We start from the raw sequence: 72089 nt of genomic DNA on the forward strand, positions 1-72089 counted from the left end.
AGAACAGTCTATCAGTGCCATACAGAAGAGTCTATCAGAACTAGTAATGATGGAACTGGTGTGCTGGAGTGAAGAGAACATCCTTTGGCAGTCTTCCACTGTGGAAATGGGTTCTAATTTGTGTTCTTAGCAAATTTGTTAGTAAAAATCCTTATCTACACTACTGGCCATTAAAATTGCTACAACACGAAGATGACGTGCTACAGGCGCGAAATTTTACCGACAGGAAGAAGATGCTGTGATATGGAGATGATTAGCTTTTCAGAGCGTTCACACAAGGTTGGCGGCGGTTGCGACACCTACAACGTGCTGACATGAGGAAAGTTTCCAACCGATTTCTCATACACAAACAGCAGTTGACCGGCGTTGCCTGGTGAAACGTTGTTGTGATGCCTCGTGTAAGGAGGAGAAATGCGTCCCATCACGTTTCCGACTTTCATAAAGGTCGGATTGTAGCCTATCGCGATTGCGGTTTATCGTATCGCGACATTACTGCTCGCGTTGGTCGAGATCCAATGACTGTTGGCGGAATATGGAATCGGTGGGTTCAGCAGGGTAATACGGAACGCCGTGCTGGATCCCTACGGCCTCGTATCACTATCACTAGCAGTCGAGATGACAGGCATCTTATCCGCATGGCTGTAACGGATCGTGCAGGCACGTCTCGATCCCTGAGTCAACAGATGGGAACGTTTGCAAGACAACAACCATCTGCACGAACAGTTCGACGACGTTTGCAGCAGCATGGATTATCAGCCCGGAGATCATGGCTGCGGTTACTCTTGACGCTGCATCACAAACAGTAGCGCCTGCGATGGTGTACTCAACGGCGAACCTGGGCGCACGAATGGATGAACCCAGGTTCTGTTCGCAGCATCATGATGGTCGCATCCGTGTTTGGAGACATCGCGGTGAACGCACATTGGACGCGAGTATTCGTCATCGCCATACTGGCGTATCACCCGGCTTGATGGTATGGGGTGCCATTGGTTACACGTTTCGATCACCTCTTGTTCGCATTGACGGCACTTTGAACAGCGGACGTTACATTTCAGATGTGTTACGACCCGTGGCTCTACGCTTCATTCGATTTCTTGTGAAACCCTACATGTCAGCAGGATAATGCACGACCGCATGTTGCTGGTCCTGTACGGGCCTTTCTGGATACAGAAAATGTTCGACTGCTGCCCTGGCCAGCACATTCTCCAGATCTCTCACCAACTGAAAACGTCTGGTCAATGGTGGCCGAGAAACTGGCTCGTCACAATACGCCAGTCACTACTCTTGATGAACTGTGGTATGGTGTTGAAGCTGCGTGGGCAGCTGTACCTGCTCACGCCATCCAAGCTCTGTTTGACTCAATGCCCAATCCTATCAAGGTCGTTATTACGTCCAGAGGTGGTTGTTCTGGGTGCTGATTTCTCAGGATCTATGCACCCAAATTGCGTGAAAATGTAATCACATGTCAGTTCTAGTATAATATATTTGTCCAACGAATACCCGTTTATCATCTGCATTTCTTCTTGGTGTAGCAGTTTTCATAGCCAGTAGTGTATAAGAGATCGGGGCTAGAAATTATTTATTTTTGGCTATTGTTTTCATTCGAATTTTAGTAGATGGATAGGGAGTGTACTTTCTGTGTACGGACGCAGGAGGAGTTGATTGCAGTTCGTGAACAGCTGTGAACAGAGGTTGGCCTTGGTCAGCCCATTTGCGGCCCTTGAGAGGCTGAGGCGGCGGCGGGGAAACTAGTGCGTTACATGGTACACCTCAAGTGTCGCTTTATTTCGCCTACGGGAACTGCTGCTGAGGCAACTTCCACTTCATCCAATGCGGGGGGATCTCGTTCAACTCAGAGCGAGAGGCAGGGTGTAACCGGTTCACGACACTCAAGACAGAGAGTAAATATAGCGACTGGCCATCTGGCCTCGGTCATTCACCCTATGAGTGTGCAGGTGGACACTCTTTCAGCACGACCCCAACAGGTAGAAGATGTTTGCTATTTACCAGAAGCTCCAATATTAGGCGCGTTAATGAGTCACATAAGGAAAAAGTCAAGTGTGTGCGCTGTATGCCTGCGCCTCATCTGATATATGGAGGAGACTCTGCTGTGGCTATCGAAAGGGCAAGTTGTAGTCATTTGCAGGTAGTGGATCATGTCGACACTAATGAAGCCTGTCCCTTTGGTTCTAAGGCCATAATAAGTTTCTATAGGCAGCTGTCGGAAGTGGTGAAGACTCTGGCCTTGCCCGTGTGGTGCCTGCAGAGTTTACAATTTGCAATAACATACCGGGAACTGATCGTGGTCCTTCGGCTTGGAGCCAAGTGGAGGGTCTTAACCAGAGGATCCATCGATTCCATGGCGGTCTTGGCTGCACACATCTCGAACCTGCGTTATGAAGTGGAGAATTGTAGTATTCTTATGGCAGGTCAGAGATGTATACACATATCACATTGCGTGCAATGTAAAGACATTTCGAATGTCACAGTTTTAACAGCTAATTGGCGAAGCATTTGCAACAGAGTCGCTGACATTGCTGCCCTCCACGAAAGCTGTCGCGCTCAAACTATAAACGGGAGCGAGGGCTGGATGAAATCCAAAGTAAAAAGCTCCAAAATACGGGAGGAGTCGAAGTTATGTGAAAAATCTTAATTTTGTTTCGTTTTCTATTCCAGATTGCCAATACCCAGGGCTGGGTCAGAATTATGCAAACAGCCTTAATTTTGTTTCATTTTCTGTTCCAGGTTCTTAGTACCCATAGCTGACCGAATCACAATGGAGCAGAGAACAGTGGTTGCTAGCATAATGGAAGTAGTGCAATCAGCGACAGAAGTGTATAGAAAGTTTTCAGAACTCGTTTAACAATTAATCGCATTCACCAGAAGTCTGTACCAGCTGGATCAGAAGCAGACAGTTATCACGGAAACGTGTGGTGACCTAGAATTGGCGAAAGTAAATTCAGCATTTCTATAGTGCAGTAGGGCCGCGCGGAGTGGCCGCGTGATTTGAGACGCCATATCACAGATTGCGAGGCTCCTTCCGTAGAGGTTCGAGTCCTCCCTCTGGAATGGGTGTGTGTGTTGTTCTTAGCATACGTTAGCTTAAGTTAGTGTGCAAGTCTAAGGATCGATGACCACAACAATTTGGTCCCTTAGGAATACACACACACACACACCCACACACACACACACACACAACAGTACAGGAGGCCATCCTATGGAATCCACCAAAATCGACAACACGTTGCGGCCTGAAAACAGGGATTTCACAGAGGAAAGTGAACCGAATTCTATCCAAGGACCTTGACAGGCGATCACATCATGTACAAGGTTTGACTGGTCGGTGGAAACAGGTGCTAATAGAATGCTGTGAGATTCTGGCTGAAAAGTCACGGATGCAGCCGGTCGTTGTTAGGCAAATGATTTTCAGTGACGAAGCTACCTTTCATACCAGTGGTCACGCTAATCGTCATAGCACAGTTCACTGGGGTACTGAAAATCCACGTATCGTTCGTGAACACGAACATGCATCCCCGAACGTAAATGTGTGGTGTGCCATGACCGCTACTGGTGTGCCGGGACCATTTTTCTTTACAACTCCAACGATGAATGCACATGACTACTTGCAAATGCTGAAAGAGTTTGCCATTGATAAAATGACGCTACAACTTAGACGAGAAGGGTGTTTCGAACATGACTGCGCACCTCTCCATTCTGCTCGTTCCATTCATGCTTATCTTGCTCAAACGTTCCCAAACCGTTGGACTTGTCGCGGCGGACCGTTATTATGGCTTTCCCAATCTCCAGATCTCACACCTTGTGACTGCTGGTTATGGCGTATGATAAAAGAGCACGTGCATAGTACAAATGCGAGAGACCTCGAAGAACTCAGAGACAAAATAAAAGGTGAGGTATCCAACACTTCCCCAGAAATGTGTGTTCTGACACTTCATTGTACGGTTGGTCTGAGTGTCTAAGACTGGTGGCCAGTTCGAGACTCTTCATAAGGAAAACTCTGAGTAAATGTTTACTCTCAAATAGACTTCACGTATTTTTGACTCAGGCTGTACCTAATGAGACATGGAACATACATCCAAAAGACAGGTCAGACGCCATAGTAAAGGGAATGTTCACTACAAGCGACAAAAAAATAGTATTATGATCCCTCAGGTTTTCCAGCGTGATTGATTAATGATGTGCTTCCGGATGTTCTGACGAGTTGTTGTTTACATTTTTTGCGCCCATTGTCAGCCATCACATCCACCAGAACTAGAAAACGCTAAGAGAATCTTTACTATTTCAAAATAGTAAATTAATTAATATTAATCAATATATTAAAAATATTTTAACCATATGTATACTCATTCAAAGTAACTAGGAGGTACGCCGATCATACAGAATCAGTAGGAGGCGACTCTAACCTATCGAGTATAGACTGGGACATTTATGGATTTGTTGCAAGTGGTACGGAAAGTCAATCTTGTGAAGTATCTGTGAACACATTTTCCGAAAACTATCTTGAACAACAATTTAGACAACCTACGCGCAATGGAAATATTTTGGACCCTGTAGATACTAACAGGCCCGACCTTATCGACAATGTTGATATAGAGACAGGGATTATTGATGATGGTGTTTTCATAAGAACAATGGTAACTAAAGTTAATAAATCGATCAAGAAGGCTAGGAGAGTTTTTGTACTGGAAACCAACAGTGAAAAACTGAAATGATCGTATGGCATTGTTGGGCAGGTTGTCCCATTCGGGATCGGCCGCCAGGCGCAAGTCTCATTTCATTCGGCGCCACAGTGGGCGACTTGCAGCCGACGACGAGGATGAAATTATGATGAGGACAACACAACACCCAGTCCACGAGCGGAGAAAATCTCCGACCCGGCTGGGAATTGAACCCGGACCCTGTGCATAGGAGGCAAGCACGTTACCATCCAGCTAAGCAGGCGGACACTTAAACAGTCAAGGACCATCATTTGATTCCAATATGATGAACGTAGATGAATTATGGGTAAAGATAAAATTTATTGAAAACAGCTCGATGGAGAAGTATGCACCGAATAAATAGATTAAGGATGGAGAAGAATCACTGTGGTGTAATAAAAAAGAAAATGAATCGGAAATTGCCTAGGAAAAAGATATTGTTTTACTATCAGTTCAATAAAAGAACGCAGGAATGCCGTCAGGCAAAAATTAGTAGAAATTCTCGCGTCAGTAAAAAGATTGATGCGCGAAGTATAGAACAATGTCCATCATCGCACGTCTGCTAAAGATTTTGCGGAAACCCGAGAAAATGGTGGCCCCAGATAAAATCGCTAAGCAGTTCGATGACTCCTATTACATGCCGCGGTGGCCGAGCGGTTCTAGGCGCTGCATTCCGGTACCGCGGGGCTGCTACGGTCACAGGTTCGATTCCTGCCTCGGGCATGGATGTGTGTGAGGTCCTTAGGTTAGTTAGGTTTAAGTAGTTCTAAGTCCTAAGGGACTGATGACCTGAGATGTTAAGTACCATAGTGCTCAGAGCCTTTTGAACCATTTTGATGGCTTCTATTCAGTCACTTGTCAACCAGTCTGGGTTTGGTGTGGCAATAGAAGACAGCAAAAGAAAACCTGAAGTTTAAATTACGCGTAACAAAAATAGAAGAAACAACACTTTGACGTAGAAGGATAATACAGACATACCATTGTTTAAACGTCGCACAGACTCCCTTACGGGTAGCGTAGAAATGGGCATCCATGGCGCTGAGAAGCAACTGAAAGAGTTGTATATGACTAAGTCATGAAGTTTAGATGGAATTCTAATTGGATTTTACAGAGAGTATACTTCGGCACTGGCCTCTTCCTCAGCATTCATTCATCGTGAGTCTCTCACACAGCACAAAGTCCCAAGAGAATGGATGAAACCACATGTAACCCCCCGTAAAAGAAAGGACTCGCAAAATTGCAGACCAATATTCTTAACGCCGGTTTGCTGTAGAATTCTTGAGCATATCCTAAGTTCCAATATAACAAATTTCCTTGAGAGAGAAAAGCTCTGCCTAGAAATCAGCCAGGATTTAGAAAGCATCACTTGTGGGAAACTCAAGAAGCTCTTTTCTCACCCGATTCCCTTCGAACCATGTATGAAGGGCAAGAGGCAGATTCGATGTTCCTAGGCTTTCGAAAAGCGTTTGACACAGTGCCCCACTTCAGGCTGCTAACGAAGGTCCCAGCTTACAAAATAGGCACGTAGATACGTTAGTGCCGCGAAGACTTATTAAGTAGTATCCAATATGTTGTCCCGGACTTCGAGTGTTCAACAGAGACAAGGATATCGTCGGGAGTGCCCCAGGGAAGTGTAATAAGTCCGCTCTGTGTACATAAACGATCTGACAAATAGGGTGAGCAGCAATTTGGGACTGCTGATGACGTTGTAGTGTACGGGAATGTGCCGTTGTTGTGTAACTGTAGGATGATGCAGGATGACTTAGGGCAACTTTCTATTAAGTTTGATTAATGGCAGATTGTTCTAAATGTAGAAAAATACAGGATGGTGCAAAAAAAGTGGCCCGCTCAAGTGGATATGACTGAACGTGAGCGTATGCATATAACCACACCCTGTGAGGCGAGCACGACGTGTACGCACTCCACATGATCCACACCGGTTCAGAGGGTAGTGCGGGCTGTGTTAGTGTGAGCTGAGCAGAGCGAAGAGGACGATGGTACTCACAGTGGAACAGCGGGTGTTCATTGTGGAACGTTACGTGAACTAAGTCTTGGAAGCGGTGTGGTCAATTGCTTGCTGAGAAGTTCAGTGGCGTCAAAGTGACAGCAAAGAGTGCCATGCAGCGTTTAGTCCGAAAATAGTATCAGACACTATCCGTTTTGAACAAATATAAAAAATTCCGAAATGTAACCGCAAACCAGAAAATGTGGTTGCAGTTCACCAGAAAATGCTTCAGAGTCCTACCAGACCAACCCGACGCCTGCTGCATGAGACCGGCATATCACGTAGATCATGTGGACGAGTACTCCACCTAGACCTGCACATACATCCCTAGTATTAAAACCAGCAGATTCTCCTTAGTGCCTCCTGTTCTGTGAGTGGCTGTTTACTGAGATAACAATGAATGGCCAACCAAAATTTACAACTATAACTAGATATACAAAAAGGAGCACCGTTTAAAAAACAGGGTGATTCCATGATGTTGTTACAAGTTTTCAGGGTTGATCGAGAAGGATAAATGTATCAATCTGAGGTAAGAGACCTTCGTCCGGAAACAACCTAATCGAAAGTTATAAGCGAAAAGCTTTCTGATATCTTTGACAGTGAATTACTTGTACAGATGTTGTTGGTTGTTAAGACTGTTGGGTAAGCAATCCCGACGAGCACTCAGGTGAAAAGGTCGGGTTAATTACTCAACTAACCGAGAGCAGATGGTGCACTGTGTGCTGACATGTGCAGTCCTCGTGTACAATGTCTGTACTATAGTAGACTACGGGCTGTGTTTACAATATGAAGTACTGACGTCGATCATCCCAAATAAAGTGGAGTTTTACCCCATGACAGAACTTGCAGGCATGATTTTCGTGTATGGGGAAGCAAATGAAAGCAGCAGAGAAACAAGAAGTTTGTACAGGATTAAATATCCGCGTAGAAGACACCATTTTTGGAATACTCTTCTAACGGTTAAGGGAAACACGACAACTGATACCATTATGACCGTATAGGTTGTTACTACAAGAGCAAGTCCATGTACAATGTTACTTGTTTGAGAGGAATTAAAATTTGTTCGTGATCGTGAATGAATGGAAGTTAATCGGATTGTATTTGATCTCCAGGGGGATTACGTTTTGAAAGGAATGCAATAGATATTCTAGCGGTAATGGAATCAGCAGTATTATAGCTGGAAATAAAAACTGTATCTATGTAAATCACAGACGGTCGCCAGCCCAATTAGGCAAAAGTAAATTGGAGTAAAGAACCTGCAAACAAAGTAAACTTACTGTGGTGTCACCGCCAGACACCACACTTGCTAGGTGGTAGCCTTTAAATCGGCCGCAGTCCGTTAGTATACGTCGGACCCGCGTGTCGCCACTGTCAGTGATTGCAGACCGAGCGCCGCCACACGGCAGGTCTAGAGAGACTTCCTAGCACTCGCCCCAGTTGTACAGCCGACTTTGCTAGCGATGGTTCACTGACAAATTACGCTCTCATTTGCCGAGACGATAGTTAGCATAGCCTTCAGCTACGTCATTTGCTACGACCTAGCAAGGCGCCATTATCATTTGCTATTTATCTTGTGATGCATGTACCGTCAGACCGATGGTCACCAATTATGGATTAAAGTTAAGTATTCCAGAAGCTACGTACTATTTTCTACTATAAGACCTTGACCTTGAGAGGTGGCATGAGCCCCCTCTCATATTTCTATCTTACGATTCTCCTCTCTAATTGCATGCGGTGCAAAGTTGCTATTCCTTCACACGCGGACTTCCCACGCAGCGTCTCTCGTCACCCGGGTGGTCCGGTGACAGGCGGGCTCTCCTGAGCTGGAGAGGGTTAAGCCGACGGGTGCGAGGAAGTCGAGTGAATGCTTTGCAGACGTCGACATTGTCAAGAGACACGCCCGCCGGGGCCTGGAGTAGCGGCTGGGCTAGAGGTTCCGTTACTTCGCAGAAACTTAGCGAAAACACTTTCTGGCGGGCTACCAGCGTGGCGTGGGAATGACTTGTGTACCCAGGCAGTTGTGGCGGGAAAATTCCCGCGCTTTCTGCAAAATAGTAACTGTGATTGGCTTGCTCAGGGCATAGCTCCGTGACGTAGCAAAATCAGCGCAGAAATTGGCGCCAAGAATCTCCATTGGTGGAATGGTAGTGCTCCGGCAATGGAGTGGAATTTTCCGCCGGTTTTCGAGTTGCTGATTGGAACGTTTAACCACGGCCACTGTCGTGGGGGCGGGAATGTTCTGTGTTCGGCCTGTACGGGTGCTCATGGTAGTCGGCTCTCGCCTTTCGGTCGAGGACGTCGAAGCAACCAGCCAGATCGTGTTCTTGCAGTTAAGAAGACAGTTTGGTAATGTATGTCCGCAGCACCGGCAGATAGGGATTTTCGTAGGTGATAATCAGAGCTCAGCAGAGCGCGCCTGTTCGTCTTTTTCTAACTTTGTTCTGTCTTGAGTAGCAGCAATTAATGTTGGGTTAGCTGTGTGTCTCTCTTAAGATTTGAGCGGCAAGGAATTGGCTCCACATACCACTTCGTCATAAACCTCACAATCTAGTTTAGGGACAACTTCACCTTCACAGCGTTTGTTTTTGTATCCAATTTGAGCCAATTTGATGTATTATAAATTAGAATTCATGTGTTTTTGTTTATTATTTTGTGTTTACTCTTAATAAATCATATTGTTATTTTGGACAGAACTTTCATTCTGTTAATCGGTAGAGCAACCCATCATTTCTCACTACGTTTATGAAACCTTCCTTTATTTAACTTATTTATCAAATTAAATTATTGAAGGTGCCAAACTCTTTTCTACTCCACTTGCAGGGTTGATTACAGTCAGTTCGCGTATATTTTTTAATCCTTGTGCAACAGCAAAAGTCGGAGTTAGAATAGGGGGGGGGGGGGGGGGCATAGAGCATCATTTACATATGTAGATTCTAGAATTTAGTGTTAAATACACTGCTAGCCCCGGCACCTCGCATAAAATGGCGACCCTTAGCCTCGGATCTTTCCTGGAATCTTCTGATAAGCAAGCAGTAATATTAGTAGGGACACTCAGAATTTTTTTTTGCTTAATTTTTTATTGATTAATACTCAAGTTTTTTTTCTGGTAGTTCCGCGTTTAGTTTTAAGTAGCGGCGCATGATTACAGCTTTTGTTTTCAGTGTATATATTTTTTTGTTCATTTTTTTTGTGTTCCTTTGATGGTGGGTCTGTACCACATCACACTTTGTCAGGTTTGTGTGCGGTTTCTGTACCACAACAAATCGTGTGCATAATTACAGCGTTGGAGCGGCGTTGTTGAAATTTTATGTTTATGTGTAAAAATATATGGAGTAGATTAATTTTATTGAGCATTTTAGATAAATTTGTTTTTCATGAATGATAACGAGAAGTAAGGCACGACTATTATCGAGCGAAGCTAAAACAAAAGAGGATAGCATAATGGATAAGGGGCAGTTTACTGACGTGAATAGGTTCGTAGATGAGATGGGCACATTTTTAGCAGGACAGGACGCCAGGGTCATTGATGAGGAAGGTGATTTGGACGCGATCTCAGAGCAGCGTGATTATGATAGTGAAGTAGAGGATGAAACAGAGACAGGCACACAGGTCGAGACGGTAGCAGAAGTTTATAATCAAACGAACGAGAGCAGACAGGGGCTAGCTCGGCCACGTCAGAGCTCTAGCGCCCAGGTGTCCAGAGTTACATCTCCCACGTTTGAAGAGGATCAAAAAGATGACGTAAACCCAATACTGAGCTTCCTACGATCAATGAAAGAAGAAGCTGACGAACAGCGTAAGAGGGAGAAGGAAGAAGAGGAGAAACAACGTAAGAAGGAGAAGGAAGAAGATGAGAAACAACGTAAGAAGGAGAAGGAAGAAGCTGACGAACAGCGTAAGAGGGAGAAGGAAGAAGAGGAGAAACAACGTAAGAAGGAGAAGGAAGAAGCTGACGAACAGCGTAAGAAGGAGAAGGAAGAAGATGAGAAACAACATAAGAGGGAGAAGGAAGAAGCTGACGAACAGCGTAAGAAGGACACTGAGGCAATAATTTCGCACATAGGGGAAATTCGTGAGGAATTACTAACAATAAAGAAAGAATGTGGAGAAGCAAAACAAATGTCAATGGTAGCACAAAAAGTAGCAGGCCTAGCCAAAACGGCAGCAACAGGGGCAATGAAAATCGCAAAAGTAACTTCTCAACTTGCGACGTGCGACACAAGCACACTCAAAATCCCTAGCGGTCTTAAAGACTCAAGGTAATATTGTGGTTACGAACATCACGAAACGAATGAAAGAAGTGGAGAGTCGGATATCAAAACTAGAGCGAAACGGGCACACGAGCACTGCGCGTTCAGATACCAATGATGGAGTACACAGAATTGTGTCTCCGAGGAAAAGCCCGCCGTGCTCAAGCCCAGTGACAGAGTGCGGAACTAACAATGCACACGCAGAAACAGAGAGTAATAGCTCCAATAATTGCAGCCCACTTAGAAGAGTGAATGCTGAATGCCACGTCCACTGTGATACAGAGGTAGCAAATCACTGTTATCAGCAAGATAGATCAGGACACTCAGCAGACGTGCAAGTATCGGAAACGAGTGACAACAGAAGTGCGAGGATCGGACAGGATTTTGATCACAATCACTTCCTGTCGATACTAAAATTCCAGAAGTTCAAAGATAATGGAGGGGCGATGCATCCGAAGAGCTTGGTGACGCAGTTTACTAATTCATTACCGTCATCATGGCCAACCCACGCAAAATTAGAATTCATGTGTGGACACATCGAAGGCCAAGCCGCGGAAAAGATGCGGGGTGTGGCAGCGACGTGTCGGACTTATCAGGAATTTGTTGGTGCATTCCTGCGGACCTACTGGTCAAAGGAAACGCAAGACAGGATTAAAGAGGAAATAATATTTTGTCCTGAACTGGAAGTGTCCGGGCATAGGAACGCAACCAAATTTTTTGATGATTTACTCAAGAAGAATCAGTTTTTAGATAGTCCATATAGCAACGGAGAAATCATTAAATTTTGCTTTTCCAAATTGCCTGTTAGGTATCAACAGATACTTGTCGGGAAGTGTGGATCTGACATCGAAGCATTCAAGAGTCTATTGCGCGAACTCGAAGTAGTCTTCGATAAACAAGACGCAAAGGACAGGAAGAAGGCGCAAAATAACAAATACCACGGGCCAGCAAGGGAAGACGACAACAGATCGCAAAATCGCACTCGTCAGTTAGGAAACCAGGGTTACGGAAATCAAGGTCACGCTATTCAAGGTTATGGAAACCAGAGACACGGAAACCAGGACGTCAGGGAACAGGGTCAATCTAGACAAGGAATCAGGGACAGGAGAAATAACGAACGGCAAAGCGACCGTAATTGGAGAGAGCGAAATCAAGGACAACAGGAGAACCAGGAGATTGAAATTAGACCTGAAAACCCTAATGCACGTCAGAGGAGGGGGAGTCCAACAAGGGATTGGCGCTAGTCCATAGGATTCCACCACATCTCTCACACAAAGAAGTTCGTGGAATAATAGTAGTTTAAGTGGTGTACATAGTAGAATAGGCAAATATATGAACCTTTCATCGGGGAACAATAATCGTTGCATTAATAGATTAAGATTGTTAAACTATTAACACGCTGCATTGTCTCACATAAGAATTTACTGCTGCTAACTTTTTTTGTTTATGTTCGCGATCTCCACTGTCGATGGGATAAGAGGCACTACCTTTCCATGAGCAATGTTTTAGTCCTTTCCTGTCTGGTGTCCATGTTGAGGGATAATGATGAGTGAGGAGATGTCGCACTAACAGGCGCATACAAGAACGTGCTCTTAGAAGCGTTCTGAGAAGTCGTGATACGCGCCATAGCGGCCACAACCAGTTCGTGAGACGTTCATACCAATGCTTGCAGGCACGCGTCAGTGCACTGCAAGATTGTGGTATATTGTGTGATTTCGAGGATGAACATGGGCAGTATAGTTTTTACAGTGATGCGCCAGCATCGTTGTCTTGCAAGTCGGGGTGAACCTGTGAGCGTTTGACTCCAATGGTGCCCTAGGGCCTAGACGGTAGAAATGCGGGCATAAAGCCTACCATGCCAATGTGCTGGTTGGGGATTTAGCGTGCTGCTTGTGACTGTCACAGATGAATAACCAAGGAATTATACTTGTAAATTCGTGACATACTGTGTAGCTGGTGTGTGGTGGGCGACGGAATCCTCAACAGGAACCAGTCCTGGCTTGGTCATATTACATTGCCTCTGGAAAGGTGTGCTTTGATCGCGAATACTGCATAACATAGAAAAAGAAGTTGCAACTATAAATTTATTGTCTTGTATAGCCATGGCTAACCCAGTCTCTGGAGTTTCACTGAGGCGTAGTGAGAACTCGGAGACCATGTCGTACGGCGCGCACACCACTGTCGTCAATAGCGGCGAGCAGCGAGACATCTCAACGTAACAGGAATTATGTAAGAGTATTGTATAAGGTAAACAAACAAAAATAAATAAATAAATAAATAAATAAAAGGGAAAGTACGATATACTAGGATAAGTTAAACTGTAGGATTTAACAATAACTAGATTATTATTGTGGGGGGTTTTCTACCACAAGTGTGGCGCACGCCTGTTGAGATGCTATTTTTCAGGTCACCAAACCACAGACCCGAGATGGAGGGATGACGGGCGAGCGAAAGTAGCATAGTTGCATGTTCCCTATAGCACAGTAAAACTTGGACCTGCATAACAACATAATTGAATTAAAAGACATAGAATGTAGATCGTTGGCAAATGGTAGTCAATTCTTGAGCATGTCTACTGTCGATCTGTATAATTAATAGTAATATTAGTGCGGGCCCGCACATTTAGTTCTTCATCCAATATAGCGTCACACACCATGTACAATTGTGAGATCGGTCTCTACACAAATATCAGGATAAATTATTTCCATGATTTTTGTTACGATAGCTACAGATAAATAACTATAAAATTAAAATTAGAGTGTCTGAAATGACAGACCATCAATGTATCGTGATGTAAATTTATTATAACATAGAAGGTCATGGGGAAAAGTTAGGCATAAGATTTTTGTAAGAATTGTGCAGATGACGGGGATCGTGGCAATGCAGAGGCCTGCCGGAGGTCATCAGCTACCTGCAAGAAGAAAGCGTCAGCGCGCTACCTGACGTGAAGGGCGCGAGAACATCCGGTCCTACAAGCTGACAGTCACCGGGCCGTATACCTGAGGGATTACGCGGGATCCTCGCCGGGCCACAAGCGAAAGTGAGGCTGGCCGTTGACACTGACACGCGACCCACACGCGACAGCCTGCTAGCTCTCCGGAGGCGGCAGCCGTTTGGAGGGATTCCCTGCGGCAGACCACGTTGTCGTGAGTACACGGAGAAGATCACATATTGTGTCAGAACCTGCGCCCCATGTGCCTCCGGACAGAAAGGGACGTTATATACTCACCTGTTTGGGTTTTTACAACTCACTAGCATTGGCCGATTTGCATACACAAAGCAGTATCGTGCCACACTAACAAATGTATGGTCTCATTTCTAACTTCTCCTCTCTATTAGAGAGCAGTTTTAGCAATCGTCGCTCCTAGTTCGATCCTGTATGGATGACCTCACACACTTGTGGAGTCACTCCACGTGTCATCATCCCTCGTCCAACTGCAATATTGGGAAACGTAAAGTACTGTCCAGCGAGAGAATAGATCTAGACTAGTGATGTATCCCAACAAATAGACCTCAGAGACAATTAATCGACGTGAGGAGAGCCTATCACTGTGTCTTCCTACCGTACTGCCGTGATCATATGCGTAGGTCTTGGTGCAATCTCAACAGAGTACTGCAGATGCTCCAGCACACCCTATTGCCGTTGCAACAACGTAGCAACAACACCCGACGTTTAGCCCTATGTGATGTCAGTACTGTGGAATTTGTGAAGTGCTTCGAATGTTTCTAACAATGTGATATAGTGCCTCATTCTCAGCACAGTCGTGAACTTTGTGCAATGTGCACGCACAACTTGATGCCCCATGAACCTTGTTTTTTTTCTTTCTTTTCTTTCTAAAATTTCTTTCTCTAGTGTTGTTTTTGTAATGTATGTTATACCTTGTATGTGTTTGTGTTTTACACTGTAATTCTTATTACAAATTACTGTATTGTTCTCCACACCATGTTTCTTTTGTATTTTGTATTTATTGTTGTGTGTATGCAAACAGTGTGCCTGAAGTCCCCATAAACTGAAGCAGATACCACCACTGTCATTGTGAATGGACCATCAGTTCAGGGAACATTTTGTAAAGGTTATTCTTGCTGCAGGGAGACAGAATGAATCGGAGGTTGTAACTAGATTCTGAAAGCTCACAAAGAGATTGTTAACTTAAATAGTATCATGTGTGAGTGAGTTCAGGTTAGTTTCATGATTCAAATTGTTGTAAAATCTTGGGCATTTAATTGCGGAGCACTCCAACTCTGATTGTAAAGAATAAACTGCTCCATATTTGGCTCACATGCCCGGGCCATATTTAGAGCGTGAATGTCTGTGTGAATCGGTGTTTGGAAGGGGCTCCCTGGGTATGGATGTGTGATGTGAGTGTTAGTGTTCCATATTAAGAAGGTGAAGTTGGCTACATCATAAATAATCCTCCCTCTTTGAGCTGCATTTTTCGGTGGCAGTGATTCTTTTATAGAGTGCGGCATGTGGAGTCAGTTTGTAAGATTGTTCTTGGGCGATTGACTCACTACCTTCCTCCTAAGTGAGCCAACCGCTCACCAATTACAATATAAAATGGCGTAGGGGCAATGAGAGGTGGCATGAGCCCCCTCTCATATTTCTATCTTACGATTCTCCTCTCTAATTGCATGCGGTGCAAAGTTGCTATTCCTTCACACGCGGACTTCCCACGCAGCGTCTCTCGTCACCCGGGTGGTCCGGTGACAGGCGGGCTCTCCTGAGCTGGAGAGGGTTAAGCCGACGGGTGCGAGGAAGTCGAGTGAATGCTTTGCAGACGCCGACATTGTCAAGAGACACGCCCGCCGGGGCCTGGAGTAGCGGCTGGGCTAGAGGTTCCGTTACTTCGCAGAAACTTAGCGAAAACACTTTCTGGCGGGCTACCAGCGTGGCGTGGGAATGACTTGTGTACCCAGGCAGTTGTGGCGGGAAAATTCCCGCGCTTTCTGCAAAATAGTAACTGTGATTGGCTTGCTCAGGGCATAGCTCCGTGACGTAGCAAAATCAGCGCAGAAATTGGCGCCAAGAATCTCCATTGGTGGAATGGTAGTGCTCCGGCAATGGAGTGGAATTTTCCGCCGGTTTTCGAGTTGCTGATTGGAACGTTTAACCACGGCCACTGTCGTGGGGGCGGGAATGTTCTGTGTTCGGCCTGTACGGGTGCTCATGGTAGTCGGCTCTCGCCTTTCGGTCGAGAACGTCGAAGCAACCAGCCAGATCGTGTTCTTGCAGTTAAGAAGACAGTTTGGTAATGTATGTCCGCAGCACCGGCAGATAGGGATTTTCGTAGGTGATAATCAGAGCTCAGCAGAGCGCGCCTGTTCGTCTTTTTCTAACTTTGTTCTGTCTTGAGTAGCAGCAATTAATGTTGGGTTAGCTGTGTGTCTCTCTTAAGATTTGAGTGGCAAGGAATTGGCTCCACATACCACTTCGTCATAAACCTCACAATCTAGTTTAGGGACAACTTCACCTTCACAGCGTTTGTTTGTGTATCCAATTTGAGCCAATTTGATGTATTATAAATTAGAATTCGTGTGTTTTTGTTTATTATTTTGTGTTTAGTCTTAATAAATCATATTGTTACTTTGGACAGAACTTTCATTCTGTTAATCGGTAGAGCAACCCATCATTTCTCACTACGTTTATGAAACCTTCCTTTATTTAACTTATTTATCAAATTAAATTATTGAAGGTGCCAAACTCTTTTCTACTCCACTTGCAGGGTTGATTACAGTCAGTTCGCGTATATTTTTTAATCCTTGTGCAACAGCAAAAGTCGGAGTTAGAATAGGGGGGGGGGGGCATAGAGCATCATTTACATATGTAGATTCTAGAATTTAGTATTAAATACACTGCTAGCCCCGGCACCTCGCAACCTGTTCCAGACCTCACGCCAGCCTGCGTGAGCTTAAACGCGTGCCTTTCGGCCTCCTGTCATAGTGGCTTGGCTGTCTTGCCAAGTCTCAACACTTACTACTGTATTAAACTTTACATTTGTGAGAAATCTGTTTGGAAAATCAGGTACGAAAACAACACAAGCTAGTAACTGTTAGAAGAATGAATATTCAGGAATAAAGCTTCTGTCTGGTTTTAAGCCTAGTGCCAACGTACTGTTTCACACTAGCGTACACTGCCTGCTTTACGGTATGAACGATTATACTCATTACAATGTACCACTCAACAGCTGGAAAATATACTAAAGTGGACCTGAAGAAGCTATAATACTTCACTACTGAGAGACAGTAATTTCGAAGTAGTTCTCAGTTATTATTTTAAGAAACATGAAGACTCTTTGTTTTCTTGGGATGCATATGAGCATTTGCATTATACAGAATATGAGTGAGGTGTGGGAACTCTGAATCTCTTACAGTTTTACTCAATTACTTTCAGTTAATTTTTCATGAACACAAATGTGTCTAGAATAATTACTAAAATTTAATATTCAATTTCACTGTAGATTTATTAAACCACAGATTCAACATAGAGGGAACCAGAAACTGTTCCGTCTACTAACTGTATGTTAGGCGAACGCTTTTAACGGGACGCAGTAATGATACACGAACCGAAACACTATTACATATCTTTAATGTAGATTAGAAATGTGTAGGCCTTTGAAATGTTGTGTTATACATTTGGATTTGTAACCACTGTGATATTATGCGAATTTTAAGAAAATATGCAAAATTTAAGCTTTTAATGATAACTGAAACAACCATTTCAATTAAGCAGCTTTAAACACGTATTCTTTGGCTCCGGCAGTTTGATGACCATGCGCAACATTTCATACAAAACACTAACTAAATATTTAACAAAAATTATTACTGCACGAAAGTTAATAAATAATTTTAAACTGACTTGATTCTGTAGTTCATTAGATTCGGAAACACTTGGAATATTTCGGCAGCTGGAACCTGTTGATGGTGAAGGTAACCTTTCTCGAAGTCGCTGCGTGACTGTCAGGGAAAGGGTATGTGATGGAGTTGGACGTTGTGGAGAATGATCTTGATAAAGGCGACGAGCAGCTCTCCCAGTTGCGTGAGTTTCGTCATTCAGCAGGATCAGACACAGGCACCAGAATGACGCTCCAATCAGGTCAGTTAGGTAGGACAGACGTCGGATGACATCAGCCGATCCGACGTAACCACCCCCACCATGACTAGCACGTTGCTTATATAGGTAGCAGACATGTTTTCACACGGCTGTAGAACGAAAACGGTACGTTTCCGAACATGGGTTGCTATTCAAAATATTATGTACTCACTCCCCACTACAAGTGTTAGAAGTTTGTAACGAGAATTTCCAAACCCACTTCAAGTAAAATACTAAATTTTCCTTGTCCTGAATTTGGTGGCCGTGGTGACCTTCTGTGGCAAAAGAATAAAGTTTACTGGTGAAATTATTCCTTTTGATGAAATACACTGTAAAATATCTTCTTGGAGTCGGAATTTCACGATTCAGTGCAAAACCAATAAATATCATGATATAAGCACGAATAGAAATCTCCTTCCTAGGCATAACTGTTCGACTCTTGCTACAGTTCTTGCCTCGATGAGCGCTCAGTATATGAGCTTTTGGACGCTGGCGACAGACTGTATCTGCCACAAAGACTTGTCACGCTACTTCGTGAGAGACCACTTTTTACACTCCAACAAGAGCCTTCTCGTTGCTAAAGGACTTCCCTCCATCTTTTACATTACGTACAATCCTAGAGTTGTTAAACATGAACCAGTTATACAAATAATAATCTTGTATATTTGTAATATAACCCCGTGTGGGATTGTTGGTACCCCCATCGGGCGCCTCCCCGGGTGGCGGATAGGGGAAAGCTTCCTAGATATAGGTGGTACTGGGGAAATGAAATACCCAGGGCGGACCAAAAACCAGTAAACCCAGTGGTGTCTGTTCAGCATCTGGCGGCCAGTGGCCAGCGTCTGTTCCGCTAGTTGAGGCGGCTGCACAAAATCTTCTCGAACTCAAAAATCGAGTCGTATACCTGTGGTCTCAACAGAGATCACCACAAAAACTAAAATTAAACTTGAACGCATGATGGAAAAGACGACCACAGAGTCACTACCCCAGGCACCAGTGAATAGATTGGATTCACCTGATCATCGGATTCTGGGGGATCAGGGACACCATGCGGAGAAGAATCGGAGCTTCTCAAAAACTCCTCACACTCTCAAAACGATACGTAAAAATTTTATTGGTATAATTAATGTGAACACCCTCACTAAAACAGGCAAATTAAAGCAACTTACCAACGCAATGGGAAAATTTAACCTGAAAATCACTGCACTGCAAGAGACAAGATTCACAGATGAAGGACACTTTAACACAGAGAATTACAGGATCTGCAAGGGCAAACCTGCCATAAAAGTAAGAGACAAACTACCACTTTTCGGAACAGGATTCGCCGTACACACTTCCGTAATCGACTCAGTTATTGACTTAATGTCTCCCAATGAAAGAGTCTCCCTGTTATCAGTAAAATCAGCTAATAAAGCATACACTCTGATCAATGTGCACGCCCCCACAAATCACCACAGTAAAATCTACCCTGAAACAGTGGACAATTTCTGGGAAACACTAGAAGAAACAACAAATAAAGTACCTAGGCACCATGTGAAAATCTTAGTAGGCGATTTCAACGCACAATTAGGGAAGGAAAAAAATTCAGAGATACCACTGGACCCCACACCAAACACAAACGGGCGCCTCCCCGGGTGGCGGATAGGGGAAAGCTTCCTAGATATAGGTGGTACTGGGGAAATGAAATACCCAGGGCGGACCAAAAACCAGTAAACCCAGTGGTGTCTGTTCAGCATCTGGCGGCCAGTGGCCAGCGTCTGTTCCGCTAGTTGAGGCGGCTGCGCAAAATCTTCTCGAACTCAAAAATCGAGTCGTATACCTGTGGTCTCAACAGAGATCACCACAAAAACTAAAATTAAACTTGAACGCATGATGGAAAAGACGACCACAGAGTCACTACCCCAGGCACCAGTGAATAGATTGGATTCACCTGATCATCGGATTCTGGGGGATCAGGGACACCATGCGGAGAAGAATCGGAGCTTCTCAAAAACTCCTCACACTCTCAAAACGATACGTAAAAATTTTATTGGTATAATTAATGTGAACACCCTCACTAAAACAGGCAAATTAAAGCAACTTACCAACGCAATGGGAAAATTTAACCTGAAAATCACTGCACTGCAAGAGACAAGATTCACAGATGAAGGACACTTTAACACAGAGAATTACAGGATCTGCAAGGGCAAACCTGCCATAAAAGTAAGAGACAAACTACCACTTTTCGGAACAGGATTCGCCGTACACACTTCCGTAATCGACTCAGTTATTGACTTAATGTCTCCCAATGAAAGAGTCTCCCTGTTATCAGTAAAATCAGCTAATAAAGCATACACTCTGATCAATGTGCACGCCCCCACAAATCACCACAGTAAAATCTACCCTGAAACAGTGGACAATTTCTGGGAAACACTAGAAGAAACAACAAATAAAGTACCTAGGCACCATGTGAAAATCTTAGTAGGCGATTTCAACGCACAATTAGGGAAGGAAAAAAATTCAGAGATACCACTGGACCCCACACCAAACACAAACGTACCAACAAGAATGGTGAAAAACTAATCGACTTCTGCAGAAACTTTGGACTTAAAATAATGGGTACCCAGTTTCAAAAACCTGCGCATAAATTAACCACATGGAGATCACCCAGTCTTAGACAGGGTGAATACCAAATAGACCATGTCGCAATTTCCAAAGAAAACATAAAAGAAATTCAAAACATCAGAACCCGCAAAGGTGTCTTTGAATCAGATCATCATCTTCTCCAAATAAAAACAAAATTCCAACCCAACAGAATGCTAAAAAGGCCACCCAAAAGTACCAAACCAGATCCGGAATATCTGCAACTCAACAAAGAAAAAATCATCATGCAAATTAATCAGGAAAAATCAACAGACTGGAAGAAACTAACAGAGAAAATTCAGGAAGCCCTCAAATTAGGACAACCCCCACGCAACAGGAAACATCGCTGGTGGAATGCAACCTGTGATGAAGCAGTCGACAACCGAATAACTGCATGGAAAAACTTTAGCAGTCACAAAACTGAAGAAAACTGGGAGAACTTTCTTAAAACTCAAAAACAGACCTAAAAAATAATTAGAAAAGAAAACGGGGATATGACAACAACAGACTCTCTGAAGAAATTTTTATAAGACTTTCAGAGAAAACTTACAGAGATACCAAGCGCCTAGCTTGTGCTTCAAGAAACCCGATGGCTCTTTGGAAACCAACACGAAAAATAACTGCAAAACCTTAGCCCAATATTTCAGTTCCCTCCTCAACTGCGAACCACCCCAAGAAAAACTTATCTTCTCTTCTCCAGTATTCACACACCCAGACTCACATGCCCTGGATCTTGAAGAAATTATGGAGATAGTCAAGCAGTTGAAAAATAACAAAGCACCAGGAGAAGATGGGATCATTGCTGAGTTCTGGAAACTAAACGATCCTATATTTATGCAGAAATTACACCATATAATGTCAGACATATGGATAACGGAGGAGATACCAGAGGACTGGAAATGCGCTCTAATTCACCCGCTACACAAAAAGGGCGACAAGACAGACATGAACAATTACAGAGGAATTTCCCTGCTCCCAGTCGCTTACAAAATCCTTTCCAAAGCGCTTTTAAACAGGATAGAATCCCAAGCAGATACACTAATTGGTGAATACCAGGCCGGATTCAGAAAAGGACGCTCATGTGCGGAACAGATCTGGTGCTTAAAGACAATATTACAAATGAGGAAATGCAGAAACACAGTAGTTACATTCATCGACTTCAGGAAAGCATATGATTCAGTGGACCGTGGAACCCTGTTTAAAATCATGGAAGAATTTGGGATCGACCGAAGGACACGAAAAGTCACAGAACAGACACTTACAGGAACAACGGCCAAAGTGAAATTCATGGGCGAAGTATCAGAACCCTTCGAAATCAAATCTGGAGTCCGACATGGGGACGGACTATCCCCAATTCTTTTCAATATTGTTCTAGAAAAGATAATCAGGGAATGGGAGCCTCACGTAAAGGGTATCCAAATTGGTATCAAGAAAGAGAACCGCTGACGATATTGCAATTATCACCAATAACAGAACAGAAGCGATTCACGCAGTGGAAAAACTACATGAAATTTCACAAAAAACCGGACTACAGATATCTTATGAAAAAACCCAATATATGGAAAGGCAGCCAGAAAATAAATCCCCTTTAATAACAAAATATGGTAAAATTGCACAAGTCTGCCATTTTAAATACCTCGGTGAAACTACACAGTCCTCAGGATTAAACCGAATTGCCAATGAACAAAGAATCACCAAGCTCCAGAAGGCCTACAAGCTAACATGGACGCATTACAACAAGAAGTGCATTTCGACAGACGCAAAATTAAGGCACTATACAACAGTGATTCTTCCAGAAGCAATCTATGCAGCTGAAACAATGGTGATTGATGGTCATTCAAAAATTAAGGAAATAGAAAAGCAGGAAAGAAAAATTCTCAGGAAGATTTACGGTCCAATCAACAAAAATGGCATTTGGATGAAGAGACCACAAAACGAACTCTATAGAAAGATCAACATAGTAACAGATGAGTTATTTTATACACACATCTACAGGATGCAAGACTCCAGAACAGTAAAGAAATTATTCAATATTATAACAAGGAGTAAATGTGGCACAGAATGGCTGAAAGAAGTCCAGAGGGATCTGCAGCAGATCAACATAAAAAATCTCGAAGATCACACCGAGTGCCGGCATAAAATCACAAGTGTGAAGTTTGGGGAAAGAACATCGCGTCAGCCTGGTAAAAAATGGACAGAGGAACGGAAGAAGGAGCATTCTGAGAGGATGAGGAGGTTTTGGGAAGCAAAGAAGAAAAACATCCGAAGATGAAATTATGAATTCAAGTTCAATCGCTCTCCTACATGGGAACAATCGTTATAATAATAATAATAATAATAATAATATAAAAAATACAGTTTCAATAAGGATAGTTAGATATTAGATGAATTAACAGAATAAGAACAATTATTTACACTTGTATCAGTTCAAACAACATATATAACGCAGATATTACTGTATTCGTATAAAACATAGAAATTGCGTAAAAGTATCATAATCAACCAAAAACATGAGCGTCACACTGCATTACAACGACCGAGGAGGAAACGAACTGCACGAACTGCCGTCATCGAAGGTGCAGTGCTTACTCCAGCGAATGAGGCACCTGCAATCAGTATTCTATCAGTTACATGTGAAATTAATGTTTCGCGAAGTACTGCGTAACGCGTATTATGGAACATGCAGCTACACCATCCACAGAAAGTGGATGCTTTGATTCCTGCTTGCTTCGGACCAAGTGTCGTGTTCAGCCGATCGCTCTTGCAGCGCCTTACCGTCAATCCTCACATTCCTGCGCATGTCCTTTTCATGGATGAAGCGTCTTCGTCAGAGACGGAATGCTAAATAGTCGCTATAATCATGTTTGTGCCAATGAGAACCCCACGCCACCGTTGTGAAGGGCCAGCAACACATGTTATCAGTCAATATGTGCACAGGCTTAATCGGTGATCACGTACTAAACCCGTTTCTTCTTCCTCCTCCATCAAATACACCAGTGTACTCTGTGTTTATCAGAGACATACTATTCAGGAACCGCGCTGCTGCTACGTTCGCAGGTTCGAATCCTGACTCGGGCGTGGATGTGTGTGATGTCCTTAGGTTAGTTAGGTTTAAGTAGTTCTATGTCTAGGGGACTGATGACCTCAGATGTTAAGTCCCATAGCGCTTAGAACCATTTCAACTATTTGAAGATTTAGAGGCGATGGCTATCATATGTTCTTATTCGTCAACAGATGCGGTTCCAACATGATGGAGCACCACATCAATTTGAAGTGAGAGTTTGTGAAGAACCGGATCAGATATTCTCTGAAAAATAGATAGGAAGAATATGTCCAATTAACCTGCAGGCACTTTAGGCGTTCTAACTGCAGGTGTTCCGTTTGCCGTCCAGTGCGAAACTGTAAAAGGACCACAGTGAAGTATATGGGTTGTGTACTTCTTCGTACACAACGGTAAGGAGAGGTGGGTACAGAGTGGTGGAGCATCTGTCGTGGTAGGGAAGCTTGACAGGAACAGAAATGATTAGCGAACACGTAAATACAGTAAAGAGAAGTTTTACTTAACTTGTAACTTTCTTCAAACGTTGCGAAGAAACTTAACAAAAGAACGAACAGCAATAAAGTGTAGCTATTACAAGGAGCAAACTAAGGAATGTCACGCAGTGTGATGCTCCTGCTACTATTGCATGAGAAAACTGTCTTAACACTGAAGACTGTCGAAGACTGTCACTGAGACTGGTACGGGTAGCTGCCGTCAGCCGTGCTACACCCTGGTGACAGAGGGTGCTCGTAGTCCAAGGCGCTGAAGGTGTGGCTCACCGGGCGAGCATCACTGGAATCACCGGGTCGCCACGCGACAGGTACTGGCATCTATCAGAAACGTGCGTCTGCGTTGCCAACTGTGAGACGCCGGTGTGGTTGGTACAATACCAGACTATGGAGGGTCATTAGATCGCTGTCAGACGTCCAAGATGTATTTCAGTTCACTATAGAAAATGGTTCAAATGGCTCTGAGCACTATGGGACTTAACATCTGAGGTCATCAGTCCCCTAGAACTTAGAACTACTTAAACCTAACTAACCTAAGGACATCACACACATCCATGCCCGAGGCAGGATTCGAACCTGCGACCGTAGCGGTCACGCGATTCCAAACTGAAGCGCCTAGAACCGCACGGCCACTCCGGCCGGCAGTTCACTTAAGGATGCGCCACTTCTGTCCATAAACCAAGTGTGGCAAGCCTCAGATGGCTTTGAAGACGACCGACTTGATTGCGTATCAGGCGAATTAGGTATAGCGCTTTTTTGTGCAAATGCTTAATGATGAAGTTTTGTGGATTGATAATTTACAGGGATAGCTGTGTTTTAGTTTTGATGTTTTCACTTTGTGTTGTGCCTGTAGTGTTGCAAAAATCTCATGGCAAGTTTCATAACTTATTCACCACTTTAAACGCGAACAATTAACTGTACCTAATTAGCAGAGATGGGGATAATTCGCAATACTTGGAACTTTCAATAGAGGTCGCCTCTGAATTATTTCAAGTACTGATTGTCATCAGAATATTTTAATGAATTTCAAAAAAAGTAATTTGTGCATGTGAACTTTTCTTGAATGGAATGAGTTGTTAAAACACAGAAATTTCGTTTATTGTCATAGTTCCCGAGCCCTTTTGATTATAAATAGTGAGTTAGAGAATTTTATTCCAATTCGGCGAGCTGGGTTGTAGACAGAAGGTTATGGCAATCAGGTGTCTTTATTACTTTATGGCTGTCTGCACAAATAATTTTCTGGCTCCTGTAAACGGCGACGGTATATAAAATCACACAAAGGCATACTAAATCACCAAAAACAAACAATATCTCACGAAGCTATTAAAAAGCTTGTAACCACCCTCCCAACATATGGTGCAGATCGGTCTAGAAAACATAAAGAATGACAAGTGATTATTGTACAAAGTGAACTCTTTGGGCCAACATAGAATACCGAAATGAACCATACTTAGCCATCATCGAGTGAAAGGAACAGTGCGAATATTGTTATGATTTTTTCGTAAGTGTGAAGCCTACACTGCGAATGATGTCCACGGCACCACTGAACGTAACGAGAGGAAAGAAGACAACGCCACGTTGTGGTCACCACAGGCACTGAGGACAGAGGGAGATGATGTGTCATTGCGGCGCTGCGTTGATCTACAAGCTGCTGCACGTGCTCACTGATTCCAGTCAAATACGATTCTACTGCCGTAAGCAAAACCCACCTCCATCGTTGGCGCTATAGGTACTTCTGTTGCCCGCATTACGTTGCGATGCATCGCATCATGATCGCTAGTACACTGCCCAGCATTGCTTTCTGAATTCAAGAAAATGAGTTAAATCAAGAGTAGTTAAAGTACTTATTGACTGCTTCTAATCAACTGTGAAAATTGTGAAATTTAAAACAACCCATCATTGATGATGATAGGTTAGAAATAAATTTTAAAGATGAGGGTTATTTGAAAGTAGGGATACAACCAAAGGAAGCGTCAAATGGTGACACTGAATTTGATGATTCAGGAATTCGAACGATTCAGATAATGCAAGAGACTCTATTGAGACCGGTTGAAATGTAGAGTGGTGGACTGCAAGATTGGATTTAAAACTTCCTGGCAGATTAAAACTGTGTGCCCGACCGAGACTCGAACTCGGGACCTTTGCCTTTCGCGGGCAAGTGCTCTACCAACTGAGCTACCGAAGCATGACTCACGGCCGGTACTCACAGCTTTACTTCTGCCAGTACCTCGTCTCCTACCTTCCAAACTTTACAGAAGCTCTCCTGCGAAGCTTGCAGAACTAGCACTCCTCAAAGAAAGGATATTGCGGAGACATGGCTTAGCCACAGCCTGGGGGATGGAAATATCCCGAAGGCTGTGCTGATCATATGAAAAAACTTTGAAGAAATCGTTAACATTCACAAAAATAATATTTTTGGAAATTTGTGCTCAAGTTCCTATGGGACCAAACTGCAGAGGTCATCGGTCCCTAAGGTTACACACCACTTAATCTAACTTGAACTATCTTACGCTAAGGTCAACACACACACCCATGCCCGAGAGAGGACTCGAACCTCCGACGAGGAGAGCCGCGCGGACCGTGACAAGGGGCCATAGACCGATCGGCTACCCCGCGCGGCACACAAACATGATGCAATAGAATTGCGAACTGATGTTTGATCGGGAATGTATCATTTCAAGCACAGCTGATTATCCAGTTCTGTCTGGGACATCACTTGGGAAAAGGAAGCACATACAAGAGCAAACACACAAAAAAGAACATTGGCCAGAACAAGACGTCATGAAGCTGAATCTGCCCCAACTAGTTTTAGAGGAGATGAACTAGCGTTATTCAAGACAAAAAAGAAGCCCAAGGAAATTTCAATAGAAAGTGTGTAATTAATGAGTGTATACCAAGAACCATTTACAATAACAAGTAATCCACACGCAAATGCTTACAGATATGAGTAATCAAAGAATAAGGAAGAGTTAGGACTTGAGAATATGATGAATTTTAAGAAATTTATAGATAATAGCAATTGACAGTCTTTATGGTACCTGCCACTCTTCGGCGGATAGAGAATTTGGTGTGCTGTGCAGTTCCAGCTGAGTGAGTTTTTTTCCACTTTCAGATGTAATTTTTTCTCCTTTTATATCCGTAGTCAATAAGAAATATATAACTTCATGGTTTTATATAGGCTATTACTGTGTAAGGAGTTGGTAGTGTAAGAATTATCTACCAGTTTTGACATTCTGATTCATGACATGGCAACCAGGAAAGGAGAGCGTGCATCAGTGGATTTAAAATTTTCATTGAAATTCTGTACTTATGGACAAGTGCAGAAATATAATAGAAAATATGGATTGAAAAATCTGAAATTAGTAGGAAAATATATGAATACTTGCACAATAATTGTAAAAGTTCGGTTTCCTGTATTCAATTGGAATGAAGTCTGCATAAAGTTGCATTTTAAAGTTGGTAATTATGTTGTCTGTAGTTAAGAGAGTTTGATAAGATTGTGCCACATAGAATGAAGCGAAAGCGTTTTGTTATTAGCTGATGGATATTTGAGGAAGTGGCGTGATGTGCAGGCTAAAAATATGTGTAATGAGGTCAGAAGGCCGGCCGGTGTGGCCGTGCGGTTCTAGGCGCTTCAGTCTGGAACCGCGTGACCGTTACGGTCGCAGGTTCGAATCCTGCCTCGGGCATGGATGTGTGTGATGTCCTTAGGTTAGTTAGGTTTAAGTAGTTCTAAGTTCTATGGGACTGATGATCACAGATGTTAAGCACCATAGTGCTCAGAGCCATTTGAACCATTTTTTGAGGTCAGAAGGCTGAGTTAAGAAAAAAGAAGGAATGAAAGAATAAGTGATGTATTATACAGAAAAATAGAAAACGAGAAATGTATTGGAATAAAAAGGAGATTATGTTAGAAGACTGACTTATGTTTACATTTATTTGCCTCACATCTCAAAAAAGTGCTGTACTTTTAATAGAAGTCGTGAAAAAAGAGATAAAAATTTTGGAATAGATCTATTCTTACTGTAAAGGTCTATTACAGTTATGTACATGAGAAGAAAAAGAAACAATATTTTTAAATTTTTAGTCCTTCTCCAGAATAGTTTCTTAGGGACATGGGGGCCTCGTGTGTCTGCAGCTTGTGAGCTGTTCCGAGAAAAGCGGCGAGAACGACACCAGCCAAAAGTGACTCCTCTCCTTTCCTTTGTAACATAATATAGCAGCAAAAAGGATACTCACCAAAGTGATTTCCTCCCTCTACTCAAAGTAAGTATTGCGTGAGTGATCTTTAGAGCGCTCTCCAAAGTGCCTGCATTCTGTAAAGCAATGAGTGAGTACCACAGTTTGTGTGTGATGTATTTGTTGTTTTCTTTCAGGAATAATTACTGAAATAAAATAAATAAAAAAGAAAGACATTATAAATAAATAGATAATTTCATCTGAATGGAAACAAATGATAGTACAGAAATCAAATTTCTCTTTGATATGAAACCAGTTTATGTGTAAGATGCACTAACATGTTGATTTGTGTTTCTTGGCGTGTAAATATAATAGTGTCTTTTTTATAGTAGTAAGTAAGAGAAGTTGCTAATAATATATCTAACAAAAGTACGTACAATTTTCCATCAGTTGCTTCCAATATTCAAATTTATGTTGAAAGAAAACGTCATATTTTGACATTATGAACTCTGCAGGCCCAGTAGAGAAGAAATCATTAACTGTGGTGACATCAAGGAAACTATGGGGAACCTTCTGCATTATTTATGCCCAAAAATCAGACTGATGAAGCTCATCATGAGCGTTCATTACAGTAACCTTCGTCTTAAGTGCAAAATCATACTGTCTTAAATACAGGGTGATTTTTCCACCGTGTACAAACTCTAGGGACTAATCGATGAAAGGATACGGAACAAAAAAGGTCTAATGAACTTGTGTCCGGAAATGTACGGTTTCCATGCTAGAGACGATTTAGTCAATCATACTTCGTTACAGAGACTATGTTCTATACGCGCTGTACCATGCAGCCACAGATACAGTACGCATGGTTTCCCACTAGAGGGTGGTACTGTTCTTCATACGTCATGTCCTAGTGCCCTCTCCTACTATTCATTGGTACTGTTGTGTTCTATTCACTTCTCTTGCTGACTCACCTTATAGTGGATGTGATACAGCGTTGTACACAATGGTTCCGTATTCGAGTCGAGAGCTTGTCGACTTGGTGTTTACTTACGGAAAGTCAAATCGCAACGGGCGGCGGGAAGCAAGATTGTATCAGGAGACCTATCCCCACCGACAACGCGTTCAATGTTTGTAACAATGTTTCGCCGTTCGTCTGAAATAGTGTCGTTTCGGGAAGCAGGAAATCATGATGGACGTACCCGAAATGTTCGGACACCAGACCAGGAAGAAAACGTGATTAACACTGTGGAAGGTGACAACCGCGTCAGTACTAGGCTGTTGGTCCGCCAGTATAGGGTAAGCCAACCGACCGTGTTGAACATTCTCCCTCATCGCCTACAACGTGTACAGGACTTACTAGCGACAGACGTTCCACATCGGGAGCAGTTTTGTCAGTTTTTCTACACTACGCAACCACGATTCCGGGATTTGTGTCATCCATTCTATTCACAGATGAGGCCACTTTTAAGTGGAGTGGTATCTTCAGCTTTCATAACAGTCATCTGCGGGATAGTATGCAGAACCCCCATGATATGGTGACAGCGAATCCCCAGCATCGGTGCAGCCGGAATATGTAAGCCGGGGTAATAGGCGCCGTATTTTGGAACCAGTCTTCCTTCCACGTAGTCTAACAGGCCGAAACTATCCGCGTTTCTTGCGGGTGACTTTGCCCCCCCCCCCCCCCACCCGTGCTGGAAGAAGTGCAATTGATGATTCGAAGGGTTATGTGGATGCTACATGATAGTGTTGCAGCCTACTTTACCGTTAATTTCCGGACGCATCTCAATCGTGTTTTCGGAAGAGGGAGTTCAGTTGCATGGCCTGTTCGTCCACTGAATCTCAACCCATGCGATTTCTCGCTATGGGACCATCTCAAAAGTATCGTGCATGGAGAGCCCATTCCAGATGTGGAGACACTGCAGCAGCCTATTCATGCTGCCTTTGACACAGTTCGGATGCAGCCTGACCGATGTGAACGTGTGAAGTAGAACATGCTACGGCACGTGTACGCAGGCGTTGAGGCGCATAGAAACGATTTTCAACACATATTGTAATTGTGGCTGCGTGGTACAGCGCGTATTAGAGCACAGTCTCTGTAACAATGTGTGATTGAATAAGTGGTCACTAGCATGGAAACCATACATTTCTGGAGATAAGTTCATTAGACATATTTTGTTCCGTATCCTCTCATCGATCAATCCCTATAGTTTGTACACGGTGGAAAAATAACCCTGTGTACATAGAAGTGAAAGATAAATCTAATCTGGTAAAACGCCAAAGACACAGTGGAGCAACAATTTGGATGAAACAGGAGATCACGGGCAAACTAAATAATAAGGAAAAACTCAGCTGAGAAGTGTATGTTCCACATTTACTACTGAGCAAAATTCTAACACCATGAAGTTCGATTATGCTACAAAATTCATAGACTGGTATATTTAGCATAACAGTCACAACCTACGCTCAGCACACAAAAAGAAATTTGACAGGTTAAAGGGAAATAAACACTACAAACGGAAACCAACAACTGAAACTCTCTCACTATTTCAATTGTACAAGCATGTAGAAGAACTTACCTACTTAGAACTCACAAACAGACAAATACTGCATGAAATAACAGCTTTGCAACATATCTATAAAGCAACTCATACCTGCAACAAAGGAAGCAATAGACATGGCAAAATTACCTATACGTGAATAAAACGACCCTAAAGTAAAAAAAAAATCATAGAAATAGGGATGAAAATAGGAAAACCTACAACAACAAGCTATATACTGAGAGCAATACTAAAAAACATAAGTAATAAAATATTACTACAAAATGCAACAGCAGTGAAATCAGACAGAAGGAAATAATAAAGGAAATAATTTTTTCAGAATAACAATATCACACAAATACAGCACAATGTGTTCAACAAATATGTTTCACAAATAAAAAAGCTTTTAGAAGGTGTAATGTAATCTTTACTGAACAAGACAAGAAGTCATGCACTGTCATGAACCCAAATACTCTAATATTATGTGCAAAACCTGAGACACATAAAAACCCGACTTTCATCCATCCAATAATAAATCGTTCCGACAGGCTGACGTATTTCCTCAGTAAGAAACTTAATACATTAATAACCAACTTGTACACGTACAACAAACAATACACCACGAAAACTCTTAATATAAAAGATATACAAACCACCCAAACAGGTAAATTCATCTCTTTCAATATAACAAATTTGTGCAAGAACATAAAGTTTTCTGAAACAACTGAGACTACTGAGAACAACCTCCTCAGATATAGAAAAGCGTCTCCTATTGAAGCCTATGAAATGATAGAAGTCCTGCAGCTTACTAAACCTCAAAATTATTTTGAATTCGATAAGAATATTTATACACAAGTTGATGAAGTAGCAATGGAAAATTGCATTAAAGGAACCATCGCATCTGTATTTATTAACACATTAGAAAAACGTACTTCATCTCAAACTGTGCATTTCTTAACAAAATTATCTACTACCATCGATACATAGAAGACTAGTAACTGATGGAGCTAAAACTGACATACAAGCAGTTCACCAGTAATTAAAAGATGTACACCCAAAAACAAAATTTACAATAGAAACAGGCCAAAGCAAATCCAAAAAAATTCTGTACCTAAAAATAAAGAACAGTAATAAAAACCATAAATTCGATATCTAGAGAAAACGTACTACTACGGACATAATCATAAATAAAAATTCATGTCACCCAAATTCATATAAATATGCATTTTTCAGCTCAATGATCAACAGAATCACGCATTTACCTCTCGAAAAAATGCCATACAAAAAGAAATAACGACACTACAACACAGAGTAAAGAAATGATTGGAATGTGGTAATAGTATTCAAATGTTACGTGCGATGTATAAAGACTATAACAGCTAACATACTTAGGGATGTAACACTGAAAAGAGAGGCATTACTAAAGGCAGATCAACCTGTGTACCAAGAACATACACAGGTCACATATCGAACAAAATGAACAACTTGCTACAGACTACGAAAATAAAATTAGCATTTCGCAAAAACAATAGGCCGAAAACTAAACTAAGATCAGGAGAAAATGAGGTCCCTATTTTCTTAAATGGGCAATTACTGCATTAAATCCTATATCGGACAAACCGGAAGAAATTTTGGAATCAGCGTTAAAGAACATACAAGAAACTGTGGAAATTACCAGTCAAGTTGTTACTTAGAAAAGCCAAATCCATAAAGCTTTACAAATTTTTCATAAAAGACCTAAAGGCCATGCTATGAACATTTTAGGAGAATTGGAAATTCACACACAGGCGAAGAAATATCCGAACCACATTCTTAACAATCAAACATAACTGAAACATACAAACTACTTAGAAAACTTTAATAAAATACTCGAAGAAGAAAGAGGATAAAAATGTCATGAGATGTAAAAACAATAGATGAGCTTAAGCTACGCATTAATACAAATTTACAATCTCTGAAACTGAGACACAATCCGTGGACTTCCGCAATATAACGCACTCTGTGAACATAAAGCATCGCTGGAGCGAAAAATGTCAAAGAACTGTCAAAAAGCACTACACAAATTTACTGAAAGTCCAATACAAAGGAAACTACGCAATAAATAATAACGATACATTAATAGACAGAAAACTCGTTCCAAGATGTATTATGTACGTCAGTCATTTCCAACCTGGGGGTAATTACCCCCTGAGGGGTAAAACTGTAAGACGTCTTGGTCTCCTGACCTTCCTTGCTTACATATTCCGCCCTCACAATCATTTTCCGCACATCAAGACGCTTCAGTCGAACCCAAACTCGATAAGATAAAGTCAATATTGTACGAATTCATGTAAACGATATGCAAATAACTAATAAATTGCAAGTGCGCACCATGGTTGAAATACTCGAGGCTGGCGTACACACACACACATTCAAGACACGACGGTCACAAAAGCTTTTAGTTCGGGAGAGGCAAACACCGCACACCAGGACGCCGGTCCCTTCAGAGGTTTTCACAGGGAGCTATCTACTTCGGCCGGCGGCCGCCCGTGAAGCGGACAGCGTTTGCCCGAGTGAAGGAAAGAATGACCCCGTGTTCGGCTTAAAAGCAAATTCCGCTATATTGTGTGGGAGCGCCCAACCTACACATTCTTTACAAATATAGCACGCAGTTTCAGAGATTTTCACAGGGAGACAGCAAACGCCAAACGCCGATGCTACAGATTTCCGGATTGGTCGCCTTAAACGAAACGTCATTCTCCCGTTTTAGAAGAGCAATGCTGATTGGCAGACGATATTCCTGACGCCTTGATCTGAAGGAGTAATGGAAGAGACCGAAAGATATACCCCTTCATGTCTGGTGTGGAGAGGGGCCGTTCCGTTGTCGCTTTTGGAGCGAGAACACGTAACGAGAGCGTGCACGCTCTTACGTGCACTCAAAGAGCGAGGAACAAGTCTCTCCTCAGTAATTCACTGGGAGAGTACCTCTGTCGAGAGCGAATCGGAGTGTGACTCTATATTGAGTCCTTGCGATTAAGTGTTGTTCACTGTGTTGGCCGCCACACTTATTGTGCAGTGTGAACGGACAGAGTTATAGTTAAACACCTGCGAGCAAATTTTGAGTGGCATCGCGGTGGACTGGTTATCTGACCAATGTACCACGCCAATAGATAGACTAGGGGCGAATAGGAGTCCTTCACTTCATCAAGGCGTATGGTGAGTTTGATTGGAGAAGGTCAATCCAGATAGAACGAGAGTTGTCTTATTTGTCAGCAGCAAGCGGCGCAGACAGCAGTCATCGCAGCTTACGGTATTGTGTGCTGCAGCTCTTGCGAGCCCCATATTTCCTCCACAACAGTACACTTCACTGCATTTCACACACGACATCCTCGACCATACCTAGCAACATTGTAATGGATAATTATTCAAGTTGAGTAGGCGCGGCTCTCAGCCATTCTGCCAAGTCAATAACAATCTTAAACTTTGTATAGAAATTTCATTAGTGAGTCCTGTCCTTGAGAGGTAACGACACATTCCGAAAAGAACCCAGAAATAACTTGTTCAGTTCATAACTAAAGGTGCAGTTGTGATTTCTCGGAATTTTAGCAAAATAAATAATAATTTTCGTTAGTTCCATGTTTTTCTTACACTAACTAGCACTACTCCAGTACCCAAGTATCCCACTAGTTACGTAAGAAATTTTGTGAATTTTTGTGTCATTTCCTTACAACGGACAACTCCAGAAGATATTTATTGCTGAAAGTTTTTCAGGCATTTCTCTTTTAGAACGTTAGGAGCGTCTGCCTGACTTCTGTAGTAGTGTGGGGGTGGAAATTGCATCTTGCAGGAGCCACAGGGTAAAGGGTACATCTCAGATTAATCCGTTGTGCAGAATGACAGAATAGCACTCACACGCTCACAAAACTAACTTTTCTGAGGAATAAAATCTAAAATTTATCTTCAAAAATTTTACTGTTATTATTTCATAACACTGTAAAACTGATTACATAGTGACGAATAATTATATTTTATTTTTCAAAAACTGACACAGTTCGGTTGACGTTACAGCTTTTGAAATGAATCTGACAACATCTTCCTCATACAGTCCACCCACCACAAACATACTTTGTGCCATGCACTCATGACTGAAACAAATACTGTGTATATGTAGACTGAAGCGAAAAATGAAAATTTGTACCAAGGCCAGGATTCGAACCCAGGTCTCCTATTCACTAGACAGATGTGCTAAACACTACGGCACCCTTCCACAGGGGCTTTGCAGAACGGCATAGACTGTCCTTGCACGCCTGCCTTCTCAACCGAAATGCCCATTCACGCCTCAGCCCACATGGTATTCCCACTAAACTCAAACAGTACTTGTGGAAAGGCACTGCGCTAGGGTGGCGTAGCATTTAGTGCATCTGCCTAGTGAACAGAAAATTCCGGGGTTTAATCCCAGACTTGGTACAAATTTTGATTCGTCGGTTCAGTTCCATATATACATCACATGTTTCGGACTTGAAAATGTCTCGGGAACCATATACTTTCGTTTGAAACAGGTGCATTATATCTCATGAAATTGCCTTCTCCGAATTATAGGTTGTCCCCACAACGGACCGGAGGTGCTTATTATTCACTTCTCAACACATAAATGAACTAATTGACATTACAACAGAACAGTAATTATGTACTGACAGTTACATCAATTTACAGCCTACACACTATTGTTATTATTATGAGTATTATTATTAGCAGTGGTCATACATAAAGCATTAGCAGCATGAAGTCTTCCTGTTTTTGTTAGTTCAGAAGCAAGGACTTAGAAACAATAAAGGCAGTGTGCACATATTAACTTAGTTGGTTTTAAATAGAGAGGCAAGTTGTTGGTGTAGAAGCGTCAGTAAGGAGAGGAGTGGTGTAGAGGAACCATTTTTTGTAACAAGAGCCTAGCTTCAATGTGGATACTTAGTTTTCTTTCCTGAGAGGAAGTTGTGTGTAGGTAGCACTTCAGTATTCCATAAAAAGAGGTTGGTAGAAATAAACAATACCAACTGACACTTTAGCTCATTAGTTCGTGGTTTAATGAAACACTCACAAGAACTAAATAACATTTACATTTAGTCACTTTAAAAACAAAAGTGTGCAAAGAAAAGTATTTTTTATTTTAAAGCTTAGTTGCGGCAAAGGGGGCGGGAGAGGCGAGTCGGAGGCGGGGGGTATTGCATTATAGGGGTAATGTCTTGGAAAGGCTGGGAACCACTGATCTACCTCATTTGACCTACACATAAGCACCATATAATATAATAGAATAGGATAGAATATAAGATATGTAGACATGGATATACCACAAAAATTACAACACCTCAACAGGAACACCTGAAAACGATAATTCTGTGGAAACGAGCTTGTTGTGAATCAATGTAACCAGCACGAGTAAAATAAAACAATTTCCAGCTAACCTTGTATGGACTTACACTAATGGCCATTAAAATTGCTACACCAAGAAGAAACGCAGATGATAAACGGGTATTCATTGGACAAATATATTATACTAGAACTGACATGTGATTACATTTTCACGCAATTTGGGTGCACAGATCCTGAGAAATCAGTACCCAGAACAACCACCTTTGGCCGTAATAACGGCCTTGATACACCTGGGTATGGAGTCAAACAGAGCTTGGATGGCGTGTACAGGTACAGCTGCCCATGAAGCTTCAGCACGATACCATAGTTCATCAAGAGTAGCGACTGGCGTGTTGTGATGAGCCAGCTGCTCGGCCACCATTGACCAGACGTTTTCAATTGGTGAGAGATCTGGAGAATGTGCTGGCTGGGGTAGCAGTCGAACATTTTATGTATCCAGAAAGGCCCGTACAGGACCTGCAACATGCGGTCGTGCATTATCCTGCTGAAATATAGGGTTTTGCCGGGAGCGAATGAAGGGTGAAATGGTTCAAATGGCTCTGAGCACTATGGGACTTAACATCTGAGGTCATCAGTCCCCTAGAACTTAGAACTACTTACACCTAACTAACCTAAGGACATCACAAACATACATGCCCCTGGCAGGATTCGAACCTGCGACCGTAGCAGTCGCGCGGTTCCGGACTGAAGCACCTAGAACCGCTCGGCCACCACGGCAGGCGAATGAAGGGTAGAGCCATGGGTCGTAACACATCTGAAATGTAACGTCCACTGTTCAAAGTGCCAACAATGCGAACAAAAGGTGACTGAGATGTGTAACCAATGGCAGCCCATACCATCACGCCGGGTGATACGCCAGTATGGCGATGACAAATAAACGCTTCCAATGTGCGTTCACCGTGATGTCGCCAAACACGGATGCGACCATCATGATGCTGTAAACAGAACCAGGATTAATCCGAAAAACTGACGTTTTGCCATTCGTGTATCCAGGATCGTCGTTGAGTACACCATCGCAGGCGCTCCTGTCTGTGATGCAGCATCAAGGGTAACTGCAGCCATAGTCTCCGAGCGAATAGTCCATGAAACTGCAAACACCGTCGAACTGTTAGTGCAGATGGTTGTTGTGTTGCAGACGTCCCCGTCTGTTGACTGAGGGATCGAGACATGGCTGCATGATCCGTTACAAAAAAAATGGTTCAAATGGCTCTGAGCACTATGGGACTTAACATCTATGGTCATCAGTCCCCTAGATCTTAGAACTACTTAAACCTAACTAACCTAAGGACATCACACAACACCCAGTCATCACGAGGCAGAGAAAATCCCTGACCCCGCCGGGAATCGAACCCGGGCGCGGGAAGCGAGAACGCTACCGCACGACCACGAGCTGCGGACTGATCCATTACAGCCATGCAGATAAGATACCTGTCATCTCTACTGCTAGTGATACGAGGCCGTTGGTATCCAGCACGACGTTCCATATTACCCTCCTGAACCCATCGATTCCATTTTCTGCTAACAGTCATCGTATCTCAACCAACACGAGCAGCAATGTCGCGATACGATAAACCGCAATCGTGATAGGCCACAATCCGACCTTTGTCAAAGTCAGAATCGTGATGGGACGCATTTCTCCTCCTTACACGAGTTGGTGGTGGTGGTTAGTGTTTAACGTCCCGTCGACAACGAGGTCATTAGAGACGGAGCGCAAGCTCGGGTTAGGGAAGGATTGGGAAGGAAATCGGCCGTGCCCTTTCAAAGGAACCATCCCGGCATTTGCCTGAAACGATTTAGGGAAATCACGGAAAACCTAAATCAGGATGGCTGGAGACGGGATTGAACCGTCGTCCTCCCGAATGCGAGTCCAGTGTGCTAACCACCGCGCCACCTCGCTCGGTCTTTACACGAGGCATCACAACAACGTTTCACAAGGCAACGCCGGTCAACTGCTGTTTGTGTATGAAAAATCGGTTGGAAACTTTCATCATGTCAGCACGTTGTAGATGTCGCCACCGGCGCCAACCTTGTGTGAATTCTCTGAGATGCTAATCATTTGCATATCACAGCATCTTCTTCATGTCGGTTAAGTTTCACGTCTGTAGCACGTCATCTTCGTGGTGTAACAATTTTAATGGCCAATAGTGTGAGAGATTGCAGGGCACTCTCACTTCTGATTTGGTGTAGGGAATATGACCTACGGCGATTTGACTTCATACATTGTGATGAAATGGTGGGCAGCAGTTTATGGTCTTGTTTGCGTGCTCTAGGGAAAGAAATACGGTAAACTTTACCTGCGATCAAAGGAACAGGGTGCCGACTTAAATGATTGCAGTAAAAGCACGGCATTGGTGGGGCGACAAAGGGCGTTTTTTTCTGGAGAACGATAAAGAGACATTTCCAGACGGCCCCGTGCCGCAGTCGTATTGTGCAGACACACATTAAGATTGGAGCCACGGACAGTGGCAGACGTCCAGGTATATGGCCTAGCGTCGAAAAGTCTCCGACAGCACACTGTAGGCCTTGTTAGCGAGCAAGCCGCCAAAAGAAATGTAAACGTTCTGCAAAGGTCCATGGGACAGGAAAACTGGCGCCCAGGCGTGCAGACTCTGTTTCAAAACATGTTTTGTCAATGCTAGTTTATGGCCGTTCTTTGCAAACTTTGAAATGGACGCAACAGGGGAGATAACAAGCTGTTTACTGAGGGCAGTGCTTCCACCCTGTATTGTGTTAGCAAAAGACACGGCAAACGTGTGGGAAATAGACCGCGAAGCTGAATTTTTTTCCATTTTCTGCCAATTAACTTCATGTCTCTGACTGGGCAAATCGGTTTGCAGTGCAAAGACCATTCACCGAGCTTAGAATGCCGGGTTCCAGCTCGTGATTGGCTTGTGCGAAATTGGGGGAAATGAAAAAAGAGAAATGTGCTTTTGAAACCGAGCTGAGGAGGCAACACAGAGAAAGGGAGATCGTCACTCTCTTGTACAAGTCTCTTATACTGGCGCTTCGCTAGTAAAGAACTGCAGGCCTCTACCTAAACGGTGAGACTTGTGTCCTTTGCTAGGGTGCGACTTAAAGTCTGAGCCAGTCACTTTCTGAACCATCAGAGGTACTGCATATATCATCACGGTCACAACGAGTGACGCGTGGGGGTACTTATTTGTCTTGAGTCGGCCGTCTAAACATTTGACGTATTCCTACAAGTACAGTCGTGGCACGGAGTCAAATTGATTTGGCAGACCAGCAAACGGGTCCACCTGCACACTGGAATCCGTCGAGGTTGCAGAGGCTCTTAGGGGAGTACATGCGTTCTGAATTAACCGAACGCAAGACAGCGTACTTGCATTTTTCGGGAACGCGCATTTAATAACAGATCGCCGCCGTCCATCATGACTTCAGTCACTGAACGCATCGTAGTGTGCCGCCTTGACCAGTAGGATGGTAAAGTATTCTCTGCTGCGACGTAGGGCTATAATATCTATTTCTCAGCACCCTCTTCTTTCGAACCATATTTTCCTTTTTTTTTTTTGTATGGTAGAATATAGATGCTTGGTGGTGGCGTAGTTTGATGCCATAACCTGGATTCACGTGTATGAAGTGAGATAGAGTGAGTAGTGTTCCGGTTAGTGTCGTGTGGCGATCCCCAGCAGATCACTTTGTCCACCATAGGTCCCATTTTAGTAAGGCTTGTGTTAAATAAATATTTTTTTTTGTATGATGATTCTTTAATAATTTTGTTGTCTTGTCTTGTTTAAGATCAATAAATCGATTGTGAATTAGACTACAACTTCTCCTTGAGTTCTGATTAAGAGTTCTTCGCATTTTTATGGCAGCCTAGTTCAGAAACATAAGGAGTAGCTTTTTCATTTGGTGTCCACTGCGTGGATCTTTACTTCATTAACAATAATCCTCTTTCAGTGTATTCTTTGTTTTTAATTTCTGATCTTGGATGACTCATATTAGTGCGTCGTCATTCTACGCTGCTTCAGCTCTATGCTAAAGTTAATAAATTATGAATGGCGACTGGTGGCATCTCAGTCTCTCTACAACTCATGACCACATGTTTTTAATGAGCGAGAGATCTGGGGAACGTGGTGGCCAGGACAACAGTCGAACATGCTCTACATAGAGGTATGTAATAACACCATGGGCCACATGCTGCCTTGTGGTATCTTGTTAAAGGTAACGCCAGTAGATTTCGAAGATAAGTAACAGCTTCCTGCCTTAACACGTCAGAAATGTAACGCCTACGTGTCCGTATTGCTGGTTATGGTAACCAAAAGTGATCGTGTCTGTACCCAGTGGACCTCCATACCCTCTATGCAGATGATACGTCGTTATGATGATGACAAACGCAATATACAGTTTTGATTCTGACAGGAGCTCCCCAATACGGATACCTTCCTTGTGATGTCGTACCCAGTATCGGGATTCGTCTGAAAGGAAGACATGGTGATACTCCTGTGCCCTGTATTATCGGTGGGGTTCTATTGTTTGGACGCATCTCTCAGCTGCCTCGTCAAGGGAAGCCGAACCTATAGTCACTGTGACGATACTAGCCCATTTCCTGACTCAACGCTCGTCACGTAATTGTGCGATGGCTTTTTAAAAAGCCGGCTGCTTCCGAAACTGGAAGCCTTCCACTTAAAGCGACCTCAGCCTCACACTGCAGTGTCTTTAGTGTCTGTTGAGCAGGCGACACTGACAAAAGCTACACGTACAATAGAGACCGACGCCGGCATCCCTCAGAAAAAAAACCATGACAATTGAGTGCTATTCCGACAGCCACGACCTCTTAGGGAACTCCTACCACGCTGTTTTGAGCAATGGATTGTATTTAACATCAACGCAACTCCTACAATAAAGCAATTATTTAAAAAAGGAAAACACAGATGCTACGATAATATATGTCCTCTTTCTACGAAAATAAGCGTGGTCGATTTTCTTTTTTTTACGAGCAAAATCGGTATAGTTTTTACGTTCAACTACAGGATACAATTCGCATCTCATTATTTTGTGATGTCACAAATGATCAGCGGAGACATGTCCACCCTGCGCAAAATCAGGAACAAAAGAGCTTCGACTATTCTGCTGCGAAAATTACTGATCACCACAAAATGTTTTATAACGACAATTTTGAAGTGTAATTAGCACTGTGATGCATTTTTTCCATCAGTTGTAGTAGTGTGTACTGGCTTTGGTTACCTGGGCTGCAGGGTGGTGTTTGAGCGAGCATCTGTAGCGAACTCTGATGTCAAACAACAAGAGATACTGTATGCTTACAGGTAATACACTTTTTGAACTCCTCTCTGTCGAGCACCAGCATCTCATCAGTTGAACATATTTCCAACCAAAAAGAATGATGGTCGTACCTTACACCCCTGCCTTTTTCCCGCCAGCTTGAAAATGATGGGCAGTGTTTGAGAGTGTTTGTCACTACTTTCGAGTGGTACTGTGAAATTTTTTCCCAGCAGAATAGTACCAGTTGTATGGAATCGACAGTTTTTGAGCTGTATTGCAATTTTAGGCCGTCCTTGTGTAGTGCTATGCGTATACGTGTATAATTAGGCTCGACTTTTATGATTAATTATGAAATTAGGACCTATCTTTACTTCATTCTCCCTACCAAAAGAAATAAAATACACTAACCTAACCTTCCTGTCCGGCATCTGGACAGTTTCTATCTGTTCGTGGGCGCTTGGCTTTCCTTCCAGTAGAATCAGGGTTCAAGTCACTGAAAGGACACTGGAATCTGTAATTTCCCATGAATTTCAAGTGCCTCTGGTGGTATAATTGTGTTAAGGGGGTGCACTTGGGCTTTCCGTCGAGAAGGACCAAGGTTCGAGTCTGGTTCAAATGGTTCAAATAGCTCCGAGCACTATGGGACTTAACTTCTGAAGTCATCAGTCCCCTAGGACTTAGAACTACTTATACCTAACTAACCACACACATCCATGCCCGAGGAAGGATTCGAACCTGCGACCGTGGCGGTCGCGCATTTCCAGTCTGTAGCGCCTAGAACCGCTCTGCCACCCCGGCCGGCTATTCGAGTCTAGGAAAGGGTACATCCGATTTTGATTTCTCGGCAATTACTAGGTGGAGGTGGTGTGGTATGTCAGCACAGCCATGAGACAAAGAAATTTCCGCCAAAATTTGAAATTCCCACCAATAGGGTAGGACGATGGAGGGGAGGGTGGGGAGTGGGGAGGGCGCTGGGGCCATGAGCAGGCTGAGAAAAACATGTGAGGTGATGGTGGGCGTGGTCGGGGGTGGGGGTGAGAGTGGTCGGGGATGGGAGTGTTTGGGGGCAGGGAATGATTAATTGATCAATTTCATTCATTTACATATCAATTTGATATCAAAATTGTGGTGACGCCGCCACTACGCTATCACTTACAGGTACCACCAGTAATCAAGCTAGACTTTCTCCCTTTCACTGAAGACGTAGTCGATGACCATTCCCTTGAACGATGTAGGCGCTTGATGTTTGCCGATAGGACAGTAATAGTTGTCTGGACAAAGAAGGGTCCAAGGTTCAATCACACCAGGTGGGACACAGAGGTAACAAGCTAAGATATTCTGTGTCAGTCGCAAAACGCCAGACGACGACATGCACGTGTTTATCTGCGTTCAGGAGGCGACAGTCAGGAAAAAGTGGGGAGTCCGTTAATCCTATAGCCCGGTGTTGATGTCTCGTCGCATATTTTTTGTTTGTGACTGGATACAATGTCGCACACACAGCGGCTGGCAGAAAGTGGTGGTGTATCGTTTTCCACAAAACGCGGATGTGCCCGCAAAGGGCGGTGTAGAAATATATTCCCTTCGGCGGGGAGGTTTGGGGAGATCCGAGACCACATTTGAGAATGAATGTCGATACATGGGAGAGCAGTGTTGTGGGGTGCGCCACCGACACGGGCGGGACGGGAGAAACCGGCGTCAGGACCATCAATTCACGACCCGTTAGGAAGGCGCGTTGGCTGGTTCATGGTTTCCACATATTGCTCACAACGGGCAGCTGCCTGTGCCTGGATGTTAACCACTGTCAGACTTCCATTGCACAGGGGGAGGGTGAGCGTTTTTCCCTCCACGGCCACACCGGCATCATGGCCAACTCAGTAGGTCTACTGCCATCTCTGTATAAGGGTTAGTATTCACTAAAGTGGGGTGTCGCAGGATGTTGGTACTGCTATGTTTGCGTACGTCTGGTTAAGGTTAACCATTAATACGCGCTCATCTGGAGATAGATTGGGTCGAAGTGGTGAGGGTGAGCGTGTCATAACGTACTTTAAATACGTGTCCTGTGTATAGGAAGTAACTAAACACCGCCTGAAGTCTCCAACCTATCACCGCCAGTAGGGGGAGGACCTGTGCCATGTGATTGAGTTTTGACGTCACTTAGAGGTACAAGTTTTCCACGTGTTGCAGTTGGTTCAAGTCCTCTGTAATTTCAATGTAGATTTTCGGTAACTATTCGCCATTATCTACTCTACGGCGTCACGTTAGAGTCGGCCGAAGGAAGTCAAGAAGGGGAGCGAGCTCGCGCTGCAGCCGGAAACACACATCATGTCCGCTCTGCTTGCTGCTAAAGCCGAACTGCCCACAGAGTAAGTTCTCGTTCTTACAAGAGCCGTAATACGATCATATTATAAATAGACAATACCAAAATATAATTTCTGAATGAGAAATCCTATGTGTAACACTTACTAATGGACAGAATGTAGATGGCGCTACCCCTACCAACTGTGAGCGGTTGCGCTGAAATGCAGTGCGCTTCACGTCAATTTCACATTTGTTGTATGCCGTCTTCGTGGCAGTGCAGTTTTAATTACCAGCAGTGTATATGGGAAAGAAAGGGAACTTTGTAAACATCTTGGTAGCTGCTAAGTTGCACACCATATATTTTCTTTGCTAATTTAAATTTCGCGGTCAAGGTTTGTTTAGAATGTCATGTAGGCAGCAAGAAAATAATGTTTATTAGCGTATTGGAAATGAACACACAAATACCAACATTTTGAGAAGAGCTGGGTTGGCAAGAGAAAGATACTGATTTCGGTTGTAGTAAAGTCTAGTCTGTCGTTATGGTTATCAACCACGTGCGTTATCAAGGACCTGAGAGCTGCGACAGTCAAGACTGTAGTAACCACATAAGGTAAATGGAATACGAGAGCCGTTGTTGATTTGACACTGGGCAGTAATATCGATGAATGTCTTTCTCACCTCAACTTTGTCCCGTTACGACGGTTGCTGGTGAGAGACACACAGAGGGATGCACATCGCGGCGAGGCGGAAGGGTTACTTGAGCCTTCTTCAAAATATATCTGCTGGGCCACTCAATTCCAGGGAAAGGGGGCTGAGATTGTCGACGGAGGCGCATTGCCGCGGTAGAACTAAAGCTACGTGCAAAAACACTAAAGTCCCTAGCCGCTGTACATGGTGCGGTCGAAGAGAAAACAATTACGAGAATAGAGTTGCAAGAATCAGGGACGTTGGCTACAAGGAAACTGTGCACTGAGAAACACCGCGAGAGGAAGGAGATGGCGATTCCAGCCAATCAGAAGGAGTATAGTGAAAAATTTCCATGTATAGCGCAGAAGCACGGCAAGAGGGGGATGTGTGATGGGGTGGGCAGACCAGGAAGGAAAATCGAAGACTCAGTCTCTAGACGTGTTAAAAGATAAGTGGAAAGACGGAGAACAAAAAGGAGTTGTTCCGGTGGCAGAGAGCGTGATAGAAACTTCCAGCTTCCACCATCACTGAATGTAGCACACTGCCGTACAGGCGCCACTACATGTACTACGAAAGGACGGATGCAGCAGCGGTTTTATAAATCGGCTATCTGGGTAAGCTGTTTATACAGGAGGCAAGAAAAATGGTTCAAATGGCTCTGAGCACTATGGGACTTAACTTCTGAGGTCATCAGTCTCCCAGAACTTAGAACTACTTAAACCTAACTAACCTAAGGACATCACACACATCCATGACCGAGGCAGGATTCGAACCTGCGACCGTAGCGGTAGCGCGGTTCCAGACTGTAGCGCCTAGAACCGCTCGGTCACCCGGGCGGCGTCAGGAGGCAAGAAAGCCCACAACTGCAGCTAGCAAGCAGGCGTATTGCAGAGCCTCTTCCACATTGCACTTCAAACTAACTGCCTGTAAAGTCGCCTTTCAAAGGGAATTCCATGTAAGGTTCTATAACTGTTACTAGCGATCCTAGAAATGTTTCACAATTGCTAAACATGTATCTTCATCTCCTCCTTTCCTCCGTTCATCTCCTCTTCGCCCTCTCTCTGACCTTTAGCATTGGTTATTGTTATTGCAAACGGGACCTCGATTGGGAACTGAAGTCGCTTGAAATGAGTGGCTCAATAGGGTGGGACCATTGGGTTACGGGGTATGAGAGAGACGTATCTAGCTGCTGCAACTGTGAAGATGGTAGCTTCAGTGACATTATTTCGCATAGTTTTAATCTGCGAACGGGTAGGATTACAAAGTTGACCATAAATACAGTACATTTATGTTTTTTTTATTTTTTTTACAAGCGACGGCGAAGAATAAAACAAAATAGAACGTTATTGTGTACACTATTATTATGTGTGAGGAGAAAGAATATACATGGGAGAAGCGATTTGTGTAATGGTTCAAATGCTCTGCTATCATAGTTACAACTGACTGCGAAAAAGAAAACGAAACGGCACATTTTCTCAGCACATGTCAGCAATTTCTTTCTCGTAGGGCCTACTCGTTTTGAACAGAAAACCTGGAGATTGTTATTTTAAAAAGTGTAGCCTTCGTTCAATTGAACATTTCTCAGCCGGCCGAAGTGGCCGTGCGGTTAAAGGCGCTGCAGTCTGGAACCGCAAGACCGCTGCGGTCGCAGGTTCGAATTCTGCCTCGGGCATGGATGTTTGTGATGTCCTTAGGTTAGTTAGGTTTAACTAGTTCTAAGTTATAGGGGACTAATGACCTCAGCAGTTGAGTCCCTTAGTGCTCAGAGCCATTTGAACCATTTTTGAATGTTTCTTAGGGTATTGTGTAAAAATTTGAAGTAAGTCGGTCCAGGCCTTTTCGAGATTTATGCTAACAACCTTTTCCTATTATATATTTATATACCATATGTATTAAAGTATGTAGCCTATATCAGCCCAAACGTTTAATGCAAAAATTTGAAGTAAATTCGTTATGAATTTTTCGAGATTTTTATTGGATATTCTTTTCTTGTTTTGATCAATCTTACAATCGTAGCAGCAACAGTAGCTGTACAAGTATTCCACAGTCATAGGTGTAAGAACGGTTTTCGCTTATAAATTTCTACTCTTCCGTTTCTAGACCAGGGCGTCTTACCTCAGATTGATACATTTATCCCTCTGCATCATCCCTAAACGTTTGTAACATCATCATGGAATCACCCTCTGTATACAAACATATACAGGCGCTGGTGCCATTTTATTTCGACGTTCTGTACCGTCGTTGGATGTCGTTTCGGGACACGGGTTCCTTTTCACATTTTGTTCCTCAGCACACCGTCTACATCCCCTCGAAGTTCGTCAGTATAATTTTGAAACACCCTGTATATTTATATCTCATACACATGGCGAAGAAAAATCCCACACTTGGCGGTCAGCATACGATCCCTCATCTCAAATCAAGACAAAATTATATCTAGCAAAACGTAGTCCAATAATAGGTTTAACGGAAGTGTGATTTAAGAAACGAGGCTGTGGCAAAGCTATAACTGCGTGCCGCGTGGCCAAGAACTGGTAGCATGAACACTGCCCTGTGCCGGAGCTGTCCCATTAGCTCAGATCGATTGGACTGTATTGAGAAAACGATTCTCGGTCCACTCTCAAGCCGATGACGTCATGGTTTTAATACGAAATGCCGACGATATTTCCGGGATCCAGAATACCTTCAGTTCTTTTTGTCGCCTTGCTGGTGTCCACATTAATGATCACAAACGTATGTTCCTGCCTTTGGGTGCCTTTAACCGAGTGGTAATTCCTTGGGCGACGATGTTCTATCGCCACAAGACTTTAGGGACCATAATAGATCGTAACCCGATCAATATGGTGGCACTTAACTGGTGAGAGCGATTTTTGAACATGAACTCCGTTCCCTTAGCTTCCTTCACCAACTGCGGGTCTTAGACTCCCATATTTTCAGTAATGCGTATAAAATTGCACAGGCATTACCGCTTCCCGCTATGATGTCCCGCATACTAAGATAACTATCCGGTCGATTCTCGTGGCGCGACATACGTTTCGAATTCGGTATGAAGGCGTTGCTCCAAGCGAAGAAAAACGTTCATATCGGGATGGCGCCTTTGAGAGTACCATGCAGTCTAAGAATTAGCAGCAGCAGCTTCGTTATCGCATGCACACAGTACCAAAAACATATAGACATATTTGTTGGGTATATAATAATTATGTGTTATTTATGGTTGTTCAAAGCAGGAAAATACGTATAAAGATATATTACAGCTTAAGTGAACATTTTAGAGACTTTGACATTTCTAGCCACAATATTCTGGAGTGGCAGCAGTCGAGGAAGGAATGCCGACACTTGTGTCGACATTGGTCACGTTCCTGTCAACGTAAGAAGGCCGATGACCAGCGGAGTTTGCTCAGCAGCAGTCAGCACTTCGACAGACGAACGACCGAGCAGATGGGCAATGCTTCCAAGGAGAACAACGACCGGCGCAGTTCGCACATCAGCTTCCAATGCCCCAGGTACTGTCAGCATACTGAACTCATGTGCCTGACATATCTGGCGATGCGCAGAAGGTCGACAGGGCAATTCGCGACCACGCCAGCATAGAGGTAAAACAATGGCAAGCCAGCACGTGTGTCGACATTACTCATTTTCTGCTCAAAATGAGAAACATAGGTCAACAACCAAAGAGTGAGTCGCCGACCTAGAAACTTCGCGACATTGGCAAAAACACCGAATAAATATCTCCGACAAACGGGCATGAGGAGGTCCTTCAAGGGGAAGGGAGAAAGAATAGACAAAGAAACGTCGCCTGGGCGGAAGAACCGATGGTTAGTCAGCAGACGTCATACTTAGTTACAACGACTTATCCGCTACGCTGCTCGACGGGAGATGTCGATATCGCGCCAGTAAGTCAAAAAAATGGTTCAAATGGCTCTGAGCACTATGGGACTTAACATCTATGGTCATCAGTCCCCTAGAACTTAGAACGACTTAAACCTAACGAACCTAAGGACATCACACAACACCTAATCATCACGAGGCATAGAAAATCCCTGACCCCGCCGGGAATCGAACCCGGGAACCCGGGCGCGGGAAGCCAGTAAGTCAACGCAGAAGATGCCATCCCAGATGTTACCAGAAAGAAGTTCGTGTGTTACTTACCCAGGTGGCTGGTGAGGACGAAGGGACTGCGACCTCACGAAATGGGTCATCTATGAACCTAGAGGTTGATACACTCCACCAGAAGACGCCGGACCTAATGGTCACTGGTTCGATTCCGGGACGGAGCACTCAGCGCCACGCCGTAGCCTGTCATTAATAACGCTACGAGCGATCTCAAGGAGAGGACCGCCCAGGGGGTCACGGTATTGAGGGAAGAATACGACGCCTGGCTAGCCGCTGCAACACGAGCCGATGCCGGATCAGCGGTCAGTAGACTCTGCACGCTACGACTTCACCGCTCTGCAGCCGCGACGAACTGAGCGTGTTGAAACACATTGTATTACTCTGTTTGTCTGAAGGGCCTTATGTCCCAAGAAACGACTTTTTCTGGAACCACCAATGTTTGCCTCACACCTCATCCACTATGACAAGTAATGAACCCATTCCACCTCCCAAAAAGTGTCGTTTCCCTCCCGCCATCCCTGACAAAATCTTTGCTATCCTCTGTCACTGAGGTTCAGCTACATATTCATCGTTTGTGTAATTCATCGGGTAGCCGTCCTACATGGACTTGACAGGACCAGTTAAAGTTGTGGGCTGTGCGATTAGTAGACATATGCATGCAGTTTAATGGGCCTAACTGGCATGTGGTAGGCTATTGCCATGTGACAAAATGATGCCCTGCTTATAAACGGCGGGAACTAGGGAATGGACGTCTAAAATATAAGAAAGGAACCTGATGAAGATTTGAACCATAGCTGTATGGTGGATGTGGGTTTTATGTCCCAGTAGTCTACTTTCCTTCTAAAAGAATCTTCCTGGTGTCCAAAGGAAGGGTTCAGGACAAAATGGGTAAGAGTCGCAACCTGAGCCTTCGCCACTAAGTCCCTTTCCCTCCCCCAGTGACCAAGGAAAGTGTAGGGAACGTGGAGCAGAGAAATGTAGCACATCAATGATACAAACTTCTTAATTAATATATTTTATTTTGTTTTATATATACCACCGAGAGTAGCAGGAAACCAACGATGTGAAGTGGAGGGAACAGCAATTCATTACAGTTGGTTGGATTATCGACGCATAGTTTTCGGAGAAGAGCATTCCTATGGCTGAGAATAACTGGTACTAAGAGTAGAAAAGTGGGTTAACTCTTCATTACAGTAACACCCCAACTACGGGGTGTAAGAAGAAAAACACTACGAAGAAAATTGAAGACAAACAGTTGATATTTGGCATTGCAGACAACTGCGCAATGTCGTTCATTAAGGATGTGCAAAAAATCAAGGACATTTTTCTCGCCGTCAGGAAACAAGTAGTAAATTGGGTGTCCACAATTACACTTCACGGAGTTCGTCTTCGTTTGTAGGAAGTATCCCGAGTTTAGGAAGAGGAGCATATCTGACGAAGAGTCGTACGGGTAATTAAGGCCAGCATCTGTCTCACCAAGAACCAGACACCAATCAGCGATCCGTACATCAGGCGATGCTTGCTGCGTCCAGGACCAATGGTTCCAATGGCTCTGCGCACTATGGGACTTAGCTTCTGAGGTCATCAGTCCCCTAGAACTTAGAACTACTTAACCATAATTAACCTAAAGACATCACACACATCCATGCCCGGGGCAGGATTCGAACCTGCGACCGTGCCTCCAGAACATCACAGGTGACACCCAGTGGGGTGTGTAAAGAAACTGGTACTCTACTTCTAAAAAAAAATACCTTTTAAATAATAAAACATGACCTATACAAGGAATCTGATTACCCCTGTTAGTCATGAACGAGAAAAAAAAAAAATTCAGTAATTCAGTACAATTATTATATATATGCGATAAATCACTTTAACGGGGGCAAATGAACAATTAAAGTCAACATAATTCCAGTAAACCTGCAAAAGTAAAAACAAATTATTGTAGGGGCCTACATAGACATCGTGCATCTGCTAGATGCCCACGAAATACGTAATTTTGTTTTGAAGCTGACAGCCAATGAGAAAATAGGTGCAGTTTTCAAGCAGTAATGGCGGACAGCATCAGCTGGTAATATACTTAATTTTATGGTAGCTAATTTTACTACACAAAAAAATAAAATATGCGCTCCCTCCAAAAGAAGTTACAAACAAACATTAAAATAAAATTATAATGAGCAGCAAAATGTCTGGGAAGAATTTTGAAAGAAAATTATTAATTGAACTTTAATTTGGCGGGTTTTCAACACTGTCAACAAGACGAAATAATGGAAAGAATATTTATTGTAACTAAACAAAACTGAGATATTGTGACAGTATTTTTGAAATAGTTAATTTAATTGCAATTGTCTTTAATTTTGAAATGAGAGAGAGCGTAATAATTTTCTTTTAATGTCTTATCTGTTGCTGCAGGTAGTGGGATGACGTCAGCGGTGGTTCGCACGGACGATGTGTGAAGTGAATCCTGGTTCGTGGCGTGTAGATAATGATGGATCCTCCTGTTTCATTAATATTCCAGTTACGGCGGTGGTCCACGTCTCCGTTGTAGTCTAATCAGGTGGCAGCACTGGCGCGATGATAATAGGTCCAGTATGCGCGTTGTCGTTACGCGCGCGACGTTTTATTATTAAAAGTTTATTAATCACACGCGGTGCGGATAGGTCGGAATTGTGCAACGTCTTTAGCATTTAAGATACATATCCGGTTAATGCCAATACTTCGTACAGTTCTTTCACCGTGTTGCCACAGGAAAACAGTCGCATGTTTTTTTCACTATAACAGTCCGTTAAACATCAATTCAATTACGTCGTCGTCTTTAAGACAGTTTGGACGATTTAATAAATGTTTCTTGATCAAATCACAGCACTGTTCTTATACTTAACATTTTTGTTTGGTCCTTTTTCACGCAATTCTAACAGTTAGTGTCTCCAAACGACAATGGTGTCTCGTTCATGGCTAATTGTCGCAAGTTCACACAGTTTATAAAATCGTCACTGCAAACACTCGACATACTTTCCAGGTTTTACTGTTCACTTAATAATGCACAATCTCCTATTAACACAGCGGACGCACTGTAATTAATTGTTCCTCCGCGTATCACCGTCTTTCACGCCGAAATTTGCAACGATTTTACACCCACGAACCGACCACGATACCACAACTCGCGCCCTCTCTATCGATAGTCGTTCCCTCTCTCTCTGACACAATACTTCTCCGAGCCTAACCAAAGATTTACAAAGCATATAGAACCAGAACATTCATATTCGTGCAATATAAAATATAAAACAGTAGCAAAATGAATGAAGAAACAATGTGACGTATTAAGAAATAAAGAATAGTTGAATTAAATGATACATACGTACTATGACAAGGTAATGCACAAAAGAAAGATATTACCGACTTTCGGGGAAAGCAATGCCTTTATAGGTGTCCGCAAGGTGGATACCATGAAGGCATGACTGGCGTACTGCTTCCCATTGACTGTAAGGTACTATACAGACTGGACGTCAGAGGCGAGAAAAGAGCGAACACCGATCGTCAGACGGTAAGCCCGACGACGTAGGGATGTTTCCTCTCAGTTTCATTTGGTGACCTGTTCTGCTGAAGAAAGTCATAGATCGTCTTGATGGACATCAAGCACATTGGCATATCGCAGTGTGTACTTAGGTTACTTCGAATGAAACATGACGAAAGTAAAAGAAGGGCGGCGGGACGTCCAAAAGTTCAATAAACGCTGAGAGCACGGTGCAAGGGCCTTCAGCAACAGGCTGGTAAAGCGCGTGGACCTACGGCGGCACAGCACCATTTGACAGCTGACGAAAAGGGCTACCGCTTTGTTAGGGACATGATACGGGCGTAAACTCCCTCTTCACAGCGGGAGGGTGAGGGTCTCGCACCGTATCTGGAACAACAAGCTGTGGCAAACATATGAACCCAATGCCACTAGCATGTAGATGGTCATGGCTGGCGGAATGGGGAGTGTCTATGCGATGCAGGGGATACATGATGCCAAATATATGTTAACATATTTTGTCCGTTGCAGAAGATTGAGGGCTTGTAAACGATGATTTAGGAGCCCAGCTCTTAAATGGGACAGTAGGCGCCGGCAGTTGAGGGCAAATGTGGGCCACAGAACACTTGCGAAATCGAGTCCTAAGCATCAGACAGTAGCAACTACAAGCAGTGAAGTAGCGCTATCTGCAGGAAGCCGCTCTCCTTATAGCCATAGTGCTCGATTTTCAGACGTTAAGGCAGCTACAACGAGCTTCGCCATAGGTGGTAACCCAATCCAATGACTCCGTGAAGTCAGCGCCGCTATAAAGAATGAGGATGATATCGTCTGCATAAGCAGTGCAGCTGAATACGTGGCCACCAACAGACATCCCAGACAGGTGTTGATATATAGGCCGCAGAGCAACAGTTCCATGGTGTAAACATATAACACTGCAGACAATGGGCAGCATTGACGCACTGAGCGACAGATCAAGATGGGAGGAGTGTGACGGCCATTGTAGAGTACATGGGGAGACGCTTCTCGAAATAGATGTATTATGACGTCGATGGTGGTATCAGGGTATCATACATTGCGGAGCACCCGTTCCAGGTACTTGTGATCGATGGAGTCGAATGCCTGTCTGAAGTCCAAAAGTATAGGCATATGACAAGCTTGAGCAACAGTTATTATGTCTCGATAGCGATAGAGAACATGAAACATCCCCTTAGAAAAATTAATGAATTACTGTGCTGGTAAACCTCTTACGTTATTTGATTTTTAAACAGCTGAGCAAAACTGAACGTACTCAGACATTTCTCTCTTTACTTATCCTGATCATCAATAAACTGACACACAATATTTTTAGCGCAACGCAATCTTTCAGTAATCCCTACAAAGGATTGGCCGTGACTAACAATAACCTATACCTTTCATGAATCACTTACCTCACAAAAATCTTCGTTACTCGAACTACTGCAATACAGCGAGCGTCAATACTGCCAGTTAAATAAAAGATTCCAACTACTGAAGGCACTAACTACTGATAGGCATAGTTATAGCAAATGAAAGATTTTGATAGAGAACAAACAAGGTATTTACCTTAATAGTATTCAAAAGTCATTATATATCATTTCATGACATCCGGTCTTACAAATTTCGTTTTTCTGACGGACACACGTCCAGATCGTTCGCTCTCAAAACTCTGTCATCTCTCTCCCCACATCCACCACTACTGGCGGCTCACCTCCAACTGCACAACGCTACCCACTGTTCACAGCCAACTGCCCAACATTACAATAGCAAATGTTCCAATAATGCAAACCAGCCACAGACTGCACACAGCACGGTCGGTGATTTTCATACAGAGCGCTATGTGGCGTTACCATCATAAAAACCTAAACAGCCTTCTTACATAGCCCCCGTGCTCCCCAAAAAAAAAAGGTTTACAAATTGCTTTGGGCATTGGCCAATACATATTTGTTAAAGTTTTTTATATTAACGCTAACAAATATATCAAATGCACACACTTACCGATACAATCTTGATCAAAAGCAAATATTTTCTCACAGTCCATAAAGACAGTCCTGATCATTCATCGCAGTATTAATTGCAGTTTTTTTCTCAAAGTCTGAGCAGTAAAAGAAAATACACACAGAAGTAGTGGATTTACACGCAGGCTTGAAGAAGTAGTGTTATCCTTCCAACGGAAAGACAGTGCTAACTCTTGACATGCAGACAGGTAATGGACCACAACAGAGTGAACCCACAGCAGAGTCAGTTGAATGTTTGAAGAATATTGGTAGCTAGGTCATCACAGAGCAGACCCATTGTAGTCCTGGTGGAGAGTATGGTATTGGTGGGCCATCAAAGGTGTAGACCCACTGCAGTCCTTGTAGAGACGGCCAGCAGTCATCTGTTGCAACTGTGCAGGTGCACAATCACCATCGAAGGGTCTTGCGGACAATATAGCAAGTCCATAAAGCACCACTTGTGCACTCACAAAGTTTCTGGAATTGTCCTTAGAACCAGCAATTCTGTTAACCAGTCCCTTGCTGAATTATTAACACAAATGCAAACACTAACAGTCCCCCCTTTTTTTTTTAACTTCTCACATATTGTGCATATACTATGACCAACAGAAACGTGTGCGGTGAAATGTAACTTAATTTTAAGAATTGGTGTCTATACAATTATAAATTTACAACATAAGAATACAATGACAATGGTACAAAATACACCATTAAAGAACATAATAGTACAGATAACATTTGTAGTACTACAGGCTTTAAAAAAGAATAGAAATAAACATATACATCAGTGTTACAGGAATTATGACATAAGTAAATACATAAAAGATCAGAATAGCTTTCGAAAATAACGTCTAAACATATTTACAAAGTAAATAACATATTATTAATGCAATTTATATTTGAGAATAATAGTATTCCTCATCATAGTGACTGTATCTGAGTAATAGAAAAATTCTGCAACATAAATCTTATTACCTAAGAATATAAATACAGGAAAAACATAAATACACAAGGGTACACAAACACATAGCGGAATAACACAAAAGGAAAGGGATTTTGATAGAGAACAAACAAGGTATTTACCTTAATAGTATTCAAAAGTCATTATATATATATATATATATATATATATATATATATATATATATAGATCAGTTCATGACATCCGGTCTTACAAATTTCGTTTTTCCGACGGACACACGTCCAGATCGTTCGCTCTCAAAACTCTGCCATCTCTCTCTCTACATCCACCACTACTGGCGGCTCACCTCCAACTGCACAACGCTACGCACTGTTCACAGCCAACTGCCCAACATTACAATAGCAAATGTTCCAATAACGCAAACCAGCCACAGACTGCACACAGCACAGACGGTGATTTTCATACAGAGCGCTATGTGGCGTTACCATCATAAAAACCTAAACAGCCTGTAACACCATAGATCTAATGCTCTACTGTTTTATTTTGCCTTTTATTTAATTTAATGTTACATCTTTGAGCTTCTGTAAATGTGTTTGATTGAATACATACTATGAGAATGTTTATTCTTTGCTCTGTTATAAACTTGATGTCTTTTATAATGTGGGAAGTTTAACGTATGTAATATGTACGATATGATCAAATGATATGTTTATCTTTCTCACTTAATGTATTTGGTTATCTTTGAGGTTGAATAATTTTATTTAAATAATTTTGTGTAGAACTACCAATATATGCAAATGTTCTGTTTTATTTAAAATGTTTGTTTGCTGTTATGTAAACTGCTGACCTTCACTTAGGGTTCTTAGTTAGTTTGTATGTTAAAGATATAGTGGTTCCCCTCGGGAACGGAACTGTGTAGCGCGCGCAAATTGTGGTTGGCCTAGGTGGAAAAGGTGGAACAGGAGTCAGTCGGGAACGAGCTACCAAACTGTGCACTGCCATTAAAAGTTGATTATTGTGCTGGTTCCGCGAGAGGCTTTTTCTGCCACTTTCCAATGCCTCGGATGGATGGATAAATAGCCGGGACGATTCTGGAATTGATATCCATCATCGCCACCAAGAAGGGACAGAGTCCAGCAATTTTGTCTGCAAATCCACCTACCAACATGCAGTTGCCACCACATTGCGCAATCACTGTAACGGAATACTATAATAATGTACAGTGAAGGATCAGCTTATTGGATGTTTTAGTGTGCACAAATACAAGGTAACTTATAACTGAATTTATGTACCTACCTTGATTTTTTCCCTATCACAACACCTCTCAGGTTCCTCATCATCATCATCATCATCATCATTTAAGACTGATTATGCCTTTCAGCGTTCAATCTGGAGCATAGCCCCCTTATAAAATTCCTCCATGATCCACTATTCAGTGCTAACATTGGTGTACTGCTCTCCATTTGAATTATGGTTACCGAGTGTCCTAGTTTGTGGAAAAATTGAAAGCCTCCCAGTAATGGAAACAGTCTAATTTAAAGTTTTGTGGAGTTCGAAAGTTAACTATTTAATCATTTACTTGATAGTAGAAGACTGTGGTAATAAAGCCAATTTGCAGTTTCTTTTAAAGATTAAAAGCTCTTAAAACTGAGGCTAATAAAGTGTTGCTTAGTTAATGATCATAGTGCTGCCTGTAGTATATTTCAAAATGTGAGTCAGTTTTATGCAAATTTGTCAACATTATGTTTCACTGTAGTAAAAGTGGAAAACTGCAATAATGGACAGTTATATATTCATATTTGCTAAGTGTTTGTATCTCTTGTGTATTGGAAGTGCATATTAATAGTATAACAGGATCCGCAGTTTGTCTATTGTGCTAATGCTAGGTAACAAGTAACGGGAAGACCACTATTTATGAAAACAATAATTTCTTTATTGAAAAGATAGTGAGAAGCAACCTATTAGTGGATTCCAATTAACTTTCATTTTAAATAGTAAAGTATTTAACTGAGAGAGACTTAACCTATCTCCAATTTATGATTCTGCAGTGAATGTTAATAGTAATGTTATAAAGACCATTCAGTTTGAACAAACCCTGAAAGTAATAGTGTGTTTCGGTATCTGTTATATTTTTGCAAATAGTTTGTGCTGCTCTAGCTGTTAGCTTCAATCTTACCGTAAACATAGGTATGTGTCAGAGTTCATTGCACTCGTGTGTGGCAAAGTATACGTTGTGTTTGTCCGTTAAAGTTACTCATTACTACTTTCTTAAACAACAACGTTAATCTTTCTCTTGCCTAATTAGGCTGGCGACCGTTTTCCTTATTCTTTATACAGTATAGCTAGGTAAAACATTATTTGTTACTGTTCAAATATTTACATAATTCTGACTTTCATTTCCGATAAGCCACCCCCGTTAGGTACAACTCGGTCAACATAACAAAATTCCTCTCAAAGGGTAACACTGATCCGTTGCTTTATACCATAATTGCTTTAACAAGATAGTTTCATTTCACAATCTGCCTCCAGCTTTAGGGTTATGATATATCAGTAGCAGACGGTAGCGTTATAAGCCTACTTACAAACAGTGCGGATGTTGTTCGCGGCTTCCAAAGAGGTTTGATAAAGGGAAATCACATACCAGGCCATCCGTTTAAGCTGTGCAGCCAACAGCTGGGTAAAGACCTTCATGTTGCCGTTGAGCAACGTCAAAGGGCGATAATCGCACATCTATGACGTACACTGAGGCTTGTGAAAGGAAACGAGGAAACCGTGTGGGATCTGCAGGATAGGCGACATAAGGTCCCGACAAATTTCCGTCCACAATGGCGCCAGTAGGGGACGAAATGTCCAACGAAAATCTAGTAGGAGTTCGTAGGACCCACCTGGATAGCACCATGATTTTGTTCTCCGTGACCCTGGTAAGCAGATCCATCATTGCATCCCAGGAACCGAGCCGAAGGAGAGTCGGGAGTCGTGGCAGCGTCGTGACATTGTGTCGAGTACAGCATAACATAATGTATCTTAGCGCTGCCCATCATCAGTTGTAAGAACAATAATCAAAATTCTCCGATGATGGCGCCATTCTGTCATGTGGTGCATAAATGGATGTTCCTGGGCTAATCTGTTGTGTCTACACATCCTGACCATAGCTCCTTCAAGGTGACGTCGGGAGATGGCAGGGAGTTGTCCCTTGGCGCGATTCACCAGCTCTTCATTCTCTGGAGAATACGGCATCATAATAAATTCCCTGAGAATGGTGATGTAGAAATACTGAGTTTTTCGCCGCCACATTGTGACCTCCCTTCCGTTACTAATCACGACTTGTGGAGGGCAGGCTTTGCATAGCTGACCCACCATGACAAGGCAGACAGATATGCATTACGGCGTCAACGACAATCTGTCCATGTGTTCTTGATGAGCTGCCAGCAGTTGGGTGAAGTAAGATAGATAATGTTTAGTTTCCATGGTTCCCGGCCATGCCACACCCTTTGACGGCAGAGATCGATGGCACCTCGTATGTGTCATGGTTAGAGAACGCAACGGATCATACTTCAGCAGCCTACACCTCATTGAGAATATCACCAGTGTTATAAACACGATCGAGGCTACTGCAAGAATGGCTAGTGCAATGCGTATACCCTTGATCATCAACATGAACATGCTCCCAAGAGTCTACAAAGTTGAGGTGCTGGATAACTGCCACTAGCGCCGCGCTTGGAGAGTGGCACGGCAGTTGGTTTTGGGGATCTGGGTGGAGTTGAAGTCGCCTCCCATTATTAAGGCATTCTGCCGACCTAGGAAGAAAAGTGTCACCGCCTCAGAGGAGAAAGTGGAACGTTTGAGGCAGCGAACCAAACCAGATGGCGGCTAGACTTTGATGATCCAGACTCCACCAAACGTGAGAGCTACACTTCCGGAATCTGGGGAATTGGAAAAAGCATCAGCTAGGATACCGTCGGGCAAGAGAATCGCGATGCCGCTGACAGGGAAGTATGGGAGACGTGTGTCCTAAAGCCATTGTGAGTAAAAAAGGACGTCAGTTGGTTGGTTTGTGGCGATTGAAGGGACCAGACTACAAAGCCCATTAGTCTACCTAGTGGGATCCATCGCTCTGTCCAGAACATTCTCCCTCGGCGTCGACGTCGATCACCCAGTAGACAGACGTGTTACTGAGCCAGTTCAGTGGAACACTATCAGAGGTGGCCCACAAGGAGCGTCAGAAAGAGAAAGAGGGGCAACTGCATCAGACATAGGCGGGGGAAGATCGGTGTCCGTAGATGGATGCTGACCGGAGATGGGAGCAGGGAGAGAGGTCTACATCTACATCTAAATAACTACTCTGCAAATCACACTTAAGGGCCTAGCAGAGGCTTCATCGAACTACCTTCGCCGGCCGAAGTGGCCGTGCGGTTAAAGGCGCTGCGGTCTGGAACCGCAAGACCGCTACGGTCGCAGGTTCGAATCCTGCCTCGGGCATGGATGTTTGTGATGTCCTTAGGTTAGTTAGGTTTAACTAGTTCTAACTTCTAGGGGACTAATGACCTCATCAGTTGAGTCCCATAGTGCTCAGAGCCATTTGAACCATTTGAACTACCTTCACAACAATTCTCTATTTGTACAGTCCCGAACAGCACGAGATAAAACGAACACCAATATCTTTCTGTGCGAGCTCCGATGTCCCTTATTTTTCTTATGATGTCCGTTTCTCCTTATATAGCTCGGCGTCAACAAAATATTTTCGCATTCGGAGAAGAAAGTTGCTGATTGAAATTTCTTGAGAAGATTCCATCAAAATGAAAAACGCATTTGTTTTAATGATGACCACACAAATCCTGTCGCATATCAAAGACACTCTTTCCTCTATTTCGCGATAGTAAAAAACGTACAGCCCTTCTTTGAACTTTCTCGATGTTCCCCGTTTGACCCAATCTGGTAAGGATCCAACACTGCGCAGCAGTAATCCAAAAGAGGACGGACAAGCGCAGAATAGACAGTTTCTTTAATAGAGCTGTTGCATCTTCTAAGTGTTCTACCAATATGTCACAGTCTTTGGTTCGCCTCCCCACAACATTTTCTATGAGTTCATTCCATTTTAAGTTGTTTGTAATCGTAATTTGTAGGTATTTAGTTGAGTTTACGACGTTTAGATTTGATTTATTTATCGTGTAACCGAAGTTTAACGGATTCGTTTTAGCACTTATGTGAATAACCTCACACTTTTCGTTAGTTACGGTCAAGTGCCAGTTTTTGTACAATACAGATATCTTTTCTAAATCGTTTTACAGTTTGTTTTGATCTCCTGCTTACTTTACTAGATGATAGACGACAGCATCATCTACAGACAACCTAAGACGGCTGCTCAGATTGTCTCCTAAATCAAATGTTCAAATGTGTGTGAAATCTTATGGGACTTAACTGCTAATGTCATCAGTCCCTAAGGTTACAAACTACTTAACCAAAATTATCCTAAGGACAAACACACACACCAATGCCTGAGAGAGGGCTCGAACAGTCGGCCGGTTTGACCGAGCGGTTCTAGGCGCTACAGTCTGGAACTGCGCGACCGCTACGGTCGCAGGTTCGAATCCTGCCTCGGGCATGGATGTGTGTGATGTCCTTCGGTTAGTTCGATTTAAGTAGTTCTAAGTTCTAGGGGACTGATGACCTCAGAAGTTAAGTCCCATAGTGCTCAGAGCCATTTGAACCAAGGACTCGAACCTCCACCGGGTCCAGCCGCACAGTCCATGACTGCAGCGCCAAGACCGCTCGGCTAATCCCGCGCGGCTCTCCTAAATCGTTTGTATTGATAGGGAAAAGCAGAACGCCTGCAACACTACGTTGGGGAACGCCAGTAATCACTTTTGTTTTACTGGATGACTCTCCTTTTGTTAATACGAACTGTGACTTGTCTGACAGGAAACCACGAATCCAGTTCCATAACTGAGACGATATTCCATAAGCACGCAATTTCACTACAAGCAGCTTGTGTGGTACGGTGCCAAAGCCTTCTGGGAATCTAGAAATACGGAATCAATTTGAAGTCCCATGTCAATAGATAGTACTCAACACTTCGTGTAACGAGCTATTTGTGTTTCACAAGAACGACGTTTTCTAAATCGGTGTTGACTGTGTGTCAATAGACCGTTCTCTTCGTGGTATTTCATAATATTCGAACACAATATATTTTCCAAAATCCTGCTGCAAATAGGCATTAATGATACGGGACAGCAATTTAATGGATTACTCCTATTCTTTATTATTTATTACTCCTATTATTTATTACTCCTTTCTTGAATATTGGGTAACCTGTGCAACCTTCCAGTCTTTGGGTACACGTTCCTATGTACAATCTGATGCGCTTATGATGCAACAGTGTTGCCAGGTCCTCGTTTTCATACATGTGTTTTTGAAATTGCACCCTATCTGGTTTTGCTAGATAAACCTATGTCTTGAATCTGGATGAAGAACCGCTTGCTGACTTCAAAGTTCAGTATTTTTCCTTCACCTTGTATATTAAAAAATATGTGACCTATGTATGTCCGAACGTTACAGCATCGTGAAAACTTTGAAATAAGTTGGTCAAGAAGTCTTCGAGACTTTTGCTAACAGCGTTTCCCCTATATGTATATAACGCACACCACGGTATTTATCGCTCAGCATCACATGAAAGTCGTTTCAACTAAGTTCCATTTAGAAATGAATCAACCAGTCAGTAAGGAGATCAATTAATGAATCAGATGCATCAATTCACGGTCTAATATAAAATGTCCACCAGACCAGGCGAGACTGTAGACAGTAATCAGCGGCGTTTCCAGCTGATGATGAGAGCTCAGTAGCGCTCATATATACACTCCTGGAAATGGAAAAAAGAACACATTGACACCGGTGTGTCAGACCCACCATACTTGCTCCGGACACTGCGAGAGGGCTGTACAAGCAATGATCACACGCACGGCACAGCGGACACACCAGGAACCGCGGTGTTGGCCGTCGAATGGCGCTAGCTGCGCAGCATTTGTGCACCGCCGCCGTCAGTGTCAGCCAGTTTGCCGTGGCATACGGAGCTCCATCGCAGTCTTTAACACTGGTAGCATGCCGCGACAGCGTGGACGTGAGCCGTATGTGCAGTTGACGGACTTTGAGCGAGGGCGTATAGTGGGCATGCGGGAGGCCGGGTGGACGTACCGCCGAATTGCTCAACACGTGGGGCGTGAGGTCTCCACAGTACATCGATGTTGTCGCCAGTGGTCGGCGGAAGGTGCACGTGCCCGTCGTCCTGGGACCGGACCGCAGCGACGCACGGATGCACGCCAAGACCGTAGGATCCTACGCAGTGCCGTAGGGGACCGCACCGCCACTTCCCAGCAAATTAGGGACACTGTTGCTCCTGGGGTATCGGCGAGGACCATTCGCAACCGTCTCCATGAAGCTGGGCTACGGTCCCGCACACCGTTAGGCCGTCTTCCGCTCACGCCCCAACATCGTGCATCCCGCCTCCAGTGGTGTCGCGACAGGCGTGAATGGAGGGACGAATGGAGACGTGTCGTCTTCAGCGATGAGAGTCGCTTCTGCCTTGGTGCCAATGATGGTCGTATGCGTGTTTGGCGCCGTGCAGGTGAGCGCCACAATCAGGACTACATACGACCGAGGCACACATTGCCAACATCCGGCATCATGGTGTGGGGAGCGATCTCCTACACTGGCCGTACACCACTGGTGATCGTCGAGGGGACACTGAATAGTGCACGGTACATCCAAACCGTCATCGAACCCATCGTTCTACCATTCCTAGACCGGCAAGGGAACTTGCTGTTCCAACAGGACAATGCACGTCCGCATGTATCCCGTGCCACCTAACGTGCTCTAGAAGGTGTAAGTCAACTACCCTGGCCAGCAAGATCTCCGGATCTGTCCCCCATTGAGCATGTTTGGGACTGGATGAAGCGTCGTCTCACGCGGTCTGCACGTCCAGCACGAACGCTGGTCCAACTGAGGCGCCAGGTGGAAATGGGATGGCAAGCCATTCCACAGGACTACATCCAGCATCTCTACGATCGTCTCCATGGGAGAATAGCAGCCTGCATTGCTGCGAAAGGTGGATATACACTGTACTAGTGCCGACATTGTGCATGCTCTGTTGCCTGTGTCTATGTGCCTGTGGTTCTGTCAGTGTGATCATGTGATGTATCTGACCCCAGGAATGTGTCAATAAAGTTTCCCCTTCCTGGGACAATGAATTCACGGTGTTCTTATTTCAATTTCCAGGAGTGTAGCTTGTCCCTGCGATGGCGAATAACGATATGCTGCTGTTCATTAGATTGTCTTCAAGAGAATGATCGCTAGATCGCTAGATAGACAGATAGTGAAAGATATGCACGGTAGCGCAGTTAGCGTTTGCGTTGGAGTTTACATGAAAGTTGGCGGCATTAGCGGACTGCCTTTCGACTCCCACCCAGATACAAGACAAGGGTGACATAGACTAGCGTTATTATGTTTCATTTTAAGCGAGCACCGCCGTTCAAGTCACAATCAGACCACTCGAGCCCAACGGACAGCCGTGTCATCCCTCAACGAATGGCATCAGGTGGATGGGGTATGGAGGTGTGGATATCAGTACACGGCACTCGTCAGGTGACATCACGAGGTTAAATGCACCTGTTACAGCACTCCCACTCTTGAAAAATCCCTGTCAGTACCTAGAGTCGAACCTGCATCCTCCACATGGCAGTCAGTCACCCTAACCTCTTAGCTATGCAGCATTTTAACCTTGGAATACTAACACATTTGATTAAGGCATAAATAAAAGTACAGTTGATGTATTTAGGTTTAGATTTACTAGGTAAAACACACAATAAATATGAATAAATGTACAGTTTCATTAGTTATGTTAATCTTACAATTAATGTTAAGATTACTTTGAAAACAAATCGGTTATTCTTTATACAGTCCACGAGTTCGTGGACGAAATTTGTGTCCTCGGTGATTTTCCAACGTTTTTATTAGGTCGTTTTCTTGCCTGTCTGGTCGATACAAATTTTGCATTTGATTATGAACTAACTTCCCGATGAGCTACAGACTTTAAATTTTTAATTCAGCCTCGAAATAGATGATAATTCAATATTAACTCGCTTTTTTGTCGGTCTGTTCGGTAGGGATGGGGGTGGGGGCGCAAATGATTGGTAACGCCTAACATCTCAGTTGTTATGATGGCCCGGCGTGTTGTGTGTACATGTAAATCTACATACTTACTCTGCAAACCATTGTGTGGTGCTTGGTGGTGGGCACCTTGTACGAATACCAGTAATTTCCTCTCCTGTTCTATTCGATAATGGAACGATGGAAAAGTGACTGCCGGCCGTGGTGGCCGAGCGGTTCTAGGCGCTTCAGTCTGGAACAGCGCGACCGCTACGGTCGCAGGTTCGAATCCTGCCTCGGGCATGGATGTGTGTGATGTCTTTAGGTTAGTTAGGTTTAAGTAGTTCTAAGTTCTAGGGGACTGATGACCTCAGCTGTTAAGTCCCATAGTGCTCAGGGCATTTGAACCATTTTTGAAAAATGACTCTCTATATGCCTCTGTACGATACCTAATTTTTCTTACCTCATCTTCGCAGTCCTCACGTGAAATGTACGTTGGCGACAGTAGAATCGTTCTGCAGTCAGCTTCAAATGCTGGTTCTCTAAATTTTCTCAATAATGTTTCGTGAAAAGATCTTCGTCTTCCCTCCAGAATTCCCATTTGAGTTCACGAAGCATCTCCTTAATACTTGCATGTGGGAGCTTCCCTTTAACTCAGTAACAAATCTAGGAGCACGCCCCTGAATTGCTTTGATTTCTTCCTTTATTCCGACATTGTGGGGATCCAGAACACTCGAGCAGTATTCAAGAATGGGTCACACTAGTGCTCTATTCGCGATCTCCTTTATAGATGAGTTACATTTTCCATAAATTCTCCAAATAAACCTAAAGCGACCATTTCCTCCCCTCCTACAGTCCTTAAATCCTTGTACTACTTCATACCGCTCTGCAATATCACACCTAGATATTTAATCGATGCGACTTTCTCAAGCAGCACACTACTAATGCCATATTCGAACATTACAGGACTGTTTTTCCTACTCATCCGCATTAATAATCTCGAAATGCGTTCCAGGCGGTATGTGAGCGTATCGCTTTCTTGTCTGTTGAAGTCTGTTGGAGGATGGGATGGTGGGGGTGGGGGAGCTGCAAATCTTGTGATTGTTTTTAAACTAACTTTCTGATGAGCTAGAGATTTGAAATTTCAAACGTAGCTCAGAACTGGAAGACCATGCAATATTAACTCGCTTTCTTGGACGATTTTTGGTGGGAGATGCTTTGTGTACCACTACCGTTTTCCCCTTTTGCTGTTCCAGTCGCTAGTGGTTCACGTGAAGAACGATTGCTGGTAAGCTTCCGTGTGAGTTCAAACCTACCTAATTTTTACTTTTACGTTCTTTTCACTAGGTAAGCGTCAAAAAAGAAATATATTGGTTGAGACAGTGGAGAACGTGATTCAGTTGCTCCAGCCTGGGTGATATTGAGTCACTAGGGAAATGCTTCTTTGTGATTGGACGGTGGAACTTTGGGAGGTGGTGGGTGACTGGAAAGATAAGAGACAGGAAATATGTTTCTGTAAAAGGTAATTTCAGTCTGTGAAGGCCTCAGTGAGACCCATGGTATAGATCGAGAGGGACAACTCATCACTACAGATATGATGGCCACAGGTGACTGGGCTGTATGGAAGGGACTTCCTGATATGGAATAGGTGGTAGCTATTGAAGTGGAGGTATTGTTAGCGGTTCATAGGTTCGATATGGTATGGACGTACTGATGTACCCCTCTTTGAGGTGAAGGTCAACATTGATGGAAGTGGCTTGTAGGGTTGAGGAGGACCAATGAAGTGGTGGGGGAGAAGGTGTTGAGGTTCTGGAGGAATGGGAATAGGGTGTCCTCACCCTTGATCCTGATCACGAACATGTCATCAATGAATCTGAATCAGGTGAGGGGTTTGGGATTCTGGGTGGTTAGGAAGGATTCCTCTAGATGCTCCATGAACAGAGTGGCACAGAATGGTGCCATGTGCATGGCCATTTCTGTACTCCAGATTGTTTTGTAGGTGATGCTTTCAAAGGTGAAGTAAATGTGGGTGAGGATATAGTTGTTCATGGTGACCAGGAAGGAGGTTGTAGGTTTGAAATCCATCAGGCATTTAGAAAGAAAGTTGGCATCAATAGTGGCAAAAAAGGTACTGTGTGGTAATGGAACAGGAACTGTGGAGAGTCAATGGAGGAAATGGTTGGTGTCATTTATATACTAGAGTAGGTTGTGAGTAACAGACTGAAAGTGTTGGTCTATGAGAGAGGAAATTCTTTCATTAGGGTGCACAGTAACTGGCCACAATAAGGCATCCTGAGTGGTTGGGCTAATGGACTTCTGGAATCATGTAGAAGGTAGGAGTGTGGGGAGTGGTAGGAGGAAGGAGGAGATAGGCTCAGGGGAGAGTTTCTGGGATGGGCCCAAAGATTTGGGGAGGGATTGGATATCATGTGGGATTTCTGGAATGGGGTCACTGTGGTAGGGTTTTTAGGTTGATGAATCTGATAGCTGCTAGAGTCCTTCCTCTTGATAATCCTTACAGTTCTCCTAACTACGTCCCTGTACGCTCCCACAAGCAGAAATCTTACTTATTTAGCGTTCTTTTCTTGTGCCTGTTGGCAACTCAACGTCTCTACTAATGGTAAGTAGCAGTCTACCCTTTTCATAATATTTATGTTAATATCAGTAGCTTAAGACAATCATGTAAGGTGCCTGTATATCACCATATTTTTTACTAAGAAAGTGTACGCCTGCTATAATTAAAACACTGACTTCAGCCACATCACACCAAGTATACCTAGTTTTGATCTATGAAACATGCGAGTAACTAAACTAACTACTTCAAATACTCAAATGATCATGAAAAATGCTCACTGGAAAACATAGTTGCAACTCCTTTCCCTTTACTGTCAATATCAAGGGATTCCGATCATATAGTCTTAAGTACAACTCCATTAATATTCAACAGTATATTTAATTAACTATGTTGAATTTTTCATTCGTTCACCATTATTTGTATTTTTTCCACGGCAACAAACATTATAGATAACTCTTACTGAGTGCCACGGGCTTGTGCCATTATGATGTTACTGATTCTTTAGTTTCTTCTGGCGTATTTGTTGACATAACAGTCCACGGGTGTACTGTCGATTCTCGGTATCCAACGAAGAACCAGCAGTATAGTCGTGTAGTGTTCTATTATTATCACATTTGTTATTTGATTATATTATTACTCACGATGGAGCTGTGATGATACTTGGTGAACTTATAAGAATGTACTCCGTATAGTGCGGTATTGTCAACAGGTAGGATACACTTTCGCAGGCGAGGTTCCTAAAGCTCATTTGCCAAAAACTCTCTATACAAACACGACCAATTCGAATCGTGGAACGAGAAGAAATTTTGTAACCGAAATTATGCAGGAAAAAAAGAGTTGGTGTGCTGTTTTGAAATCCTTGATCGCCTGACTACACTCCTGGAAATTGAAATAAGAACACCGTGAATTCATTGTCCCAGGAAGGGGAAACTTTATTGACACATTCCTGGGGTCAGATACATCACATGATCACACTGACAGAACCACAGGCACATAGACACAGGCAACAGAGCATGCACAATGTCGGCACTAGTACAGTGTATATCCACCTTTCCCAGCAATGCAGGCTGCTATTCTCCCATGGAGACGATCGTAGAGATGCTAGATGTAGTCCTGTGGAACGGCTTGCCATGCCATTTCCACCTGGTGCCTCAGTTGGACCAGCGTTCGTGCTGGACGTGCAGACCGCGTGCGACGACGCTTCATCCAGTCCCAAACATGCTCAATGGGGGACAGATCCGGAGATCTTGCTGGCCAGGATAGTTGACTTACACGTTCTAGAGCACGTTGGGTGGCACGGGATACATACGGACGTGCATTGTCCTGTTGGAACAGCAAGTTCCCTTGCCGGTCTAGGAATGGTAGAACGATGGGTTCGATGACGGTTTGGATGTACCGTGCACTATTCAGTGTCCCCTCGACGATCACCAGTGGTGTACGGCCAGTGTAGGAGATCGCTCCCCACACCATGATGCCGGGTGTTGGCCCTGTGTGCCTCGGTCGTATGCAGTCCTGATTGTGGCGCTCACCTGCACGGCGCCAAACACGCATACGACCATCATTGGCACCAAGGCAGAAGCGACTCTCATCGCTGAAGACGACACGTCTCCATTCGTCCCTCCATTCACGCCTGTCGCGACACCACTGGAGGCGGGCTGCACGATGTTGGGGCGTGAGCGGAAGACGGCCTAACGGTGTGCGGGACCGTAGCCCAGCTTCATGGAGACGGTTGCGAATGGTCCTCGCCGATACCCCAGGAGCAACAGTGTCCCTAATTTGCTGGGAAGTGGCGGTGCGGTCCCCTACGGCACTGCGTAGGATCCTACGGTCTTGGCGTGCATCCGTGCGTCGCTGCGGTTCGGTCCCAGGTCGACGAGCACGTGCACCTTCCGCCGACCACTGGCGACAACATCGATGTACTGTGGAGACCTCACGCCCCACGTGTTGAGCAATTCGGCGGTACGTCCACCCGGCCTCCCGCATGCCCACTATACGCCCTCGCTCAAAGTCCGTCAACTGCACATACGGTTCACGTCCACGCTGTCGCGGCATGCTACCAGTGTTAAAGACTGCGATGGAGCTCCGTATGCCACGGCAAACTGGCTGACACTGACGGCGGCGGTGCACAAATGCTGCGCAGCTAGCGCCATTCGACGGCCAACACCGCGGTTCCTGGTGTGTCCGCTGTGCCGTGCGTGTGATCATTGCTTGTACAGCCGTCTCGCAGTGTACGGAGCAAGTATGGTGGGTCTGACACACCGGTGTCAATGTGTTCTTTTTTCAATTTCCAGGAGTGTATGTTAAAAAGTTATAATATAAATCACGAACATGATGGGAAGAAAGCGTGTGCGACAAAAAGCGTCCTCAGATGTATGTTATTGTTGCAGTGGAAACTGCGACATATTTTCTCGCATTCACATATGACCTGCAACAGAGGATTTTTTTAGAATGTGGCCATGTATGGTTCTCTATCAATTTACTCTTCGATGGATATAGAATGAGGAGTAACTTCTGAAAACTGTTTTTCTTTTTAAGGTACTGCCTGGAGTTGTCTTCGCTTTGTCTCTCAATACTTCGTCTGCACTAAACGTGTAAGCATGTTGCAGAAGAATGCCATCTTTGTTCAGTACGACAGTCAAGGCTTCATTAGTTGGAATCTTATTAGAAGCCAGGCGTCTTTCCTGAGTGCCCCTTTGTGAACATATTACGTCAGGCTTACAACGCGCTCCATCTTGAACGTTCAGCTCTCCATGTCCATGATATAGCTGTGCTGTCGAGAAGTCCCAAGCTGTTTGGTTGAATGTAGGAAACTGGAGTTAAATGCATTATAAATGGGCCCTAATGACCCTAACAAATGAGAAACGGAAGGGATGACACTGGAAACAAATTGAGATGGAACTGCGAACTGCGGGGGGTCAATTACTAGCTGGAGACCGGCAAGGGGAAAAGGTCCTGAGATGCATTACAAACGTCTTCGCAATTAGAACGTAAGTCACCGCTAATAGTGATTCCTGGATGGTGACTTTAGACACAGTACAAAAGTTAAGTACAAAGATTCTTACATAATTCATGACATTAAGATAAATTCGTCATACTCTGATGGCGTCAAACAGGATTGGCAGTGTAATGCTGAGTTTCCAGTGCAAAACGTTCCTTCAAGCAGAAAAATCAAGAAGAACAAATTTACATAAGTACATGAAATATTCAAGAACCTCTCCGTTCTTTGTATCCCAACTGACTGGAAAACTGGAAATGATTCTCTTGTCGGAAATGTTTTTAAATCCGGATGCGCTTATTTCAGTGTTCGTGTAGTAGTGGCTTCATGTGTGATTGCTCTTTATGTTTGGAATACAATACTTCTGTCTCTGTTTTTCGTCTTTAATTTCACCAACAGACTACGCCATGAGAAATAATATCTTTGACTTTAAATTGGACCAGAACTGCCGCGGAATTTCTCAGATACACTGCCTGACAAAAATAGTGAAGTACCCACTAGGGGAGGTAGAAACGAAATGAAACTTCACAGATTGAGACATTGTGTGATGTTATTTCAGTGATTGAAGTATCGAGTCAAATTTATAAAATTACAGTAAAAGCCAACTTATCAACATGATGTTGCACTCCTTCTGGTGTGGATGCTCTAATTTGACTGGGAGGGGTTGAAATGCGACCGAATTCAGCTTGATTGACTTTGTGATAATCTGATTTACTTCTCTGCTGAAATGTTGATGTCCTGGGATTGGCTATACAGCTGCAAGATTGCTAACAACTTAAAAAAAACAAGCTAGACACAAGTTTTAGAATTTTGAAAGCAGCTATGTTATCCGAGTCAATTTACACAGCCGAGCAATATAGTCTTCACCTCTGAAAACTGAACCAACACTGCAACTGACATAGCCTCAGCCACGGCTCTTAGATTTCATTAATGCTTTACACTAGTTTATATTGCATAAAATACAAGTTAATAAATGAATTCCGAGACGAAAAAGTCACTTACAGTTTTCAAATTCGTTTACGAGGTATCGACACTGAGATACTCTATCATGTAAAGTTAATTACAGTAATAGAGGCATAGAAATACGAATTACTGTGATGTTGCTGTAAATAAAATATTGATAATCTGTTCTCTGCTATTTTACGTTAAGTAGTTTTTAATGAGATAATCGGGTTTACGTGCAAAGTCCTTGAAATCAATATCCAGCTGTTTGTTTGTGTTCTGATAATGATGATACGTTTTGTGATTGTATAGTTTCGTGAATATTTTATCACTTCCATTGCTAAATAGTTAAATTACAAGTTTTTACTAGTAAATGTGTTTTACTGATGAGTGTATGTATGTACAATAAACTAAAAGTTGTCTCCTGTGAGTATCGTAATCTTCGATTGAAGGAAAAAAAATGGTCGAAATGGCTCTAAGTACTATGGGACTTAACATCTGATATCATCAGTCCCCTCGACTTAGAATTACATAAACCTAACTAACCTAAGGACATCACATACATCCATGCCCGAGGCAGGATTCGAACCTGCGACTGTAGCAGCAACGCGGTTCCGGACTGAAGCGCCTAGAACCGCTCGGCCACAAAGGCTGGCCGATTGGAGGAGGTGCTGATAGATTCGTTTTATCTAACCCCATTCCGCAACATTTCACACACACCCAGAGTATTGCACAAGTATTTTATGTACAAAGCTCTGCTTGCCATGCATGGAGCAAAAATAAGCAGTGTGTTCCATCTTATAAAATTTGAAATAATAGTGTTTTTGTGATATAGCTCTGTTAGTGTGTCTCCTCTGAAAAATCTACAGTGACCTTAGTGTCGCAGTTGAGGAAAAGAGTCTATTGCCCTACACACCTTCTACTACACTGGGGATTCGTAGCTGCCAGTCTGGTAAGCAGTGGCTTACTCACTGCAGTTACCTCCCGAAAAAATGTGTAAAAATGGTGTCGTCTCAGTACCATCGATGTTCGTTTGGTCGGGGTCACTTTGCAGTCATTATTATGTAGCGTGATTCAGCTAGTCAGTCCACCTCAAATATTTCCAGAAGCGTAAATCTGGTTTTATCCAGATTAATTTTGAGAAAGTCCGCAGTAAGCAGCTATGCTAATTACAGAGATATCGCTAATCGACTTTTTGTTTTCAAATAGAACAATGATAACTTGTGTTGTTAGTATCGACGCTCCAAAAGAGACGAATTTAAGAGCGTTTCAGTCTTGAATATACGATTACTAACTTTGGAATTATGA

The sequence above is a fragment of the Schistocerca americana genome, chromosome X (genome assembly GCF_021461395.2).
Source record: "Schistocerca americana isolate TAMUIC-IGC-003095 chromosome X, iqSchAmer2.1, whole genome shotgun sequence".
In the NCBI taxonomy this organism is placed as follows: Eukaryota; Metazoa; Arthropoda; class Insecta; order Orthoptera; family Acrididae; genus Schistocerca; species Schistocerca americana.